Source organism: Pantherophis guttatus, chromosome 5 (genome assembly GCF_059756535.1).
Source record: "Pantherophis guttatus breed Tessera chromosome 5, ASM5975653v1, whole genome shotgun sequence".
NCBI lineage: Eukaryota > Metazoa > Chordata > Lepidosauria > Squamata > Colubridae > Pantherophis > Pantherophis guttatus.
The window spans coordinates 572020-641294 of record NC_142067.1 but is presented as its reverse complement, the minus strand read 5'-3'; the positions used below and the strand labels follow the sequence as shown (position 1 = coordinate 641294).

The 69275-nt window shown below is 45.4% G+C and overlaps 9 protein-coding genes and 1 pseudogene across 10 annotated transcripts; 6 read left to right on the top strand and 4 right to left on the bottom strand.

Moving 5' to 3' along the window:
* Positions 1-531: 531 nt before the first annotated feature.
* LOC117656762 (olfactory receptor 52Z1P-like) lies at positions 532-6986 on the top strand. Its single transcript, XM_034404931.3, has 2 exons — positions 532-1442; positions 6745-6986. Exons 1-2 carry the CDS (start codon positions 532-534, stop codon positions 6899-6901), a joined length of 1068 nt encoding a protein of 355 aa, XP_034260822.3. The 3' UTR covers positions 6902-6986.
* Positions 6987-7010: 24 nt separating this feature from the next.
* LOC148113267 (olfactory receptor 51G2-like) lies at positions 7011-7942 on the bottom strand. Its single transcript, XM_087895649.1, has 3 exons — positions 7925-7942; positions 7138-7683; positions 7011-7031 (listed from the first exon to the last, which is right to left on the bottom strand). Exons 1-3 carry the CDS (start codon positions 7940-7942, stop codon positions 7011-7013), a joined length of 585 nt encoding a protein of 194 aa, XP_087751775.1.
* A 5121-nt stretch (positions 7943-13063) lies between these two features.
* LOC148113266 (olfactory receptor 52P1-like) lies at positions 13064-14621 on the top strand. 2 transcript variants are annotated; one of them, XM_087871529.1, is made up of 2 exons: positions 13064-13087; positions 13698-14621. In XM_087871529.1, the coding sequence occupies exon 2, from the start codon at positions 13710-13712 to the stop codon at positions 14619-14621; it is 912 nt and encodes a 303-aa protein (XP_087727655.1). In that variant the 5' UTR covers positions 13064-13087; positions 13698-13709. The 2 variants fall into 2 exon arrangements, with proteins under 2 accessions (XP_087727655.1, XP_087727654.1); XM_087871528.1 differs by lacking the exon at positions 13064-13087 and having other exon boundaries at positions 13665-14621.
* A 12426-nt stretch (positions 14622-27047) lies between these two features.
* Positions 27048-28310, top strand: LOC148113265 (uncharacterized; annotated as a pseudogene).
* A 1569-nt stretch (positions 28311-29879) lies between these two features.
* LOC148113264 (olfactory receptor 51G2-like) lies at positions 29880-30824 on the bottom strand. Its single transcript, XM_087871527.1, has one exon. The coding sequence runs from the start codon at positions 30822-30824 to the stop codon at positions 29880-29882; it is 945 nt and encodes a 314-aa protein (XP_087727653.1).
* A 9459-nt stretch (positions 30825-40283) lies between these two features.
* Positions 40284-41240, top strand: LOC117657775 (olfactory receptor 52P1-like). Its single transcript, XM_034405893.3, has one exon. It carries the CDS (start codon positions 40284-40286, stop codon positions 41238-41240), a length of 957 nt encoding a protein of 318 aa, XP_034261784.3.
* Positions 41241-45863: 4623 nt separating this feature from the next.
* Positions 45864-56184, bottom strand: LOC117656768 (olfactory receptor 52R1-like). The gene is made up of 4 exons (XM_087895648.1): positions 55911-56184; positions 53428-53562; positions 51746-51773; positions 45864-46761 (listed from the first exon to the last, which is right to left on the bottom strand). Exons 1-4 carry the CDS (start codon positions 56182-56184, stop codon positions 45864-45866), a joined length of 1335 nt encoding a protein of 444 aa, XP_087751774.1.
* Positions 56185-57502: 1318 nt separating this feature from the next.
* Positions 57503-58607, top strand: LOC117659480 (olfactory receptor 52P1-like). The gene has a single exon (XM_034407517.3). It carries the CDS (start codon positions 57560-57562, stop codon positions 58523-58525), a length of 966 nt encoding a protein of 321 aa, XP_034263408.1. The 5' UTR covers positions 57503-57559; the 3' UTR covers positions 58526-58607.
* A 3699-nt stretch (positions 58608-62306) lies between these two features.
* Positions 62307-63282, bottom strand: LOC117657507 (olfactory receptor 52E4-like). Its single transcript, XM_034405640.2, has one exon. The coding sequence runs from the start codon at positions 63270-63272 to the stop codon at positions 62307-62309; it is 966 nt and encodes a 321-aa protein (XP_034261531.2). The 5' UTR covers positions 63273-63282.
* Positions 63283-67539: 4257 nt separating this feature from the next.
* On the top strand, positions 67540-68493 carry LOC132709346 (olfactory receptor 52E4-like). Its single transcript, XM_087871526.1, has one exon. The coding sequence runs from the start codon at positions 67546-67548 to the stop codon at positions 68491-68493; it is 948 nt and encodes a 315-aa protein (XP_087727652.1). The 5' UTR covers positions 67540-67545.
* The last annotated feature ends 782 nt before the right edge of the window (positions 68494-69275 follow it).

Sequence of the window (69275 nt, the reverse complement as noted above, 5' to 3'; positions counted from 1 at the left end):
CAAGAGTTTCCAGGGGGAAGAAAAGAATCCAATAAACTGTATTGGATTTCTTTCTGGTCGAAATTCTTAGAATAGAGTACAGCTGGAAAGGTCCTTGGAGGTCTTCTAGTCCAACCCCCTGCTCAGTCAGGAGACCCTACAATTTGAGGCAAGGGGCTGTTGTTCCACGGGTTAATGGAACACTCACGGTCAGGAAGTTTCTCCTTAATTCTAGTTGCTTCTCTCCTAGATTAGTTTCCATCCATTGTTTCTTGTCCTCTTTCCTCATTAAGAATGCTTCATTAATGTTTCTTCATTAGCTTCTTTGAAGTACTTCTCAAAATATTGCCTCGTCACTCATTACAGCATCATATCCTAGAAATTCTAGCAACGTAATTTTTACTAATGAAGTGGCTGGTTCCCTCTGAATGAAAGCTACGGCCCCTGCGGGTGTAACCACACCAATTGTAACCTCTCCACCTTCTTTCTCCCTCCTTCGGTAGAGTCCTCCACCAGAGGATTGGACCCTGGGCTTGGGTGCGATGAGTCAACATGCTTCAGGAACCCCAACAGCCCAGCAACCAGAGCAACCTCCCTCCGGCTTCCTTCATCCTGGTTGGCATCCCTGGCCTGGAGGAATACCACAGCTGGATGGCGGTGGCCTTCTGCCTGATGTACCTCTTTGCGCTTCTGGGAAACCTCTCCTTGCTCTTCCTTATCTGGATGGAGCACAGCCTCCACGAGCCCATGTACCTCTTCTTGGCCATGCTGGCAGTGGCCGACATGGCCTTGTCATCCTCCACTGTGCCCAAAACCTTGAGCGTCCTCTGGTCCTACTCCAAGGAAATCTCCTTTGACGGCTGCCTTGCCCAGATGTTCTTCACCCACATCAGCTTCATCGCAGAGTCAACCATCCTGCTGGCCATGGCTTTTGATCGCTATGTTGCCATCTGCTGGCCATTGCAATACACCTCCATCCTGTCTCCCTCCGTGGTGGCCAAGACCGGCTTAGTGGCTCTGGTCAGGAGTTTCTGCGTGATGTTCCCGACCATCTTCCTCCTCAAGAGGCTGCCTTATTGTGGGAAAAGGGTGATGCCCCACTCCTACTGCGAGCACATGGGCATTGCCCGCATGGCCTGTGCCAATATTGCTGTCAACATTTGGTATGGCTTTGTGACAACTCTTCTGTCTCCCGGATTAGACATTTTCCTCATTGCTGCTTCTTACCTCCTGATCCTCAGGGCCGTCTTCAGGTTTCCTTCCAAAGACACCCGCCTGAAGGCCCTGGGGACCTGCGGCTCTCACTTCTGCGTCATCCTGATGTTTTACACCCCAGCCTTCTTCTCCTTCTTTGCCCACCGGTTTGGCCATGGCATCCCCCAGTCGGTCCTCATCCTCCTGGCCAACCTCTACCAGCTGCTGCCACCAATGCTCAACCCCGTGGTCTATGCTGTAAAAACCCAGTTGATCTGGAAGAGGCTCAGGGGGGCCTTCGGCAAGTGAGGCAGGGGTCCCCACTGCACCCACAAATGAGGTGGGGGTGGAAGAGCCAACTCCACCGACCCTCATTTCTGTTGCTGGGATGGACTTTTGCACTGTGAGAAAACAGTTGGACTCCACTCAATCCTATCAAAAGCATTTTTATTGTCCTCCTCCTAAAGTTTGTTTTGCTCTGAGTTAAGGGTTGATAAACTGTGCTACTTTTCTGCCGAACAGGTGACATTTTTTGCTTCCTCTTAAAATGATGAGGTTTTTTTTCCTTTACTTTCTTTTCAATATTCAGAGTACCATATTCCAAAATGTTTTCAATTTTCACTTTGAAAATGAAGCTTTGGAGGTATCTATAAATGCTCTTTTGAGGACTGATGTAGGCTTTCAGAGATTAAACTGCTTTTGCAATCATTGCTCAGGTCAAAAAGAATTGGTCACAAATATGCCCCACTCACCTCCCGAAGCCCATGTTGGAGAAGACAGAAAGCCCAGAAGCCAAAGGATGTCTCTCTTTTGCCTCAGATTCAAGATTTGGTTCCCTCGTTCTAATCTACGTTATCAGCCAGTATCAGCCCTACCAGGTAAACCAGACAGGAGATGCAACTAGATGAGCTAATTCTATTTTATGGCATAATGACACTAACAGACTCTTGCAAAGTGTGTTGTACCTTCAGAAAGGTACAGATTTCCCATCTCCATTTAACCATTCGATCAATTAGGGAAGGTTCTTTCTCCAACTATTAAGCCCCAGGGGCTTCCTTCCTCTCTGGTTTGATTATATCCTAGGCAGCCTCTCTTCCCATCCCTCAAGGTCATCCCCTCCATTCCCATCCCTTCTCCCTCTCTCCCCCCCCCCACTTTCTATTTATTTATTTATTTATTTATTTACTTATTTATTTATTTATTCGGTTTATATATGCCGCCCTTCTCGGCTTACAATGCATTAAGCAATAGCCTTCATACTTTTGTATAGTACCTGCTTAGTAGGGCTTTTTGGCCCCCCCCTAAGTGGTGTTCTATTTTATATAAAGTCAGCTTATTGCCCCCATAAACCGGGTCCTCATTTTACCTACCTCGAAAGGATGGAAGACTGAGTCAACCTTGAGCCTGGTGAGAATTGAACTCGCAGTAATTGCAGGCAGCTGGCAGCTAAGTGCTACTTTAACAGCAGTAGTTTAGTCCACTGCGCCACCAAGGCTCTTTCTCTCTCTCTCTCCTGGTGGAGATGCTAAAAAAAGCTAAGGCTCAGAATGAAATAAGACTCGCAACAAACGTTTGTTTGTTCAACATGTAAAAAAGAAGAAAAAAGTGAAGGAAACAATTGGTCCACTAATGGGAGAAAATGGCAAGAAGGTGACAAGCAGCAGGGAGAAAGCAGAACTACTTAATTCATAATTTGCATTTGTCGTTACACAAAATGAAAAAAATAATTCAACTTATCAAAAGCAGTATCGTAAAAGATTAGGAATACAACTCAAACTAGGCAACAAATGGTAAGAGGACATTGTTCCACCCTAGATGAGTTCGAATCATCGGGACCTGACAGATGACATCCCAGAGTTCTGAAGGAGCTGGCAGAGGGGGTCTCAGACCCACTGACCCATATCTTTCAGAGATCCTGGAGACCTGGGGAACTATCTGAGGAGCGGAAAAGAGCTGATGTGGTTCCCATCTTCAAAAAAGGAGGGGAAAAAACAGATCTTGAAAACTACAGACCTATCAGCCTTACATCAATACTTGAGAAGATTCTGGAAAAGATAATCAAGCAACAGATCTGTGAAGCAAAGCTATTACTGGAAGCCAACATGGGTTTGTCAAAAATAAATCACGTCACACAAACATCATTGGATTCTTTGACAAAGTCACTAAATTAGTGGACTAGCTAAATGCAGTGGACATTGTATACTTGGATTTCAGTAAGCATTTGACAACAACCTACTTCTTGGTAGGTCAGAAAAATGTGGGTTAAACAGCATCACCCCCAAATGGATTCGTAGCTGGCTGACCAGCTGCCCCCAACCTATAGTCCTTAATGGAACTGCATCTACTTGGAAGGAAGCATGCAGTCAGTGGGGTAGCCTTGGGGTATCCCAAGGCTCTGTCTGAGGCCCAGGACTCTTTGATGTTTTCTTAAACTATTGAGATGAGGGGATAGAAGGGAAATTCATCACTTTTTCAGGTGACATTTACTGGGGGGAAGAGCCAACACCCCAGAAGATAGGCTCAAGATCCAGAAGGATCTGGACAGACTTGAACACTGACCCCTATTTAACAAAATACAATCCATTGGTGAGAAAAGGAAGGAATTACACATAGCAAGAAAAATCAAATGCACAGGTATAAAATAGGTGGTACTCAGCTCAGCAGCACTAACTGTGAAAGGGATCTAGGCAATCATTTATGGTTATGAGCCAGCCATGTGCAGCAGCTGCCAAAAAAGCCAATACTAGGCTTCATAACAGAGGGAAGGAATCAAGATGACGTGAAGGGTTTATACCACTTTATACAGTACTTCACTAGTAAGATCAACTCTTGGAATAGGGCATCCAGTTTTGATCACCACAATACAAAAAGAGGCTGAGATTCTGGAAAGAGTGCAGAGAAGAGCAACAAAGAGGATTAGGGGATTGGAGGTTAAAACATACAAAAAACGGTTGCTGGAATTGGGTATGGCTAGTTTAATGAAGAGAAAGAGTAGAGGTGACATGATATTTGAGGAGCCATCACAAATTGTGTTATTTTCCTTGGGTTCCTTTCTTTTTTCAATTTATATGCTAGCCATCTGCCTGGTTTATTAGCATCTTCAAAATATTTCTGTTTAGCATTCCTGATTTTTTGTGCTAGCTCTTCTTTCTCTAATAATCCCATTTTATGTTTAATCGTGTCCATTTTCATTTTAATGTCTTTTTTTTTTATTGCAAAAGTTTTACAATTACATTTTCACCCCTTTTTCCCCCCCCAACACCCACCCCAAACTTCCCAGCCTCCCTAACCCTCCCTAACCCTCCCCTCCCCCCGGACTTCCACACAATATAGTCATATCAAGTAAAGAAACCCCCCTTAATATAAAACTTGTATAAAACTTGAACCCCTCCCTCCCCCTTATATATTTTTTTTCTTTTTTTCCCCTTTTCATTACATTAAAATATCTCTAATACATTATTTTCAAATGAAGGCTATTTGGTACTTCCTAGTTTGATATTTATTCTGAATATATTCTATCCACTTTTTCCATTCCCATTCATAAGTCTCTTGTGAACAGTCTTTTAAGTATGCTGAAATCTTCGCCATCTCTGCAAAACTGGCCATCTTCAAAGTCCATTCCTCAATAGTGGGCAAGGCTTCATTTTTCCAGTATTTACCTATCAACAACCTTGCTGCTGTTATCATATACAATATCAATTTTGTTTCACCCAATGTAAAACCCTTAACTATACCCAATAAAAACAGTTGTGGAGAAAATTGAATTTTTTTCTTCAAAACATTCTGCATGACCCACCAAATTTTTATCCAAAAAGCCTTAACTTTCCTACAGGTCCACCAAACATGATAATATGTGGCATCTAAACAATCACATCTCCAACATTTTGGCTGAACATTAGGGTACATGCACGACAACTTTTTGGGATCTAAATGCCATCTATAAAACATTTTATAGAAATTTTCCCTCAAATTCTGAGACTGTGTAAATTTAACATTCTGAACCCAGATTTTTTCCCATGTTTCCAACATCACTGATTCTTCAAAATTTTGTGCCCATTTAATCATACAATCTTTAACTAATTCAGTTTCTGAGTCCCTTTCTAGCAAAACATTATAAAGCCTTTTGATATGCATTGGACCTTTCTCTTTTATATGTCTAACCAATTCTTCCTCATGCAACATAATACCAGTTTTTTGGTCCTCTTTCCATCTCGATTGTAATTGATTATATTGTAGCCAAGTTAAGTTAATCCCTTCAGCCAACAATGTCTGTAATGTCTTCAGCTGCCATCTGCCCGCATCTGTAAAAAGAACCTCTTTGTATAAACCCCCCCCGAGTGACATTATATTTGTATTCCACATAATATGACCAAGATCCAGCCATAGCGGTATTTTATAATCCCATTTGAATCGGTGCTTCTTCCAAACTCTCATCAAAGAATCTCTAAGTATATGGCTTTTAAATACTTTATCAACTTTGTCGTCATAAAATAAGTAAGCATGCCATCCAAATTCAAGATCAAAACTTTCTATATTCAATATTCCAGCCTTTAATGTCTTTTTTTTGTGGGAACTTGCGCAGAAGCATTTTGATGACCTCGGGGTCGGTGGGCAGAGCCTCCCGCTGGTTTTACTACCAGTTCTATTGAATTGGTGCGAACCGGGGGCAACCCACCACTGGGACCTACCCAAGTAAGAGACATGCAGGGCTCACTGGCAGACCAGAAGGCCCAAACAGGCAGAAGAGTGCATCTTTGTTTGTTTGTTATTCATTTATTTAATCAAATTTATTGGCTGCCCATCTTACCAAAGAGTAACTCTTATATCTCCTTGTATTTCATGCCTCATTTCCATCCAAAAAACAGCAGAGGACTTGGCCGGGCCTTCTGAACAATTCCGAGAATAAAGCTCTCTTTTATAAATAATAACAATGCCAAACACGTAAGCCATTTTTTTTATTTGAGGTTTAGAATCCTTCCTCAACACTGAAGGAGCTGGAAATCAGATTCATTTCTAGGGGGCTACTTGGAGGACCAGTACAGACCCTCTGAAAAGTATTCTTTTCTTAGGAGGAGGAACAGGGACCAACCTTTCTCTACTGTTCTGAAATGCCAGGCCAGGATTGCATAGACAAACCTATTTGGATTTCCAATGTTTGCTCTTTCTACTGCAGATCAGAGCCTTCGTTAAAAATAACAGCATTCTTTCTGACACAATAAAGGAGTTTCTGATACCCCTTAAACCTTAAAACAAACTGGCTGAGTCTGTTCTGGGAATTTTAAATTGGGGGTTTTAAACTGAGTTTTAATTGTTAATTTAAATCATATTTATTATTGTTGTTTTTATTGTGATTTTATTGCTGTGAGCCGCCCCGAGTCCCTCGGGAGAAGGGCAGCATATAAATTTTAATAAACTTAAACTTAAATGTGGAATTGCAATGTTGCTCTGAATCACAGCAATGCGTGAAGAAAGTCCATGGCGGATATAAGATCATAGATCACAACGTTTGCAGTCCAGACTCCCACCGAGGTCAGGCTCTCACTGTTCTCTCTCCCTCTGAAACTTCTTCAGGATCCGAAGGCGGATTTGTTTGGTCTTCACACTGTACACAACAGGGTTGGTCACGGGGGGCAATAACAGAAAAGCGTTGGCGATGAGGATGAAGGCGATGGGGTGCTCCTGCCTCCCAAACCGATGGATCATGCTGAGCCCAAGCATGGGGACATAGAAGCTGCAGACCGCACAGAGGTGGGAGACGCAGGTGCTGAGCGCCCGGAAGCCTTCCTCCTTGGAGGCAACTCCCAGGACGGTCTTGAGGATCAAGAAGTAGGAGAGGACTAGCAGGACTGAATCCACTCCTGTGGATGAGAGCATAACTATCAGGCCGTAGACGCTGCTGTTCCTCCTATCTGAATGAACTAACTTCAGGAGATCCGGGTGCAAACACATGGAGTAGGAAAGCACATTTATGCCTCCAAATTCCTGAAGACTCATAAGGATGGGGCCTGGCAGGACAAGGCAAACGGACCGGATGGCGCCAACCACCCCAATCTTAATCACCATCCCATTGGTCAAAACACTTGTGTATCTCAGAGGGTTCCGGATGGCCACCAAGCGATCGAAGGCCATGGCCAAGAGAATGCCAGATTCCATAATGGAGCAAGCATAGATGAAGGTCATCTGGACCAAGCAGGCCTCAAAGTGGATCTCACGGTGGTTGAACCACAGCACGCTCAGCGTGGTGGGTAAAGTGGCAAAGGATAAACCCAGGTCCGAGAGGGCCAGCATGGAAAGGAAATAGTACATGGGGGAGTGGAGAGTTTGGTCCGTCCTGATGACGAAGAGGATGACGCAGTTCCCCATGATGGCCACCAAGTACATGCAGCAGATGGGGAGGGAAATCCAGAAATGGAGTTTTTCTAGGCCAGGAAAGCCTGTCAGGAGGAAAATTGGGGGGCTGAAGTCTGAGTGGTTGATGAACATGGGGATATTTCTGGATTGTTTTCTTCCCTGGAAAGGAAGAGCACAAAAAGTCATTCAGAGAGCCTCAGCATATCTGAAACAGCACATCCAACCAGTTTTCATTTTCATAGCTGCTGGTCCTGTAAAAATTGGGCTCCTGCTTCCAGGTGTGCTGAATTTATCATAAATTGCACCCACTTGGGAGGGGGGGGAGTTCTGGGTACAGCTCCAATGTGCTTGCAGGTCATCAACATGTTGGAGAGGCTGACATATATTCTTCTCTACTGACCTCCTTGTCTACCCTCATTACGGCTTATACCACACACACACACACACACACACACACACAGAGTCTTTGCTGCTCTTTCTCTTACATCTAGTGGTGAAACCATTCCTAAACCGCCACCTTCTCACCTTCCTGGAGACCTTCAGCTCAAGCCCAGATACACCGGTTTAGCTCATATTCTTTAAATAAGAGCGATAGCAGCAGAAAACTCCTGTTGGCCCCTGGAAGAAACTGGGTCCTTCGTCTCTGTGGCTTCCCCAGTGGAGGGAGAGCTCTGGCTGTTGGCTTCCTCCTCAGGTTTATCCTAACTCTGCTGCTGCTCTATTTTTTTATGATTTCATGGGCGGGGATGATGAAAGTGGTGGCGGTGGCGGCTGCTAGTTCTCACAGTCCAGGAGAAGAAACAAATCTGATCCGCCATGCCGTGCCATGCCGTGCCATGCCAAGCCTTCCTGGTTGTCCACAATATTTATGGCTGACTCTTCCTTCTGTCCTTCCCCGGAGAAGGCTGGCTCAGCTGCTGCTCAGTGGGGCTCCGGGCTGCCCTTGGCTGCCCCAGAGGATTCTCCCAGGCTGGATTGCTTGCGCGGAAGAGCAGGGACCCAGCCGAGCAGCTCCTGCTGGAGAACCTTGAATGTTCCTGGCAAGGGGTTTCTTCCTGGCATCTGCTCCACTTGCGACCTTCCCCTGCAAAACCCACCCACTTCTCCATCCAGCCTCTGTGTAGCCACTCCAGTTGGCTGTGCTTCACCAACGCTTGGAATGGACCTTGAGTCAGGAAGGTGCCCTGGGGCTCCTTCGGTGGTCTCGGGAAGGGTGGCAAGTGGGCAGGGCCAAGGAAGGGGAGGGGCACTCTGAGACACCCAGTGCTGATGGGCCTCCTCCGCCTCCTCCTCTTTGTCCCGTGGGCACTTTTTCTCACCAGCTGGCCAGTGAACCCACACACACCTCTGACTAGCCAAGGGCTGCATGTGCAGTAGAGCCAGGGATCTTGCCCAGTGGTGAAATCTAAAATTTGTTACTACCGGTTCTGTGGGCGTGGCTTGGTGGGGGAGTGTTAATATGACTGGGTAGGCATGGCCAATTTTTCTTTTTTTACTTTTAAACCATTTTTTCTAACACCTCTTTGACGAAGAGGTTGTAAAAAATGCTTTCAAAAGGCTGTGACAATCCCAGCTGAGTTGCCTGATCGTCAGAGGGTTTTTTAAAAAGCCTCTGACGATCAGGCAACTCAGCTTGGACCGTCAGAGGCATTTAAAAGAAAAAAAAGCCTCTGATGATCAAGCGGCTCAGCTGGGCATGGGGGGGGGGTACCGGTTCTCCGAACCACCCGCCTCCATCGCTACTGGATCGGGTGATTCGGTCCGAACCGGGAGCATTTCACCCCTGATCTTGCCTTCTTGTCTTGATCCCTCACCCACAGATCCCTTTCAATGGATCTGTGCATCAGTAGGTTGCATCCACGGAGTTTGATAGTTTCAAGATCATGTGAAGTAGTAATACTGCTTTATGCTGCCTTTATGCCTGTATCCAATTCCGGTCACTGTGATACAAAAAGGAAGTTGAGACCCAAGAAAAAGAGAGCAGAAGAAGAGCCAGAAAGGGCATCACTCCATGCTCAGATTGGCAGAGTGCCAGCCAGAGGTGCTCCGTCCTCCCAGTTAATATGGCACCTCTTGAAGTATACATCATTGATTATTTAGGGAGCCTCTAGAATTCATAACTTAAATTACAGGTAGTCCTTGACTTATGACCAGATTTGAGCCCAAAATTTCTCTTGCCAAGCAAGACAGTTGTTAAGTGAGTTTTGCCCCATTTTATAACCTTTCTCGCCACATTTGTTAAATGAATCACTGCAGTTGTGAAGTTAGTAGTGCAGCTGTGAAGTCAATCTGGCTTCCTCATTGACTTTGCTTGTCCAACGGTCACAAAAAGTGATCACGTGATGCCGGGACACCGCAACCATCATAAATATGAATCAGCTGCCAAGTGTCTAAATGTCGATCATGTGATTGTGGGGATGCTGCAAAGTCGTAACTGTGAAAAATGGTCTTAAGTAACTTTGAACAGTCCGTGAATGAACTGTTGTAAGTCGAGGACTATGTATATGAGTCAATCTTGCCATTGCGGGAATGTTTTCTGAATCTCCTCACCTGACCTTGTCCAGAATAACAGAACAAGTTGGAAGGGAGCTTGGAGGCCTTCTAAGGCCTCCTGTCCCCCTCTGGAGGAAGGGCCCCTGGCTCTCTGCCAGGGCTCCCCCACCCCTTTCGATGAACCCTTCAGGCGCTTTTCTCTGGCTGCTTTCACAGGCATCTTATATTCTGTGAAGCAAGCTGCTTCAGGGGGCAGAAAGCCTGACAACCCCCGGGAGGAACTCTGGCTCTTCTGTGACGGGGAAGCAGCCAAGAAGGCGGTAGGCCAGAGAAGCCCACAGTGGGGCCAATGGGCCCACGTCAATTGAGACGCTGCCAGGGAGAGAGTGAGGGCCAAGCAGCTGCGTCCTCCCTTTGGTTTTGCCAGCCAAGCAGATGGAGAGGCTTCCTTGGGATGCTGGGACCGCCCCCGCCCCCGCCCCCACCCCGGCAGAACCCCCGGGACAGCTCTATGCCAGGAGGATCGTCCCCACCTGCCTCCTGGGCTCAGCACTGGGGAGATTGATCTTCTGCCTTTGGAAGCAACCTAGAGGGAGGAAGCAAAGGAGGGGCCATCAATCCTAGAAAGAAACTTTGGTGCCAGCAGGGAGTGCCAGCATTTCCCTGAAGATCGAGGCCTTTGGCCAAATTCTCCGGGTGATCCAAGCTGCAGGTTCCCCTGGTAAGGGCAGCACGATGGGCGGCTCAGTTGCCCTGAGAGATCTGTGAGCTGGACTGGGAGACTTGTGGCCAAGACTCCTCGGCAGAAAACAAGAGAAGTCTCTGAAGTTGGCCATCGAGCCATCTCCCTTGCTTGCCCAGAGGTCCTCCTTCTTTCCAAAGACATCCACACCAACTCCACAAATGGATGGGTGAAAGCATCACCACAAAAGACAAGGTCTCTTCCACGCCCTTCTGTGCAGAGCCCTGGGAGACGGGAAGCTGTGGCACGCAGAAGATCATACATTGCTAGAGAAACACAGATTAAACCAGGTAAGGAATGATCAAATGAATTCAGGGGTCCTGGGTCGGGGGGGGCTTCCCCCCACACACAAACTGTTTGAGAACTGGCAGGGCCATTGACTGAAATCTTTAAGAAATCCCCCAGTACTGGGCAAAGAAAATCAAAACAGTGCAATTAACAAAGCCAGCACGATTTGTTTTAAAAAGGTCATGCCAGACAATTTTCACTGCTTTTTTTGACAGTGTGATTAAATTAGTGGACCAAGGGACTGCTGTGGATGGGACTTCATAAGGCATGTGACCAAGTAGACCACGGCCTCCTTCTTGATGAACCAGAACATGGTGGGCACATGATCTCATTGGCAGATGGAATCGCAGTTGGCTGGACAACCCTATTCAGAATAACAAAACAATCTAATAACTTGAGTTGGAAGGGAGCTTGGAGGTCTTCTAGTCCAACCCCCTGCTCAAGCAGGAGGCCCAAGACCATTTCAGGCAAAATCTCTTCTGAAAAACCTCCAGTGATGAAGAACCTACAACTCCTGGAGGCCAGCTGTTTCCCTGGTTAATTGTTCTCACCATTAGGAAATTTCTCCTTAGTTCTTGGTTGCTTCTCTCCTCGATTAGTTTCCATCTGTTGCTTCTTTTCCTGCCTCCAGGAGCTCCTCTTCTTTTGGGCAGCCCCTCAAATACTGGAAGACATGTCCCCCCGGTCCTTCTTTTCTCTAGGCTAGACATACCCAATTCCTGCAACTGTTCTTTGTATGCTTTAGCCTCCAGTCCCCTAATCGTCTTTTTTGCTCTCCTCTGCACTCTTTTCTAGAGTCTCCACATCTTTTTTTACATTGTGGTCACCAGAACTGGATGCAATATTCCAAGTGTGGCCTTACTGACGTAGTATAAAGCAATAATAACACTTCACGTGTTCTTGATTCTATCCCTCTGTTAATGCTGTTAATGTTATTGCTGAGCACATTGTAAGCCGCCCTGAGTCTTCGGAGAAGGGCGGCATATAAATCAAATTTAAAAAAAAAAAAATGCAGCCTAGGATTGTGTTGGCTTTTTTGGCAGCTGCAGCACACGGCTGGCTCCTTAAGTGACGGCCCACCAGGACTCCAAGATCCCTCTCACAGTTACTACTGTTGAGCCAGGTACCCCCTCTTCTATACGGGTGCTTTTTTCCCCCTTCCTAAACATTCCGAAGGAAACTGGTGTTTTTCCTTTCACCTAATGCCGAACCATCTTTAACCTTCGGTCTACCAAGATCAGACCAATTCCCAAATCCTTCGCATAAGGACTACTGCTCAGTGTCAACCCTGAAGCTGACGCTAAGCCAGGCACCACCACCCATCCTGTAGCTCTGCTCCAGGTTTTTCCTGCTGAAGGGCAGCAAGTCACATTTCTGATCACTGAACAGCACTGAACAGTATGTTCAAGTCCATCAAAATCTTTGTGAACCTTGAGCCTGTATCTTGGGGTGGCAGCAATCTCCACAAAAAACTTTGTGTCATCCGCTAATTTTGTACACATCCCTTCCATTCCCTCATGTAAGAAAATGTTGAAGGTTAGGGGCTCGAAAACTCAGGAACCCACTGCAGAGCTCCCTCCTTGTGGACAGTAAGGACCTTCCATTGACTATGCGTGTCCAGCCTACTGGGATTCCGTCTTGTAGGGGAGAGCTGGTTCCTCATGCTGGAAAGCCTTGCTAAGAGGGAGGGAAGGAAGGGAGAGGTTAGAGCTTCACAAGCCAGGGGCAGCTTATCTGCCCACATTGGGAGTGGAAGGTTGTAGAACAAACCTCAGGCAGCTACTGCCAGACCTGTTTCCCTCCTGGGTGGGCATTTGACTTTGAGAGGTCCTTCGAGTTCTTCCTTTGGACCTACGAGGCTCCAAGGAGTCTGATCTCCAAGGGATCAGGGAAGATACACTTCTGTGTGTGCTCTGCATCTGTGGGTCTTCCTGTCAGGCTTGTCCCAACTTTGGCGCTTAGGAAAGAAAGACCCTCGACTCCATTGTTGAAGTGAAAGCTTCATTAGTACTCAGTTCAAGCAGTTACAGCATAAGCCAAGCTGGATATGAATATTCCCATGCAAAATCTGCATTTTCCCCACATCCCTGGGTTCCTCCCCCCCTTGACCAGTCCATCAGTGTCCAATAGTATTCATTTCAGATGGGAATGGCTTTGAGGTTTGGTGCCTCTTTGGTGGAGTTTCACATTCCGATCTCACGGTCCTTGATCAGCTGGTTCATTCCTGATTGACATCTCTGGTTCCTGTCACCCTGTCATTCCCTCCCTTCCTTCCCCTGCCAATTCCCTACTTTCCCATCCTCCTCCCTCCTCCCCTGCATTTTGTGGCAGGATGCTGAAGATGGCAGGCCTGGCACTTCCCTTGTTTCAGGAGCAGCAGGGAAGAATGGGAAGAGCATTTGAGAAAGCCATGCGTCCTTTGGTCCGGGCAAGGATTGTTAGGATACAAGAACTGACAGATGGGTGAGGGAGGCAGATGTCAGCCACAGGGGTAGGGTGGGTGGGTCCCAGGTGGTTCCTCAGGAAGCCCAGAACTTTGCAACCATCAGAGGTCTCTTGTCTTTTCCATGCCTTCAGCCCAGAGGCAGCTTGGAGCATGCAGGGTGGGACACCTGCCATGGTGGACAATGGAACAGAAGACCTGGGTCAGATCTCCTTCATAATGGTGGGCATTCCTGGCCTGGAAGCTTTTCACTTCTGGATCGGCATCCCACTCTGCCTCATCTACATGGTGACTTTGGTGGGGAACATCATTGTGGTCTTGGTCATCAAGATGGAGCCTGATCTCCACAAGCCCATGTTCTTCTTCCTCAGCATGCTGGCCATAAATGACCTGCTCCTCAGCACCACCATTCTGCCCAAGATGCTGGGCATCATGTGGATGGGCTCAAGGGAGATTGGCTTCAGCGCCTGCCTGCTTCAGATGTACTTGGTCCACACCCTCTCCATTGTGGACTCTGCCATCTTGTTGGCCATGGCCTTCGACCGCTATGTGGCCATCTGCCGCCCACTGCACTACGCAACCATCCTCAGCAACACGGCAGTTGCCAAGATGGGATTGGCAGCTGCTGCCCGAGGGGTGATATTGGTCATCCCCTGCCCTGTACTTCTCAAGAGGTTGCCCTATTGCTTCCACAAGGTCATCCCACATGCCTACTGTGAACACATGGCCGTGATCAAGCTGTTCACATGTGCCAATACATTTATCAACCGGACCTACGGCATTTCTGTGGCACTCTTGGTGGTGGGGATGGACCTGGGGCTCATTGCCACATCCTACGCTATGATCCTGCAGGCCGTCTTCCAGCTGTCATCACGAGAGGCCCGGGCCAAAGCCCTGGGCACCTGTGCTGCTCACACCTGCATCATCTTGGCATTTTATGTGCCTGGCCTCTTCACCTTCCTCACCCACCGGATTGGCAAACACATCCCTGCTTGCCTCCACATCATCCTGGCCATCCTGTACATCCTGCTGCCCCCCATGCTGAACCCGCTGGTGTACGGGATGAAGACTCAGCAGATCCGCCAGCGGGTATTCAGCCTTTTCCACCAGGGAAGAAAGGCAAATTTGTAGCCTGGGAAACGAGAAGGAGGACCTGGTGGGTCATCCCCAGAGCTGTAGGCCCCGTAGCAGCTCCTCATCAGATCCAGTGGGTTATCTTGACCGGTTTCAGTCTGGCTTTAGGCCAGGGGGCAGACAGCATTCACCACACTTGCTGATGACCTTTGGCAGAGCCAGGACTGGGCGATGCCCCATCCTTATGTTTATTTATTTATTTATTTATTTATTATTAAATTTATATCCCGCCCTTCTCCCCGAAGGGACTCAGGGCGGTGAACAGCCGAGAATTAAAATACCATACAATATAAAAGTTAAAATAATTAAAAATAAATTAAATTAAACGGCCGCCCCAATTTAAAACCCCTAGCAATACAATTAAAAACTAACCCATAAAACCTATTCAGGCCAGGCCAGCTTGCTGAAATAAAAACGTCTTCAGGGCCTTACAGGAAGTGCGGAGATCCGGAATCAGCCGTATTCCGGGAGGTAGCTCGTTCCAGAGGGCAGGTGCTCCCACAGAGAAGGCTCTCCCCCTGGGGGCCGCCAGCCGACATCGCTTGACCGACAGCACCCTGAGGAGTCCCTCTCTGTGAGGGCGTATTGGCCGGTGGGTGGTTATCGGTAGCAGAAGGCGGTCTCGTAAATACCCTGGCCCTAAGCCATGGAGCACTTTAAAGGTGAGAACCAACACCTTGAAGTGCACCCGGAAGACCACCGGGAGCCAGTGCAGCTCGCGCAGGAGAGGTGTTATATGGGAGTGCCATGTCGCTCCCGTAATCACCCGTGCGGCCGCATTCTGGACCAGTTGGAGCCTCCGGATGCTCCTCAAGGGGAGCCCCATGTGGAGAGCGTTAGCGTAGTCCAGGCGAGAAGTGACGAGAGTACTTCTCGCCTGGATCATGTTCCTTGATCTTTCAGCGGCTTTCAATACATCAGCCACAATGTCCTTCTGGACTGGCTGATGGTGTTTAGGACTGGGAGCCCCATTGGTTCACCTCCTTCCTCAGCAGTCAGCTCCAGTCAGTGTTGATGGGAAGGAGAGGCACTCTACACCCCCAGTCCCTCACGTGTAGGGTGCCTAAGGACTCTCTGCTTAGGTAAAGAACAGTGATCCAATGGGTCAATGGTTGTCCAGTTACCTTACGTAGCCCTTTGTGGCATAGTGGGGTTTGGAGGAGGAAGAGGAGGAGGGTGGGTGGAGGAGGAGGAAAAGGACTGTGGGTCCCTTAGTGCTCTCTGAGCTTGGTTGTTTTCTTGCAGATGTTTCATGACCCAACTTGGTAACATCATCAGTGCTAGAATGGAGTGGGCTTTGCACAATCCTCGCTCCCTTCTAGCACTGATGCTGTTCCCTCGTTGGGTCATGAAATGTCCACAAGGAAACCACCTAGCTCAGAGAGCACCAAGGACCGCCTATTTCAACCCTGAGTTACAGATATTCTCTCCTGCTGGCAGATGGAAGACACCTGTCATGCTGCTCGGGGGAAGACCACCTTAGGACCCTACCAGGGCAGCCTTCTGGTCAGCCACAGGAAGCAGAATTAGGGAAGTTTGTGTTTGCTTAGATAGGGTTGAGCAGCATCACAGGCACTGCAGAGCAACCTGGTAGGGCCTGCGCATAGCACAGTAGAGATAAGAAAGTGCTTGGTGCATGTTTATCTAAAATGGCATTTGCCTGCTTATCTTCATGCTTGACACCTGCCTTGTAAGCCGTGGCCTGCTGGTAATCTGCACCTCTCTTCCTGTGGAGTAGATAGAGCCTGTCTCTTGCAATGGGAGGGGTCTTTCATTGTGAACAGGTCCTCCAGGTTCCTCTGACCTCACTAGGAGACCAACTAGAGGCTGAATGTTGGGCTCCTGGCCATGACTGAGTCGATGAATGGACCATGATCAATTCCATTCCAAAGCCAGTTGAGAGGGGCTGGGGGTCTGTTATCTCCAGCTTTTCCTGCTTCTTCTCCCATAGAGAGCCTAAGCTGGGAGGGAGAGAAAGGCTCCCTCGAGCACAAACTCAGCATGCTGGCTGGGGAATTCTGGGAGTTGAAGTTCAGATGTCAGGCACAAGGAAGCAGGATAGAATTCAAAAGCACCACAAGTTTATTCCATGCAACCTATACACAAGAATCTGATCTACTAACAGTCAAGGTACCAGATAAGACTCAACAGACTTCAAGAGGGGCTGGACTTGGGTCTCTTTTGTGGGTGTTGGGACTCCAGGCTGATAATGCATTTGACCTCATCCTCAGCCTGGTCATCTCCTACATCAGCATCTTAAAGGTGCTGAGAATGAGAAATGTCTATGGAGATGCTCTATCATCCAGGTCGTGATTGTGCCAAAGAGGCTTTTCCAAAAGGCAACTGGTTTTTTTCTTTGAAAATGTTTTGCTCCTCACCCATGAAGCTTTTTCAGTTCTCAATTCGGTCCAGTTCTTCAGAACTGAAGAAGCTTCTTGGATGAGAAGTGAAATGTGGCTGTCTAGTCTCTTCTTAAAAGCCTCCAGTATTGGAGCATCCAGAACTTCTGAAGGCAACTTCTGTTCCACCAGTTACTTGTTCTCAGCATTAGGAAATTCCTCCTTAGTAACTTCTTATTTGAAGTGCCACCCATCATACAGCACCCATGGCAAGATTTTTGTCAGGAAGAGATGGGGGAACTCTACCTCTGTGCTGAATCAGAAAATCAAAAACTGGCTGACTTTGGTTCTGGGCAGAGGCCCAGTGGACGGCAGGGTCATGAGGAGGGTCTGTCCAGGTTGGTTAGCTAGGTATCCCGAGCCAAAAGTCAGGGGATGGGTAGATATGCCCATTTCTTCTGCTTCTAAGTGCAGGTCTACATCTTCCCTGGCTTTGGCTTTGAGATACCTATCCAACGATCCTTGAAGGACACCTCCTCACAACACAGCCTTCCACTGGACCTCAGTCCAGAACCAAGGTCAGCCACTTTGGGGGTTTTGATCCTTCTCTTTCTTCCATTTGCTGGACTTGGAGTGAGCTCGCACAATGGTTACCAGGATGGTGAAGGGTCTGGAAGATAAGTCCTATGAGGAACTCTTAAAGGATCTCTGGATGGTTTGTCTACAGGAGAAGACTTAGATAGAAACCTTGAAATTTGTGGAAGGTTCTGGACTTCTGGCGGTGACGTCAGCATGTTAGGGATGAAGGGAACGGCACTCCGCTCTCGAAGTCCCTAATATCCTTGATTTGGGAGCTGATTTAGGTGCTATCGACCTTGGAGAGATCAATAGAAGAAAGGGGAACTTCCGAGGACCTCAGGGAGCGCAGCAACCCCCCTGAAGGTTCAGGAAAACACCCTTAACTCGGATTGAGGAAGAACCAGCCATTCCGGTTGGCCTGAAACGGTGACAGCTGTTTAGAGGGAAGCGAAAATCATATAAAAGAAAGCATCGGTGGAGATCAAAAGAGAGAAGTAGAGTCTAAAAAGGTACATTCATATTTGCAAGCTGCGGGGAGAAAGCGGGCGGAAGGAATCTCCAAGCAAGTGAGAAAAGTGGCGAGTGAAAGTGAGTGGAGGGGGAATCCATCTTGAAAGTGACAGTACATAATTTGTCAGCAGGCAAAATCAGAAGAAATCCAGAGGATCGGATATTCAAAGAAGAAAAGACAGAGAAACCCCAGTTTATCTGGAACTGAGCAAACGTGGAGGGTATCGGATTTAAAACATTTTCGCTTCTCTGACAGCTCGGCTTTCAGATTGCAACAGTAGCGGATGTTTAACGTGTATTGGATGCATAAAGAAAGAACGATGGAGAAGCCTCGTTTGGTTGGAACTAAGTGAACGGGACGAGCACTGGATCTATAAAATCAACTTTTCTTTTGAAGATTTGGATTAAGAATTTTGGAACATTTGGATAATACTTGGAGACTTTGATACCTTGGGAGGAGACTGCTTTGGACATTTATTGGATACTTATTGGACTTTTACTGGATATTGGCTATTTAACGTAAGGAATTTTGGGATTCGGGACACTCTAAGAAGGAGCGACGGAGAAGATTTCTTTATTTGGAATTAGGAGAGTGGGACGAGTGTTAGACTTATAATATTTTGCTTCCTTGAATGATTGGACCTTGGAACACTTGAATAATATTTTTCAATATTGGTAATTTGGATATTTAGAGAATTGGACTGGACTGGAGGAAACTTAAACTAGAAGACACCGGGTGATTGGAAAATCAATAGTGTAAGAAATTAGTAATCAAGATCGTCTAACACCAGTGATCAGGAAGTAATATATATATTGTTCTGAATTTTTACTTAAAAGTGGATGGTCTAACTTAATATTTACCCTGTGAATTACCAGTTTATTATCTTGTCATCATATATCTAGAGTTAAGGATTTAAATTACATTACATTTATTATATATACTGTACCTATATATTTATACTAGAAGAATTAGAAATTAATTAATATTAACTGAGATTTATCTAATTGAATTACTAGTGTAGTACCTTGTCAACATATATCTAGAGTTAAGGATTTAAATTACACTACATTTATTATATATACTGTACTTATATATTTATACTAGAAGAATTAGAAATCAATAGTAACTGATATTTATCTAATTGATATTTATTTAATAACGCAAGAGATATATTAGGTAATTAAATACTTAATAGTAATGATAACTAACTGATGAATTGTTAGAATATTATACTTTTCCTTCACTCCCTCATTTTAATTTTCCTTATTGTTATTCTATATTGCTGAAGAATACTGACAGAATATTGAAAAGAGAAGGATAAAATTTGGGTGGAAACTTAATAAACAGATTTAGAAACAGTGATCAGTATATGAAATTTTGGGAAAGAATAAAACAAGGAATACTAATGGCAACCACAAGCTCAGTAACAACTACTAAAAGAAGCAAGAAAACACCCTCAAGCCAGACGATACTTATGGCTTCCCTGGCCCAACAAATGGTAGCTGAAACCACGGAAAAGGACAAGACAAGCCCCGCTCTTAGTATGCAAAATATCCATGCTGCACTAGCAATGATCCAGGAAGGAATGAACAGAATGCAAGAAACGATGGCCCACAATCATGAAGAGACAAGGAAAAATCATGAAGAATTGAGGTTGGATGTGGGTGAAATAAAAGACAATATTAAGAATATGGATGAGAAAATAGAAAAAATCCAACAGAATATAATGGAAAATGAGCAGAGGATCCATAAAGCGGAAGAAAGAATCGAGTACACGGCTAAGAGAATGGAGAGGATGGAACAAGATCAAGGGGCATTTAATAAAGAAATGGAGGATTCATTAACCTATCTTGAAATGGAGAAAGCATCCTTTTATTTAAGGTTTCAAAATGTGGAAGAACAAAAGGATGAGGATCTAGGGGATATAATGATTGAGATATTGACAAAGGTAACCCAAAGAGATAAGGAAGAGCTATGAAACGGAATAGACGAAATTTATAGAGTCCACATCAACTATGCAAGAAGGAATAAACTACCAAAGGAAATTGTCACGAGTGTTTTCAGGATTGCTGTGGCTACTTGATCAGTCACAAACAGTATGGTTTCCATTAAGCCATCTCCTGTTTGCAATTACCTGCAAGCATTCCCCGCCCTAGTTAATTGCAGGTTAACTCCCCATATAAGCAAGGACCTTTTCGCTTGCTACTTGGGCCTAAATGCTGTTTTAGGCCTAGATGCAAGAGCTCTTGCTGGAAGCTGCAAGCAGAGCTCAGTGCAATGTCGCAGATGGGAGGAGAAGCACAGATAAGGACTCTAGACGCTGTTGCAGAGAAACTCCTACGGATGCTTGCCTTTTGCTGTTTTGAAGCACGCAAGCTATCATCGGGACTGCTGTTGCTGGACATTCTTCCTCCCACCAACTTCAAGCTACGTTTGCTGTTTGAACTGTTTTTACTTCAGGTGACTTTTAGCTATGAAGTTTGTGCTGCCGCCCTTCTACTACCTCGATGATGTATCGATACCAAAGGTTCTTATCTTCATGTTAGCTTTATTCTCTTGTGAATTGTTTTGGTATTGTGGAGAGGAATCTAGGGAGATAGCCTTGCTTCACATAATCAAGATAAGACTTTGTTTTTAATGTGCTTTCTTAAAGACATAGTGCCTTTTAAACATTTTAAAGTAAATTATATTTTTACACAAGACTCCTCTGTCAGATTTATTTCAGTCCTAGTGCATTTGCTCATGAGCTGGTTCCAGGTCTGGGGGACCCCTCAACCCCATTCCCTAACAGAAATACATATTAGATTTACGAAGAAATCGATAAAAGAAGAGATTTACAGGAAAATGAGAGAAGGGACAACGATGTACAAAGGAAAAGAAATTTTAACCCTCAAACAAATACCGAGAAGAACAAGAGACCAAAGAAGGAATTATAATTTCTTAACTACGCAGCTGAAAAAATTCAAAATAAAATTCCGTTGACTACTACCGGAAGTATTACTTATCTCTGGGGAGGAAAGAAAGTATAGGATTGATAGTTTAGAAAAGGCTCAAGATTGTTTTGAACAACATTTCATCAGTGAAGAGGAGCAGGAAAGAGGAGAAAAAGCAGAATCCAGGAGACATGAGGCACAGCGGACAGAAAGAGAAGAAGAAGATCAAGAAGATAAAAGAAGAGCAGAGAGAGAAAAAATGGTGAGAGAGGGAGCGAGGGAAAAGACACAAAGAGTTACTAGAAACACAACAAAACTGAAAATAACAAACAAACCAATAGAGATGGAAGGAGAATTAAGAATCATTTCGATTAATATAAACGGACTCAATTCACCAATCAAAAGAAAATACATATTTACAAAACTGCAAAAACTTGATATTGACATTATAACACTACAAGAAGTTCATATTAAAAGACAACAACAAAAATTGTTGGCAAATCAAAGATTAGGAAGATTATACACGTCTCTAGGAGACCATAAAAAGAGAGGAGTCACAATATATGTTAAAAAACATCTAAAAACAAAACAAATATATACAGATATAGAAGGATGTATTTTAATAATAAAAATACAAACACAATTGAAAACAATCTTACTAGTATCCATATACGCACCCAATGGAAATCAAAGCGACTTTTTAAAGAAATTGCATGATACAATCAAAGATTTGGAGTATGAAAACATCTGCATTGTCGGGGATTTTAACGCAATCACAAACATACAAGACGACTATCGAAGTAACAAAAGAAGCAAAACCAGAAAGAAAACTTTACCAGATATATTCAAGGACATGGTCGAGGAGCTACACTTATACGACGTATGGAGGGAGGCAAACAAACAAATTAAACAATACACATACTACTCGAGCCCACATCAGTCATGGTCTAGGATCGACATGGCCTGGATGACGCCAGATCTTAGGAAGGAAATACAAGAGATTGAAATTACACCGAATACTTGGGCCGACCATAATCCCATAAAAATAACGTGGAAAGGGTATAGAAAACAAAAGAGATGGATGATGGACACAGGAATAATAAAGGACAAAGAATATATACAGATGATTGAGAAAGAAGTAAAAATATTCCTTCAAATAAATACAAAAGAACAGACATCGTTACAGAATCTGTGGGACACAACAAAAGCCTAAATAAGAGGACTTACCATAGCGTATGCAGCCCAAAAAAATAGAGATAAACAACAAATAAGGAACAACTTAGTGGAAGAACTCAAAACATACGAACTACAGTTGCAGAAACATCCCGATAATAAAGTAATAAAACAAAAATTAAATTTGGCTAAACACAAACTGAATTTAACTATGCAAGCAGAAATCGTACACAAAATCAAACTGGCAAAGCAGAAATATTTTGAACATGCAAACAAAACAGGACGCTGGTTAGCGTATAGATTAAAAAAAGAAAAAGAGAGGAGAATAATATACCAATTACAAGACGAAACAGGACAAACATACCATTTGAATTCAGATAAAAAATGCATAGTCAAGGATTTCTTTCAAAAGCTTTGCATCCAAGAGGAAATTCAGGACCAAGATATTAAGGAATATTTAAACAAAACAAATATCTCGAAATTAGAGAAAGCCCACAGAGAGACACTAAACAGATCAATTACAATGACCGAGTTGAGCATGGAAAAAGCAGAAGAACAACAAAGTGCCAGGCCCAGATGGAATCCCAGCGGAATTTTATAAAAATTGCCAGTGTCCGATAGACGAGCTATTACTCCAGGTCTTTAATGATGCATTGTTAGAAGCAGAAACCCCTAAATCGTGGACGGAAACTATCATCTCACTCATTCATAAGGAAGACACTGAGCCAACACTAGTTAAAAATTACAGGCCGATCTCATTGCTAAACGTGGACTATAAACTGTTCATGACAATCATAGCACAAAGATTGAAAGCAGTCATCCATAAGTACATACACTCCGATCAAAATGGCTTTGTCCCAAGGAGACAAATTAAAAATAACATGAGAACAATCATAAATGTCCTTGAATGCTATGAGCAAAGAATTGGTAAACAGGTAGCCTTGATTTTTTTAGACGCGCAGAAGGCCTTCGATAATTTGAATTGGAACTTTCTTGTATTGCAATTAGAGGCCATGGAATTCGGCGATAAATTTCTAAAAATGATTAGGAAAGTATACTCATCCCAAATAGCAAGAATTACAATTAATGGGGACATGACAGAAAAATTGGATATACAAAAAGGCATACGGCAAAGGTGCCCACTATCCCCTTTATTGTTTATAATATCATTGGAAGTTCTGTTGAATGAAATACGGAAAGAAGAAGAAATAAAGGGCTTGAGGATACGGAAAGAGGAATATAAATTGCAAGCCTTCGCTGATGACGTCGTGTTCATAGTGGAACAACCGGAAACAACAGGAACTAAGTTATTAGCGAAGATAGAAGAATATGGCAGAGTGGCGGGGCTTAAAATTAATAGGCAAAAAACTAAAGTCTTAACAAAAAACTTGACAAAGACACAGGAGGCACAATTAGAGGAAGAATTAGGAATACAAATTGTGAAAAAAGTAAAATACCTAGGAATCTGGCTTACCGCAAAAGCAACAACGATTAGAGAAGGTAATTATATTAAATTGATGAAACAAATTAAAAATGATTTGGAAACATGGAATAAATTGCAACTATCATTTTGAGGTAAAATAGCGTCAGCAAAAATGAATATACTACCTAGATTGCTCTACCTCTTTCAAGTGATACCAATTGGCCCAGGAAAGAACTTTTTTAAGGAGCTCAATAAAATAATAGCAAAATATATTTGGCAAGGAAGGAAGGCCAGAATAAAAATAAAATGCTTACAGGATAACTGCAAAAAGAGAGGCCTTGGTTTACCGGACTGGGAGCTATACTATAAGGCAGCATCACTTAATTGGATAAGAGAATGGATAGAATTAAAAAATAAGAGAATGCTATATCTGGAGGGATTTGACTTGAACCGAGGCTGGCACGCTTTTTTGTGGGAGGGCGCCAACAAGCAACAAAGATACTTCCAACAACATATTATTAGAGGCTCACTGTATAAAACCTGGCAAGAAATTAGAAAGGAACACTATATTAAAATCCCGAGATGGTTATCGACCATGGAAGCATCGATCTACCCAAATGTAATGGATATAGAAAAAACGAGGAGCTATCAAGAATTACTGAGCGAAGAAGGGAATTTATATACAAGGCAGGAACTCGAAAACCAGGGTATAGACATTGACTGGTGGCCGTATCTCCAAATAGAATCAAGATACAAAGCAGATCGGGCAAAATTCGGATTCCAAAATGAACCAAATGAATTAGATAAGATATTAAAAAGCACAGATGAGAAAATGATAACCAAAATTTACAATTACCTAATAAAATACAAACTAGAGGAGGAGACTGTGAAAGAAAATATGATAACTTGGGCAAGAAACATTGGATATACTATTGAATTGGATAAGTGGGATAAATTATGGAAAGAAAATTATAAGATGACAATGTCTACACCTTATAAGATGTATCTTTATAAGATGTTCTACAGAAGGCACCTTCTACCGGCACGTTTAGCTAAAATGTTCCCAAATGTGTCACCAATGTGTTGGAAATGCAAGTCACAAAAGGGGTCATACTACCATCTCTGGTGGTCATGGAGAAAGGCACAACACTACTGGCAAGAAATCAAGAAAACGATTGAAGAAATAACGAAACAGAAAGTCGAAATGAGACTGGAATTTTTTCTACTTGGAATAATTACCCCACAATTTACTAAGGAAATAAAATATCTCACTATACATATCGTAACAGCGGCACGCATACTGTATGCTGAAAATTGGAAATCTGAACAACTGCCAACAGAAGACAAACTAGTTGCCAAAATAACAGAATGTGCAGAAATGGACAAAGCATTTACAAAGCAATTACAAGAGAAAGATGATTCTGAATACTATTTAGTTTGGCAGAGATGGTATTCCTGATTAGAGGGAAAAATAAATATAGGAAAATAATGTAGCCTGAATGTCTAAACAGGAGCCACAGGTAGCTAAGCAAGAAGTAGATTACAATTGATTTGTGTATAACTATGTAAATAAATGAATACATAAAATAGATATGTATAGAGAAAAACAGGTGGAAAAGGAAAATAACCCACCGATGCAACAAATTTATTTTCTTTTTGATGTTGGTTTGTTTTTCGTATTGTTTTACTGTATTTATGTTTGTTTGTACTTTAATGATGTTTTTCTTTTTTAAACAATAAATTTTTTTTTTTTTAAAAAAAGAAATTTGTGAAAGGTTCTGATACAGAAGAAGTCTCTTTATTCTCTGTCACCCCAAAGGAAAATCCAGAACCAAAGAGCCCTTAGCCCTTCATTCCCTGGGAGAGGAGCAGGGTGGGGGGCTCAGGGTGGGTTCTACTTACCTGTACTACCAATTCGCAATGGGGCTGCTTGTTTGCTTCGCTTGCACTCGCGCACTTCTACACATGCGCAGAAACTCCCCAACCCCTTGAATTGGACCTGGAAGCAAACTGGCACCCAATTCGGCTGTGGAGCAGGGGTGTTCCATACGCCTTCCTTTGGACACCCCAAATTTTGCATCAGCTGAAGCTTCTGGATATTTCTCAAGGGTGACCCCATGTAGTTTGTGTTGGAGTAGTTCAAATGGAAGATGACCAGAGCATGAGTGACTGAGAGGACAGCCTTCCTGTCCAGGAAAGGGCATAATTGATTATGATACAAACATCAATTGTCCAGCTCTATTCTGATTGATTGATTGATCGATCGATCAATTGATTGACTGAAGTTGTTGAGTTGTGCACGTGGATTGGACATGTTGATGATGTAATGCCCCTCTTACCTGTATGGCTGTCATCTTAGCCTGAGGGTTTTTTGAGGCTCCACCCAGTTCCATCTTTGACCCCTGCATCTGACTATCCAAATTAACCACTAGTGGCACCAGCCACATGCGTGGGACACTGAACTTCCAGGACTGAATGTAGCCACCCCCACCTGCTTCCATGGCAACTGTTCATGGCAACTGTCTATCTGTAGATCAGCATTTTTCAGTCTTGGCAAGTTTAAGATGGGTGAACTTCATTCTGCCTTGGGAATTCTGGGAGTTGCACCTTAAAGTTGCCAAAGTTGAGACTAGAGCTTAGCATTTTCCATTCCTGTTTTATTTAGAGTTTGATTCAATTAAATAAATCAGTTGTGGTTTCCTTAACAAATAGTGATTTTTTTTTTTAATTTGATTTATCTGCCGCCCTTCTCCGGAGACTCAGGGCGGCTTACAATGCTTTTAAGCAATAGCCTTCATCCTTTTGTATATTTATACAAAGTCAGCTTATTGCCCCCACAAACTGGGTCCTCATTTCACCTACCTTAGAAAGGATGGAAGGCTGAGTCAACTATCAACTATCAACTATCGCTGATTAAAGCGATATGAACTATTACTGGACTTTTTGTGAGAAACTGAAATTAAAAGTTGATCTGGGCTTTGATGATTAGATATGGGATTATGGAAATAATGTAGACAAATGTTCATCTTAAGAGTTTGATATATATATTTACTTATATCTGTACCAGTGGTGGGATTCAGCCGGTTCTCTCCAGATTGCGAGAACCGGTAGCGGTGACTATGGGAGGCTCCACCCACCCCCTGGATGTAATGTGTGACTACTGTGCAGGTGCCCACGCTCTCACGTTTGCAAACCGGTAGGGAAGGTAAGTGAATCCCACCTCTGATCTATACCAAAGAAAATTGGAAGTCATTCTTTTTTGGTTTTCTTTCTTTTCCTCTTTGTTTCTTACACTTTCACTCTTTTTCTTTCCTGAGCCTTTTCTTTTTCAAATCTGTTTTTTATTTGTTTATCCCTTAGCTTTGTATTTTTTTGATGTATGAAGGATCAAATGCTCAGCCATTATAACTCTTCATTCCTTATTTACAATGCAAACTACTTAATTCACGAAGCCTTGTAAACAAAATGCCAGAATTCCTCCTTCTACTAAATACGACTATTTTTGACATTATATTTGTATGTGAGACGTGGCTGAATTCATCCCTCCAAGACTCCATTACCACAGTAAGAGACTATCACGTGTACAGGTCCGACCGTGAAATCCACAGAGGCGGTGGTGTTGCTATCTTCTATAAAAAATCCCTAAATTAAAAAATATTCAACTTACACAGGAGTGAGCTCTTCCTGAGACCATTGTATGCAACCTTTCCCTAAACACCACAATTCGCTTCATACTTTGTTACAGAGCCCCTGATTACAACCTTGTACAGGCGAACAAACTAACATCACTACTAATATGGGCAGCCTCCTGCCCACACCCTCTTATCTTTCTTAGTGACCTAAATCTACCTCTTATTAATTGGACCCTAAGTGAATGTACAACTGAGCCCATACATGCAACCCTGTACAATGCTGTAACTAATCTGGGACTAGATCAACTAGTAACTAATAACACTAGACTCAACAACTGTCTTGATCTCATCTTCTGCAACAGTTTAAATTCAATTTATGGACTACAAATAAAAGAACCCTTTTCCAACAGTGACCATAGCATGATAGACTTTTATCTCAACTTACGTCCTCACATAGACAATCATAGTGACAGAACCCCAAAGTATAACTTTAGAAAAGCCAACTATGATCTCATAACTGATGACCTTTCATCTCTTGATTGGCAAGCTCTATTCATTGGCTGCATCACTGCCGAAGACCATTATAACATTTTTTGCAAGAAGTCAAAAGAATCATCAAACTACACGTACCACTAATAACCCCCAAACCCAGGAAAAATAAATTACCCATAACAATAAGGAAGCTTCAGACCAAAAAATCCCTCTTTGGCGCAAAAACAAAACTGGCTACATAGCTAATTTCAAAAGTTGCTACAAAACCTTATGCCGACAGATAAAGGCAGAATGCATCAGTTATCACAGCAAACAAGAGGAAAACCTAATATGCACTAAATCCACCCGGGCCTCCTACAATTTCGTAAACAACAAACTTAAAGACTCAAGATCCATCCCACCACTAAAAGGACCAAACGGGAAAGACTGTAATGATGAAACCGTTAAGGCCAACCTCTTCAACACATTCTTCAGTTCAGTCCTTGTAAACAGCAATGGCTCATGCCCCTCATTTCCCAATTGTACCACAACTACTCACAACGATCTACTACATGTCGATTTCACAGAAGATGTAGACCTCACCCCATCCCTAAGAGGTCTGTAAGGGGCCTGCGTAAGCGTGCCAACCGTCCCTGTCCTAATGTTTTCTTTTATTCGTATCCTTTTCATGTATTTATAATTATGTTTACACTTGTATCTGGCATAAAATACATGCTTGACAAAATAAAATAAATAAATCATTTCAAAATTTAGAATGAAATCCACTGGGAGCCATCTCATATAAGGCAAGCTCTGAGTCCCTCTACCCAAAAAGGGTTTATCGATAGAAGAGAATATTTGTAGCTCAGGACTGAACTGTGGGGTCCTTGGTGCTCTCTGAGCTTGATGGTTTTCTTGCAGATGTTTCATTACAAACTAGGTACATCATCATGCTAGAAGGGAGTGGAGTTTGCTCTTATTTTCATATACTGTCAGTGTTTTGATTGGTGCCAGGTCTCTACAGCCTCAGGCAGAGAAGGGCTATTCTGCACCCTTCCCTCAAATGTTCTTTAAAATACAGAGTTTCCCAGCATTCCTTTAGGAACCTCCAACATGCAAACTGTGGTTACTCATCCTAAAATGAATCCTCTTTACCTGGAGCTTCAAACTTTGCTGTTTGCTGGGAAGATGGGTAGCTAAAAGTCAGTCTACATTTAGTCTACATCTGACTTTGGGGATATTTCTTCTTAACCAAACAAAAGTGTATTTTCTGTGCAGTTCACACCCCTTGTTTGCTGAATCTGGATGTCACAAAGCAAAGTCCACATTCTGTAATTAACCCCCATGCCCCGTTTTGACTGGCAGAGTGCTGCAGGAGGCTGAGTGCTTTCATGCCCCCTGGCCACGCCCACCCAGCCACACCCACCCAGCCGGTCATTAGGGCAGAGAACCGGTTGTTAAATTATTTGAATCCCACCACTGTCTATGTATATTTATAATTGCCAATATTTGGAGGTACCACATTGTGTTTGTGCCAATATATCTAATTAGCAAATCACTTCAGCTTAGGGAAAACAATTTCATAATAAAATAAGAAGAAAGGAAGACCTTTCAGGGCCATTCAGAGAATCTTAAACTCTCAACACACAGCCCAGCATCAAACAGAAAAACATACCAAGGTAGTCTCCATTATTAACACAACAAACAAAACTGAAGAAAATTCTTGCTGATTGAGATATTTTGCCAGATTCGGCTTCCTCTGGAGTCTCAGAGAAGCTCCATCCTCTCAACCACAGGAGAAGCTAAAAAGAGATTCAGCCCACTGGGTCTGCTCAGGAAAGTGAATTTCAAAGGGAACCTGCTGTAAAGTTGACTCCTCTTGGACTGGTTTGACCACCAAAGGGGAGCCTTCTTCCATAATTCTGGACTGACCGGTCATGATTGCTGTAAAAAGCCTTCTCTTACTTCCTAAATGTCTTCCTTGTACTACAAGTTGGAGTAGTTCCTGAAGCCATATATGCAACCTGCCCTCTCTTGATAGGACTTCTATTGTCATCGCAGCCCCATCCTTTACCTAACCTTTTCTGCCTTTTCTGACTAAGTTCATAGCACATCTGGAGAACATCTGGTGCAGCAGGAGGAAAAGGGAAACAGCCCCATCTCCCTTGTACTTGGGATGACCTCCATGAGGTTCTCACCATTTTCTCCCTTTCTGAAATTTACTGAGGATCCGAGTGCGGAGCTGTTTTGTTTGGATGCTGTACACAATGGGGTTCATTAGAGGAGGCAACAACAGGTAGACATTGGCCATGATGATGTAAACGATGGGGGAAGCATGCTTCCCATACCGGTGGATCATGGTGAGACCAAGCATGGGGATGTAGAAGCTCAGGACAGCACAGAAGTGGGAGGTGCAAGTGCTCAAGGTTTTGAGGCATTCCTCCTTGGAGAAAGCTCCCAGGACGGTCTTGAGGATCCAGAAGTAGGAGAAGACCAGCAGGAGGGAATCCATCCCTGTGGACGAGAGAATAACAGTCAAGCCGTAGATGCTGCTGATTCTCCTGTCCGAGAGCACCACCTTCAGAAGATCCTGGTGCAAACAGAAGGAATAGGAGAGGACATTTATCCTCCCATACTTCAGGCGCTTCAGGAGGAAGGAGGCTGGAAACACAAGGAAGGCAGCTCGAAGGGCTACTCCCACCCCGATCTTGATGACCGTCTCATAGGTCAAAACACTTGTGTATCTCAAAGGGTTCCAGATGGCCACCAAGCGATCGAAGGCCATAGAGAGGAGAACACCAGACTCGACAATGGAGAAAGTGTGGATGAAATACATCTGGACCAAGCAGGCCTCAAAGTGGATCTCATGGTGGTTGAACCACAGCACGCTCAGCGTGGTGGGTAAAGTGGCAAAGGATAAACCCAGGTCCGAGAGGGCCAGCATGGAAAGGAAATAGTACATGGGGGAGTGGAGAGTTTGGTCCGTCCTGATGACGAAGAGGATGACGCAGTTCCCCGTGATGGCCACCAAGTACATGCAGCAGATGGGGAGGGAAATCCAGAAATGGAGTTTTTCTAGGCCAGGAAAGCCTGTCAGGAGGAAAATTGGGGGGCTGAAGTCTGAGTGGTTGATGAACATGGGGATATTTCTGGATTGTTTTCTTCCCTGGAAAGGAAGAGCACAAAAAGTCATTCAGAGAGCCTCAGCATATCTGAAACAGCACATCCAACCAGTTTTCATTTTCATAGCTGCTGGTCCTGTAAAAATTGGGCTCCTGCTTCCAGGTGTGCTGAATTTATCATAAATTGCACCCACTTGGGGGGGGGGAGAGTTCTGGGTACAGCTCCAATGTGCTTGCAGGTCATCAACAGGTTGGAGAGGCTGACATATATTCTTCTCTACTGACCTCCTTGTCTACCCTCATTACGGCTTATACCACACACACACACACACACACACACACACACACACACAGAGAGAGAGAGAGAGAGAGAGAGAGAGAGAGAGAGAGAGAGAGAGAGAGAGAGAGAGAGAGAGAGAGAGAGTCTTTGCTGCTCTTTCTCTTACATCTAGTGGTGAAACCATTCCTAAACCGCCACCTTCTCACCTTCCTGGAGACCTTCAGCTCAAGCCCAGATACACCGGTTTAGCTCATATTCTTTAAATAAGAGCGATAGCAGCAGAAAACTCCTGTTGGCCCCTGGAAGAAACTGGGTCCTTCGTCTCTGTGGCTTCCCCAGTGGAGGGAGAGCTCTGGCTGTTGGCTTCCTCCTCAGGTTTATCCTAACTCTGCTGCTGCTCTATTTTTTTATGATTTCATGGGCGGGGATGATGAAAGTGGTGGCGGTGGCGGCTGCTAGTTCTCACAGTCCAGGAGAAGAAACAAATCTGATCCGCCATGCCGTGCCATGCCGTGCCATGCCAAGCCTTCCTGGTTGTCCACAATATTTATGGCTGACTCTTCCTTCTGTCCTTCCCCGGAGAAGGCTGGCTCAGCTGCTGCTCAGTGGGGCTCCGGGCTGCCCTTGGCTGCCCCAGAGGATTCTCCCAGGCTGGATTGCTTGCGCGGAAGAGCAGGGACCCAGCCGAGCAGCTCCTGCTGGAGAACCTTGAATGTTCCTGGCAAGGGGTTTCTTCCTGGCATCTGCTCCACTTGCGACCTTCCCCTGCAAAACCCACCCACTTCTCCATCCAGCCTCTGTGTAGCCACTCCAGTTGGCTGTGCTTCACCAACGCTTGGAATGGACCTTGAGTCAGGAAGGTGCCCTGGGGCTCCTTCGGTGGTCTCGGGAAGGGTGGCAAGTGGGCAGGGCCAAGGAAGGGGAGGGGCACTCTGAGACACCCAGTGCTGATGGGCCTCCTCCGCCTCCTCCTCTTTGTCCCGTGGGCACTTTTTCTCACCAGCTGGCCAGTGAACCCACACACACCTCTGACTAGCCAAGGGCTGCATGTGCAGTAGAGCCAGGGATCTTGCCCAGTGGTGAAATCTAAAATTTGTTACTACCGGTTCTGTGGGCGTGGCTTGGTGGGGGAGTGTTAATATGACTGGGTAGGCATGGCCAATTTTTCTTTTTTTACTTTTAAACCATTTTTTCTAACACCTCTTTGACGAAGAGGTTGTAAAAAATGCTTTCAAAAGGCTGTGACAATCCCAGCTGAGTTGCCTGATCGTCAGAGGGTTTTTTAAAAAGCCTCTGACGATCAGGCAACTCAGCTTGGACCGTCAGAGGCATTTAAAAGAAAAAAAAGCCTCTGATGATCAAGCGGCTCAGCTGGGCATGGGGGGGGGGTACCGGTTCTCCGAACCACCCGCCTCCATCGCTACTGGATCGGGTGATTCGGTCCGAACCGGGAGCATTTCACCCCTGATCTTGCCTTCTTGTCTTGATCCCTCACCCACAGATCCCTTTCAATGGATCTGTGCATCAGTAGGTTGCATCCACGGAGTTTGATAGTTTCAAGATCATGTGAAGTAGTAATACTGCTTTATGCTGCCTTTATGCCTGTATCCAATTCCGGTCACTGTGATACAAAAAGGAAGTTGAGACCCAAGAAAAAGAGAGCAGAAGAAGAGCCAGAAAGGGCATCACTCCATGCTCAGATTGGCAGAGTGCCAGCCAGAGGTGCTCCGTCCTCCCAGTTAATATGGCACCTCTTGAAGTATACATCATTGATTATTTAGGGAGCCTCTAGAATTCATAACTTAAATTACAGGTAGTCCTTGACTTATGACCAGATTTGAGCCCAAAATTTCTCTTGCCAAGCAAGACAGTTGTTAAGTGAGTTTTGCCCCATTTTATAACCTTTCTCGCCACATTTGTTAAATGAATCACTGCAGTTGTGAAGTTAGTAGTGCAGCTGTGAAGTCAATCTGGCTTCCTCATTGACTTTGCTTGTCCAACGGTCACAAAAAGTGATCACGTGATGCCGGGACACCGCAACCATCATAAATATGAATCAGCTGCCAAGTGTCTAAATGTCGATCATGTGATTGTGGGGATGCTGCAAAGTCGTAACTGTGAAAAATGGTCTTAAGTAACTTTGAACAGTCCGTGAATGAACTGTTGTAAGTCGAGGACTATGTATATGAGTCAATCTTGCCATTGCGGGAATGTTTTCTGAATCTCCTCACCTGACCTTGTCCAGAATAACAGAACAAGTTGGAAGGGAGCTTGGAGGCCTTCTAAGGCCTCCTGTCCCCCTCTGGAGGAAGGGCCCCTGGCTCTCTGCCAGGGCTCCCCCACCCCTTTCGATGAACCCTTCAGGCGCTTTTCTCTGGCTGCTTTCACAGGCATCTTATATTCTGTGAAGCAAGCTGCTTCAGGGGGCAGAAAGCCTGACAACCCCCGGGAGGAACTCTGGCTCTTCTGTGACGGGGAAGCAGCCAAGAAGGCGGTAGGCCAGAGAAGCCCACAGTGGGGCCAATGGGCCCACAGCAATTGAGACGCTGCCAGGGAGAGCGTGAGGGCCAAGCAGCTGCGTCCTCCCTTTGGTTTTGCCAGCCAAGCAGATGGAGAGGCTTCCTTGGGATGCTGGGACCGCCCCCGCCCCCACCCCGGCAGAACCCCCGGGACAGCTCTATGCCAGGAGGATCGTCCCCACCTGCCTCCTGGGCTCAGCACTGGGGAGATTGATCTTCTGCCTTTGGAAGCAACCTAGAGGGAGGAAGCAAAGGAGGGGCCATCAATCCTAGAAAGAAACTTTGGTGCCAGCAGGGAGTGCCAGCATTTCCCTGAAGATCGAGGCCTTTGGCCAAATTCTCCGGGTGATCCAAGCTGCAGGTTCCCCTGGTAAGGGCAGCACGATGGGCGGCTCAGTTGCCCTGAGAGATCTGTGAGCTGGACTGGGAGACTTGTGGCCAAGACTCCTCGGCAGAAAACAAGAGAAGTCTCTGAAGTTGGCCATCGAGCCATCTCCCTTGCTTGCCCAGAGGTCCTCCTTCTTTCCAAAGACATCCACACCAACTCCACAAATGGATGGGTGAAAGCATCACCACAAAAGACAAGGTCTCTTCCACGCCCTTCTGTGCAGAGCCCTGGGAGACGGGAAGCTGTGGCACGCAGAAGATCATACATTGCTAGAGAAACACAGATTAAACCAGGTAAGGAATGATCAAATGAATTCAGGGGTCCTGGGTCGGGGGGGGCTTCCCCCCACACACAAACTGTTTGAGAACTGGCAGGGCCATTGACTGAAATCTTTAAGAAATCCCCCAGTACTGGGCAAAGAAAATCAAAACAGTGCAATTAACAAAGCCAGCACGATTTGTTTTAAAAAGGTCATGCCAGACAATTTTCACTGCTTTTTTTGACAGTGTGATTAAATTAGTGGACCAAGGGACTGCTGTGGATGGGACTTCATAAGGCATGTGACCAAGTAGACCACGGCCTCCTTCTTGATGAACCAGAACATGGTGGGCACATGATCTCATTGGCAGATGGAATCGCAGTTGGCTGGACAACCCTATTCAGAATAACAAAACAATCTAATAACTTGAGTTGGAAGGGAGCTTGGAGGTCTTCTAGTCCAACCCCCTGCTCAAGCAGGAGGCCCAAGACCATTTCAGGCAAAATCTCTTCTGAAAAACCTCCAGTGATGAAGAACCTACAACTCCTGGAGGCCAGCTGTTTCCCTGGTTAATTGTTCTCACCATTAGGAAATTTCTCCTTAGTTCTTGGTTGCTTCTCTCCTCGATTAGTTTCCATCTGTTGCTTCTTTTCCTGCCTCCAGGAGCTTTGGAGAGCAGGTTGACCTCCTCTTCTTTCGGGCAGCCCCTCAAATACTGGAAGACATGTCCCCCCGGTCCTTCTTTTCTCTAGGCTAGACATACCCAATTCCTGCAACTGTTCTTTGTATGCTTTAGCCTCCAGTCCCCTAATCGTCTTTTTTGCTCTCCTCTGCACTCTTTTCTAGAGTCTCCACATCTTTTTTTACATTGTGGCCACCAGAACTGGATGCAATATTCCAAGTGTGGCCTTACTGATGTAGTATAAAGCAATAATAACACTTCACGTGTTCTTGATTCTATCCCTCTGTTAATGCTGTTAATGTTATTGCTGAGCACATTGTAAGCCGCCCTGAGTCTTCGGAGAAGGGTGGCATATAAATCAAATTTAAAAAAAAAAAAATGCAGCCTAGGATTGTGTTGGCTTTTTTGGCAGCTGCAGCACACGGCTGGCTCCTTAAGTGACGGCCCACCAGGACTCCAAGATCCCTCTCACAGTTACTACTGTTGAGCCAGGTACCCCCTCTTCTATACGGGTGCTTTTTTCCCCCTTCCTAAACATTCCGAAGGAAACTGGTGTTTTTCCTTTCACCTAATGCCGAACCATCTTTAACCTTCGGTCTACCAAGATCAGACCAATTCCCAAATCCTTCGCATAAGGACTACTGCTCAGTGTCAACCCTGAAGCTGACGCTAAGCCAGGCACCACCACCCATCCTGTAGCTCTGCTCCAGGTTTTTCCTGCTGAAGGGCAGCAAGTCACATTTCTGATCACTGAACAGCACTGAACAGTATGTTCAAGTCCATCAAAATCTTTGTGAACCTTGAGCCTGTATCTTGGGGTGGCAGCAATCTCCACAAAAAACTTTGTGTCATCGGCTAATTTTTTTTTATTGAAAAGTTTTAAAATATTTTTACAAACAAATTTTTCCCCCTTCCTCCCCCCACCCCTTCCCCTCTCCCTCCCCCCCCCGACTTCCCAGAGCAAAATACAGGGTATAGCATTTAACAAACATAATCAAACATAAACAAGCTAACTATAAGATCTTCACTCCCCCTTACACTTTAACTCCCCCATACATACCAAAATATAAGAATATAAGAATTCACCTAAATATTTCATTCATAAGCTATTTGCAACTTTTTAGTTCCATATTTGTTTTGAATATAATCAATCCATCTTCTCCATTCCAATATGTATCTTTCATTCGAACGATCCTTCAAATATGCAGAGATTTTAGCCATCTCCGCCAAATTAGCTACTTTTAATGTCCATTCTTCAATAGTAGGTATGTCTTCCTTCTTCCAATACTGCGCCACCAAAAGTCTGGCTGCAGTTATTAAGTTCAGAATCAAATTAGTCTCTATAACCGTACAGTCTGTAATTATACCCAATAAAAACAACTGTGGAGTAAATTTTATCTTCTTTTTAAGAATATTTTGTATAATCCACCATATCTTAATCCAAAATGCCTTAATTTTTTAACATGTCCACCATATATGATAATACATTGCATCATCACATTTACATCTCCAACACGTAGGTTGTAAGCTTGGATACATACAAGCTAACTTTTTGGGATCTAAATGCCATCTATAAAACATTTTGTAAAAATTTTCTCTCAAGTTTTGGGCTTGGGTAAATTTTACATTTCTGACCCATATTTTTCCCCATGTTTCCATCATTATTGGTTCCTCAATATTTTGTGCCCATTTTATCATACAGTCCTTCACTAACTCAGTTTCTGAATCTATTTCTATCAATGCATTATACAACCTTTTGATATGCATTGGACTTTGATCCCTAATTTGTTTTATCAAATTTTCCTCATTTTGCAGGATACCAATTTTCTGATCCTCTTTCCATCTAATGTACAACTGTCCATACTGAAACCAAGTTTGAAGTATCCTTTCTTCCCTTAATACCTCTAAAGACTTTAGCTGCAATGTACCTCTTTCCATAATAAGAAGCTCTTTGTAAGTAATCACATCTTGATTCTGTTCTACACTTATATTCTCTATCGTATGTCTAGGTATTGCCCATATAGGTATTGATACTTTTTCCATACACGTAGTAATGCATTCCTTAATATATGACTTTTATTTATTTATTTTTATTTATTTATTCAATTTATATACCGCCCTTCTCCTAGTGGACTCAGGGCGGTGCACAGCCAAAACTAAAATACATAACAATACAAAATTTAAAATTAATTAAAAGAATTATATACTTTGGCCCGAATTAAAACAGTGCGAATTAAAACCCATTAACAAATTAAAACTAAACAATTAATAACCATTAAAAACTAAAAAAGGGGGGCGGGGTTCACGCCAGCCCTGCTTTTAAAATTCTTGTCCACCTTTTTATCGTATAGTAAATATGCATGCCACCCATATAACAAATCCTATCCCTCAATATTCAATATTCTCTCTTCTGTTGAGTTAATCCAATCACTAATTGCTGAGAGGGTAGCTGCCTCATAATACAGTCTTAAATTAGGCATTTTGAGACCTCCTCTTTCACGTATATCTTGCATTATTTTTTCCTTTTTCTATGTTAAAAGTTTCCATTAAACTACCATTGATTATTACTTGTGCTGTTTGTTGCTGATATATTGCCTTAATAGATTGTATGAAGTACTCTCCAAACTGCATCTTTTCAATTATTTTCAGTAAAAATCTCTTGCCTTCCATACTGTATTAAGTCGATATCTCTGTCCTGAGTAATTAACCACCAATCCGGTTGGAACCTCCCATCTATACTGTATCTGGCGCTTTCTGAGTTCTTCCACCAAAAAGGCATAGTCCTTCCTTGTTCTCAACATTTGGGGGGGGGGATTTCTTTCAATGTTAAAACCTCCTGCCCTGCCACTTGGAGTTTGTTTTTATAAGAAGCCTGTAAAGTTTCATTTCTTATCCTCCTTGTTGTGAAGTAGATTACAATGTCTCTTGGTAAATTTCTCTTTCTGGCCACCCATGAATTTACACGATAAATTTTGTCAATTTGCCATTCCAGATCTTCCTTTCTTTCTCCAGTTATCTGTACAAAGGCTTCTGCAAAAATCTCTCTCAGATTCTCTTGGTTATTTTCTTTCAAACCTCTTACTCTTATGGCAAATTCCATCGACCTGTATTGTATCATCATCACCTCTAAGTCTGCCCTCTCCATCTGTGTCTGAACCTCCCCCATTTTATTCTCCAGGTTCACGTTGGATTGATTAATTTCCTCTAATCTTTCATCTAACCCTTCAGTATGGCTTGCCAAACCCTGAAATGCAAAGATAATGTCTTCTCTAATTTCCTTATTTCGAGCTTGGATTACATCTTTAATTTCTGCCATCTCTTCAGTCACCACGTTCATTTTTTCAGTCACCTCCTTCATTTTTTCCTCAAAGGCAGAAGTAATTTTCCCCTCTAAAGTAAAGGCTTGTAGCTTTAGAGCTTGCTGCAAGGCTTCCAGTGTTAAAACTTGTGGTTCTATTGGGGCTGACAAAGATTGTAGTTTAGATGGTGGGGCAGGAGAACTCCCGGTACTTTTGGGCACAGCAGTTTTTATTTGCCTTGAAGCCATTTTCCAATTTTCAGTTTCAATTTAAAACTTTTACAACAGCCAGCACAATAAGTCTAATAAATCGGCTTAATTTCCAATTAGTTTCCAGTCCTCAATAAGTTTTAAATTTATCTGCAGTCCAATTTAATTCTTCTTTCTTTTAAAACAAATTTCAGTTATTATCAGCGAGGGCTGTCAGTGCTGAGAAGTACTTTACAGTTAACTTTCATTACCACGCCCAATTAAGACTCGGCGCCATTTCCTTTCACTTTCTTCCCTTGGTAATCAAGAAGGAAGTATTCAATACACAGGAGTTAAAGTTTAATACTTGCAATTAGAGTCCCTCCTTACTTTGCTCTGCCTGCTTTTGTATCCAGTATGTTGTAAAATTGTTGCAGGAGTGGTCGCGGCGTCTTGTTCTGCTTAAAGCAGAAACGTCCCGGGTCCGGAGCTTATGTCAGGCTTCCAGGGAGCTCTCACCCTTCAAGCCCCCAGAATTCTTCCTGGGGCTCTTGGGGAACTCTACCCAAGCCTGGATGCTTTCTTTCCCCCCTTTTCCTGAGGGGAAAGTTTCCAAGCCGCTAGACAGCTGATTTTCACTGTTCTAGCGTCTTTAATGAGATTGCGGGTCTAGCACTCCGAAAGGAGCAGCCATCGACGCCTGCAGTGCCACCGGAAGTCCTGTCATCGGCTAATTTTGTACACATCCCTTCCATTCCCTCATGTAAGAAAATGTTGAAGGTTAGGGGCTCGAAAACTCAGGAACCCACTGCAGAGCTCCCTCCTTGTGGACAGTAAGGACCTTCCATTGACTATGCGTGTCCAGCCTACTGGGATTCCGTCTTGTAGGGGAGAGCTGGTTCCTCATGCTGGAAAGCCTTGCTAAGAGGGAGGGAAGGAAGGGAGAGGTTAGAGCTTCACAAGCCAGGGGCAGCTTATCTGCCCACATTGAGAGTGGAAGGTTGTAGAACAAACCTCAGGCAGCTACTGCCAGACCTGTTTCCCTCCTGGGTGGGCATTTGACTTTGAGAGGTCCTTCGAGTTCTTCCTTTGGACCTACGAGGCTCCAAGAAGTCTGATCTCCAAGGGATCAGGGAAGATACACTTCTGTGTGTGCTCTGCATCTGTGGGTCTTCCTGTCAGGCTTGTCCCAACTTTGGCGCTTAGGAAAGAAAGACCCTCGACTCCATTGTTGAAGTGAAAGGTTCATTTGTACTAAGTTCAAGCAGTTACAGCATAAGCCAAGCTGGATATGAATATTCCCATGCAAAATCTGCATTTTCCCCACATCCCTGGGTTCCTCCCCCCCTTGACCAGTCCATCAGTGTCCAATAGTATTCATTTCAGATGGGAATGGCTTTGAGGTTTGGTGCCTCTTTGGTGGAGTTTCACATTCCGATCTCACGGTCCTTGATCAGCTGGTTCATTCCTGATTGACATCTCTGGTTCCTGTCACCCTGTCATTCCCTCCCTTCCTTCCCCTGCCAATTCCCTACTTTCCCATCCTCCTCTCTCCTCCCCTGCATTTTGTGGCAGGATGCTGAAGATGGCAGGCCTGGCACTTCCCTTGTTTCAGGAGCAGCAGGGAAGAATGGGAAGAGCATTTGAGAAAGCCATGCGTCCTTTGGTCCGGGCAAGGATTGTTAGGATACAAGAACTGACAGAGGGGTGAGGGAGGCAGATTTCAGCCACAGGGGTAGGGTGGGTGGGTCCCAGGTGGTTCCTCAGGAAGCCCAGAACTTTGCAACCATCAGAGGTCTCTTGTCTTTTCCATGCCTTCAGCCCAGAGGCAGCTTGGAGCATGCAGGGTGGGACACCTGCCATGGTGGACAATGGAACAGAAGACCTGGGTCAGATCTCCTTCATAATGATGGGCATTCCTGGCCTGGAAGCTTTTCACTTCTGGATCGGCATCCCGCTCTGCCTCATCTACATGGTGACTTTGGTGGGGAACATCATTGTGGTCTTGGTCATCAAGATGGAGCCTGATCTCCACAAGCCCATGTTCTTCTTCCTCAGCATGCTGGCCATAAATGACCTGCTCCTCAGCACCACCATTCTGCCCAAGATGCTGGGCATCATGTGGATGGGCTCAAGGGAGATTGGCTTCAGCGCCTGCCTGCTTCAGATGTACTTGGTCCACACCCTCTCCATGGTGGACTCTGCCATCTTGTTGGCCATGGCCTTCGACCGCTATGTGGCCATCTGCCGCCCACTGCACTACGCAACCATCCTCAGCAACACGGCAGTTGCCAAGATGGGATTGGCAGCTGCTGCCCGAGGGGTGATATTGGTCATCCCCTGCCCTGTACTTCTCAAGAGGTTGCCCTATTGCTTCCACAAGATCATCCCACATGCCTACTGTGAACACATGGCCGTGATCAAGCTGTTCACATGTGCCAATACATTTATCAACCGGACCTACGGCATTTCTGGGGCACTCTTGGTGGTGGGGCTGGACCTGGGGCTCATTGCCACATCCTACGCTATGATCCTGCAGGCCGTCTTCCAGCTGTCATCACGAGAGGCCCGGGCCAAAGCCCTGGGCACCTGTGCTGCTCACACCTGCATCATCTTGGCATTTTATGTGCCTGGCCTCTTCACCTTCCTCACCCACCGGATTGGCAAACACATCCCTGCTTGCCTCCACATCATCCTGGCCATCCTGTACATCCTGCTGCCCCCCATGCTGAACCCGCTGGTGTACGGGATGAAGACTCAGCAGATCCGCCAGCGGGTATTCAGCCTTTTCCACCAGGGAAGAAAGGCAAATTTGTAGCCTGGGAAACGAGAAGGAGGACCTGGTGGGTCATCCCCAGAGCTGTAGGCCCCGTAGCAGCTCCTCATCAGATCCAGTGGGTTATCTTGACCGGTTTCAGTCTGGCTTTAGGCCAGGGGGCAGACAGCATTCACCACACTTGCTGATGACCTTTGGCAGAGCCAGGACTGGGCGATGCCCCATCCTTATGTTTATTTATTTATTTATTTATTTATTTATTATTAAATTTATATCCCGCCCTTCTCCCCGAAGGGACTCAGGGCGGTGAACAGCCGAGAATTAAAATACCATACAATATAAAAGTTAAAATAATTAAAAATAAATTAAATTAAACGGCCGCCCCAATTTAAAACCCCTAGCAATACAATTAAAAACTAACCCATAAAACCTATTCAGGCCAGGCCAGCTTGCTGAAATAAAAACGTCTTCAGGGCCTTACAGGAAGTGCGGAGATCCGGAATCAGCCGTATTCCGGGAGGTAGCTCGTTCCAGAGGGCGGGTGCTCCCACAGAGAAGGCTCTCCCCCTGGGGGCCACCAGCCGACATCGCTTGACCGACGGCACCCTGAGGAGTCCCTCTCTGTGAGAGCGTATTGGCCGGTGGGTGGTTATCGGTAGCAGAAGGCAGTCTCGTAAATACCCTGGCCCTAAGCCATGGAGCACTTTAAAGGTGAGAACCAACACCTTGAAGTGCACCCGGAAGACCACCGGGAGCCAGTGCAGCTCGCGCAGGAGAGGTGTTATATGGGAGTGCTATGTCGCTCCCGTAATCACCCGTGCGGCCGCATTCTGGACCAGTTGCAGCCTCCGGATGCTCCTCAAGGGGAGCCCCATGTGGAGAGCGTTAGCGTAGTCCAGGCGAGAAGTGACGAGAGTACTTCTCGCCTGGATCATGTTCCTTGATCTTTCAGCGGCTTTCAATACATCAGCCACAATGTCCTTCTGGACTGGCTGATGGTGTTTAGGACTGGGAGCCCCATTGGTTCACCTCCTTCCTCAGCAGTCAGCTCCAGTCAGTGTTGATGGGAAGGAGAGGCACTCTACACCCCCAGTCCCTCACGTGTAGGGTGCCTAAGGACTCTCTGCTTAGGTAAAGAACAGTGATCCAATGGGTCAATGGTTGTCCAGTTACCTTACGTAGCCCTTTGTGGCATAGTGGGGTTTGGAGGAGGAAGAGGAGGAGGGTGGGTGGAGGAGGAGGAAAAGGACTGTGGGTCCCTTAGTGCTCTCTGAGCTTGGTTGTTTTCTTGCAGATGTTTCATGACCCAACTTGGTAACATCATCAGTGCTAGAATGGAGTGGGCTTTGCACAATCCTCGCTCCCTTCTAGCACTGATGCTGTTCCCTCGTTGGGTCATGAAATGTCCACAAGGAAACCACCTAGCTCAGAGAGCACCAAGGACCGCCTATTTCAACCCTGAGTTACAGATATTCTCTCCTGCTGGCAGATGGAAGACACCTGTCATGCTGCTCGGGGGAAGACCACCTTAGGACCCTACCAGGGCAGCCTTCTGGTCAGCCACAGGAAGCAGAATTAGGGAAGTTTGTGTTTGCTTAGATAGGGTTGAGCAGCATCACAGGCACTGCAGAGCAACCTGGTAGGGCCTGCGCACAGCACAGTAGAGATAAGAAAGTGCTTGGTGCATGTTTATCTAAAATGGCATTTGCCTGCTTATCTTCATGCTTGACACCTGCCTTGTAAGCCGTGGCCTGCTGGTAATCTGCACCTCTCTTCCTGTGGAGTAGATAGAGCCTGTCTCTTGCAATGGGAGGTGTCTTTCATTGTGAACAGGTCCTCCAGGCTCCTCTGACCTCACTAGGAGACCAACTAGAGGCTGAATGTTGGGCTCCTGGCCATGACTGAGTCGATGAATGGACCGTGATCAATTCCATTCCAAAGCCAGTTGAGAGGGGCTGGGGGTCTGTTATCTCCAGCTTTTCCTGCTTCTTCTCCCATAGAGAGCCTAAGCTGGGAGGGAGAGAAAGGCTCCCTCGAGCACAAACTCAGCATGCTGGCTGGGGAATTCTGGGAGTTGAAGTTCAGATGTCAGGCACAAGGAAGCAGGATAGAATTCAAAAGCACCACAAGTTTATTCCATGCAACCTATACACAAGAATCTGATCTACTAACCGTCAAGGTACCAGATAAGACTCAACAGACTTCAAGAGGGGCTGGACTTGGGTCTCTTTTGTGGGTGTTGGGACTCCAGGCTGATAATGCATTTGACCTCATCCTCAGCCTGGTCATCTCCTACATCAGCATCTTAAAGGTGCTGAGAATGAGAAATGTCTATGGAGATGCTCTATCATCCAGGTCGTGATTGTGCCAAAGAGGCTTTTCCAAAAGGCAACTGGTTTTTTCTTTGAAAATGTTTTGCTCCTCACCCATGAAGCTTTTTCAGTTCTCAATTCGGTCCAGTTCTTCAGAACTGAAGAAGCTTCTTGGATGAGAAGTGAAATGTTTTCAAGGAAAAAAACCCCCAAGAAACTCCAGTTGCCTTTTGAAAAAGCCCCTTTGAGACAAAGATGAGAAAGAGGGCCCTGGAAGAAAGAGGGAGCTGGGACTGAGTGGCCGAGAGGAGAACGCCGGAGAAGAGCTATAAGGCAACAGGGGATCCCCACCCTGGCAGACACCGGGAGAACCTACCAGAAGCCAAGAAGAGATCTTTGAGGAAGAGAAGAGCCATCTTGAAGGAGATCAGGTGCATAAACTGATCTCCTGAGTCCTTTGGGAGAGCGGCGGCATATAAGTATAATAAAATAAATAAAAATAAATAAATAAGCAAGATCAGACCTGGAGGATCAGCCATTAGATGCCCCCGGCTGCTTCTCGTGATCCTCAGTGACTATGCCTGATTCAAAGGAGAAGCCGGTTGGATTTTATTTTGGCTTTTTTTTCTTTGCTTTTTTACTTTGCTTTTTGTCTTTCACTGTGAGTTGTATTGTGTTGGGGAGGGGGGGTTGCACGAAGGGAGGCTCAGCCAATCTCATCGTACACATGTTGTACTCTGACAATAAAGGTTTGAATTGAATTGAATTGAATTTTTGGCTACTCAGTCACTTACTGTTTTCCAACTAGAACTTCACTCCTCATTCCTGTCCTCTCTCTATGGCCAACCTCTTCAATGGACCCTTTAGCACTGATCAAACAAACCCCTTTGTCCTTCCCCACCCATCCATTCCCAATCTTCTCTCTTCTGGCTTTCTGGATCCGTCTTCAACCCTTGGGCAGTGCCAGCCCTCTCAGGAGACATCCCGGAAGTCCTCATCATTGAGAAAGGCTAAAATAACCAGACCTTAGAAAGCCTGGCCAGATTTCTCATCCGGTCCCTCATTTACTCGAAGCAGAGCATTCCTGGGCTTCTTCCTCAATCCCTCCGGTCATCTGAGCTCAGTGGATGGTTTTCTAATGGCTGCCACAAGTTTCCTTCCAGCTTCTCTCCATGTGTCTCCAGGGAACAGTGGTGGGAAGACTGAACCACAACATAGGGACTCTTCCTAGGATCCGGAGCCCAAAAGGCCTTCATAGGAGTGCAGCTCCCTTCACAAAGCCTTCATAAGGCCACACTTAGAATACTGCATGCCATATGATAAAAAAGATGTGGAGACTCTAGAAAGAGTGCAGAGAAGAGGCACAAAGATGATTAGGGGACTGGAGGATGAAACATACGATGAACAGTTGCAGGAATTGGGTTTACGCAGTTTAGTGAAAAGGACGACCAAGGGTGGCGTGATAGCTGTCTTCCAATATTTGAGGGGCTGCCACAAAGAAGAGGGAGTCAACCTATTCTCCCAAACTCTGTTATTCTATCATTCTGTTGAGCGATGGTCACAAAGGGGGCTGTGTAGGGGTATTTGAGCGGGGGTGTCTTCTTCAGCCTCATCGGCCTCATTGGGGGAGGGATTTCTAATGGGGTTCCTTCACACATTTACAACACAAGGGTTCAGGACCCCTATAGTAAGGACATTTTCAAGGAAATACACAGCACAAAGAGACTCTATGATCATCTAGAAAGCTTTATTAATTACAACAGTTGAAGCATTTCCCTCTCTCTTGTGCTCATACTCACTATAAGGATGGCCAGGTAGGTGCACAGGTTGTGGACAACACCACCCCTGGGCGTCAGTACTGATAGGTCTGGCTCACCCTGAGCGGCTGTCCCCAACTCATAGTCTGCCCGTGGAAGGGAGAGCTGCAGCCATTCTTCCCCTTGCATCGGTTTGTGCCTTTCTCCAGGGAGAAAGGGAGGGGAGGTGGGCTATGTATTACATGGACCCCTGGGCTTCAGGACCAACAGGCACCTTCATCTAGAGATGGGTTGCAAGGGAAGAGTTCTCTGTAAGAGATGTTGGCTTTGGATTCAATTCTGACTCAGGGAAGACCATCCAGAGGGGACATTTCTCCACCCAGGTCCTTGGTGTTGAAAAAAAGGAGAGGGCTTTTTATGGAAGCTACCTGATCTGTTACTGCTTAAAGTGCTTATTCATTGTGGCCTCACTGGTTAGTTAGGATCTTGGAGGACTTCAAGATGACAACCTTCAAAACTGCTGGGTCATAGATCTTCTCTGAGAAGTGATACCTTTAGCTCATCACTACAACAGTGCTTGGGAAAGTCATGAGACATCATGAAGAAAAGAGTCCCAACACCCTGTCCCGGATCTTCTTGGTCCGTAGGCCATAGATGATGGGGTTCAGCGCAGGTGGAACTACGAGGTAGACATTGGCAATGAGGATGTGGACAGAATGGGGGACGTTGTGGCCAAAGCGGAGGGTGAGGAAGGAGAAGACAGCTGTTGTGTAGAAGATGAGTATGACGCAGATGTGGGAGCTGCAGGTGCCCAGGGCCTTGAAACCGGCTTCTTTGGAGGGCAAGTGGCAGACTGTGTGCAGAATCAGACCATAGGAGAGGCTGATGAAGCAGACATCGAAGCCCCCGATCAGGAAAGCCAAGGTGAGGCTGTAGCCCCCACTGGCCGCTGTATCTGCACAAGCCAGCTTCAGCAGAGCCATGAACTCGCAGTAGCTGTGGACAATGACCCTGGACTTGCAGAAGGGCAGCCGCCCCACCAAGAATGGGTGTGGGAGGAACAGCACCAGCCCCCTAACCACCACGGCCAGCCCCACCTTGGCCAGGAGGGCGTTGGTGAGGACAGCCGTGTGGTGCAGGGGGTTACAAATGGCCATGTAGCGGTCATAGGCCATGGCTAGGAAGAAGCCAGACTCCATGGCAGTGAAGGAGTGGATGAAGAACATCTGGGCCAGACAGGCATGGAAGCTGATGTCCTTCTTGCCAAACCAGAGAATGGCGAGCAGCTTGGGCAGGGTGGAGGAGGAGAGCACCAGGTCAGTGAGGGAGAGCATGCCCAGGAAGAGGTACATGGGCTCGTGTAGGCTGGGCTCCATCTTGATCACCAGCAGGAGGCCAATGTTGCCCAGCAGAGCCACCAGGTACATGGAGCAGAAAGGGATGGAAAGCCAGCTGTGCAGGGACTCCAGCCCTGGGATGCCCAGGAGGGTGAAAACATCATGAAGTGTGATCGTGGCATTCACAGGGGCACCAGAAATGATGTGCTGCATGGTGCACCTTCATCTGCAGAGCCTCGTCAGTCAAAGTGACCCTTGGGCAGAAGGAAAGAAGATTACAATGGGGGAGGGGAACATAGGGGATAGCCATGACTGCAGACATAGCAACCTCTCTGTGACTTTGTAACCAATCTGTGGGATTAAAAATAGGTTAGAGATGGAGATGGAAATATGAAGATGGAGAGATGGAGACAGAGATGGACATGAAGATGAACATGAAGAGATGGAGATGGTGTTGGAGAGATGGAGATGGAGATGATGGAGAGACAGAGAAAAAGACAAACTATGATAGAAAGTGAGAGAGATAATTGAAAATAGAGTCATCCTATCTCCCAAGATCTGAGCCATTCAGCCCAGAGACTGACCTGGGTGTCCACCAGACACGCTGCTCGCTGGTGCTTTTCCTGCAAGGAGAGTGCAGGAGTCAACAGCCAGGCAGGTTATGGCCGGTCCTTCCCCACCACTTCAGTGGCCTTGGGGGAGTTTCTGTCCCTCCTGCAGATCCCCGGACCCTTTGCACAAGCAGCCCCAGAGAGCCAAAGGGATTGCCTTCCCCCTCCCCTGCCTCCCTCTGAACCCAGGTACCAAGCCAATTCAGGTGCTCTGGGTATTTCTGGCTGGTGGGACCTTTTGCTCTACCCCACAGGTGCCTGGGCTTTTATTCCCTGGTTTTCTCTTCTCATGAGTGCTCATTAAGAGAAAGACTACGGGATAATCCTTGATCATCTTGCTGAACATTGTCTTGATGCCCCTACATCATTCATCTGAGTCAGGGGTCTCCAAACATGGCAATTTTAAGACTTGTGGACTTCAACTTCCAGAAGCTGAGGAATTTTGGGAGTTGGTCCACAAGTCTTAAAGTTGCCAAGTTTGACACGCCTGATCCAGATGAATGTTCCCAGAAAGTCCGATGATTCCACTTCATAATTCTCTCTAGTATGATATGCCTAAGCAGAAGAGGAGCCTGCTTCATGGACAAATTCATGACAGATGCTTCCAAAACGAGGGGCAATACTTTCAGTTCCTGCAGGCACCAATGTAGTGATCACCAATGGTTGTCAGAACATCCTCAATGGTTGAACAGGGAAGCTAAAGAGGCCTACCTCTGGGGCCTCCTATACTGACATCATCGGGTTCATTGCCTGCATCTCACCAGGGTTAAAGGGATGGGGAAACACACCCAGGCCAAGCCCCCTTTGGGTCAGAAGCTAGAACAAGGTTCAAAGTGAGATCATCCGTGGTTTCGGGGTGGATTTCCATTAGTACGCTGATGATACTCAGCTGTATATTTCCACCCTGGGCCACCCCAATGATGCCCTTGATGTGATGACCCGGTGCCTGGAGGCCATACGGATCTGGATGGGGAGAAACAAGCTCAGACTCAACCCCTCCAAGACCGAGTGGCTGTGGTTTCTGGCGTCCCGTCATAGTCAGTTGGTTCCATCACTGACTTTAGGGGGTGAGATCTTGGCCCCCTCAGAGAGGGTTCGCAACTTGGGTGTCCTCCTGGACCCAGCTGTCTTTAGAAGACCATCTGACAGCTGTGGCCATGGGGGCTTTTTATCAGGTTCGCCTGATCCACCAGTTGCGTCCTTTTCTGGACCAGGACGCCTTGCGCACAGTCACTCACGCCCTCATCACTTCCCGTCTGGACTACTGTAATGCTCTCTACATGGGGCTCCCCTTGAAGAGCACCCGGAGGCTCCAGTTGGTCCAGAATGCGGCCGCACGGGTGATTATGGGGGTGACTCGATGCTCCCATGTAACACTGTTCCTGCGCGAGCTGCACTGGCTCCCGGTGATCTTCCGGGTGCGATTCAAGGTGTTGGTCGCCACCTTTAAAGCGCTCCATGGCATAGGACCTGGGTACTTACGAGACCACCTTCTGCCTCCAATAGCCTCCCATCGACCAGTACACTCCCACAGAGAGGGTCTCCTCAGGGTCCCGTCAGTTAGACAGTGTTGACTGGCGACCCCCAGGGGGAGAGCCTTCTCTGTGGGGGCACCTGCCCTTTGGAACGAGCTGCCCCCGGAGATTCGTCGGATTCCCGACCTTCGTACCTTTCGCTGTGCCCTTAAAACATTATTATTCCATCAAGCAGGGCTGGCCTAAAATATTATTTTAATGGGTTATTTTATTTTAGATTATTGGCCAAACTATTTAATAATTTTAAATTGTTTTTAACTTTTATATTGTTGGTTTTTTATCTTGGCTGTACACCGCCCTGAGTCCTTCAGGAGAAGGGCAGTATAAACATTCAATAATAAATAAATAAATGAATGAATGAATGAATGACCCCCGTACTTGGTCTGAGGGAAAAGCAGCTTCCTGAATTCCCCTCTTCAGGATGATGGGAGAGAGAAAATGTAAAGGTGTTTTTTTAATAATATAACCTGGACTGCTTTGCAGATTAGTTGATACTAGAGGAGAAGGCAGCCTCTCGAATGGATCTCGCTTTGTCTACAAAATTCAGATTTCTTCAAAGCAGTTGCCTTTCAAAAAATATCAGTTACCTGGTGAGTTTACCTCCATTCTTCAACAAAATAAAAATTAAACATAGGTTTAGGAATTTAAAGAATTAGAAGTAAATGGCAGATTTTGATCTAAGAAAATTATAAACAAATTAAGGATCCAGACAAATTTGAAATAACTGTAAAAATAAATAGCTTCTTGTGAGCTATCTTGGCTCGCAACAAAAATAAGTGATTTTATTATTTTAGAAACTGAACATCAGTGGGGACTAAATATTTTAAGGAGTGGTGGTGGGGAATACAATCCTGTATTGATGTCAGTTAATTAGACCTTACAAGTGACACAAAATATTGGAAATAATAAAGGAAATCTTTGAAGAATGGAGTCAGAAATTCAGAATAGAACAAAATAACAGAGTTGGAAGGGACCTTGGAGGTCTTCTAGTCCAACCCATACTTAATCAGGAGACTCTATTCCATTGCACAAATGACTGTCCAATCTTTTCTTCAAAGCCTCCAGCAATGGAGCATCCACACCTTCTAAATACAAGCCATTACATCAATTAATTGTTCTCGCTGTCAACAAATTTCTTCTTGGTTCTAGGTTGGTTCTCTCTTTGATTAGTTTCAATCTATTGTTTCTTGTCCTGCCTTCGGGTGTTTTGGAGAATAGATTGACACACACACACACATACTTCTTCGGGGCAGCCCCTCAAATATTGAAAGACTGCTATCATGTCTCCCCTGGTCCTTCTTTTCATTAAACTAGACATACCCAGTTCCTGCAACCGTTCTTTGTATGTTTCAGCCTTCAGCCCCCTAATCATCTTGCTTGCTCTTCTCTGCAATTTTTCCAAAGTCTCAACATGTTTTTTCTATTGTGGTGACCACAACTGGATGCAATATTCCAGATTAGTAGCTACAATATTAACAGTGTCATTAATAATGTCTAAGTCTTGGAGAGACTATGTCCAAAAGATGTTAATGAAGGAATGACAGATGTGGAGAAAATCTTGTCGGATAAGACAAAGTACAAATAACAGGCCAAGAGAATGATTTGGAAAAGGACACTTTATTGGATATACAAAAGAAACTGGCTGAAGTTTTAAAACTTAAAAGAGAAATACAAATGATAAACCAAGAGAACTACCCAGAGAAATGTTTTCTTATTAGATCTAAAAAGAATCTTGTAAGACCCTTGAAGAATTCTGTGCAATGGAATAATGGAAGAGGAATCAAATTCTACGATAATATTAAGTCTGTTAAAAATACAAAGAAGGAATATAAAGTTGGTGTATTTGATCAAGATTAAACCAAAGATATTTTGTTTGTAAAGTTCTGGCCACTTTGGTAGATTGGGCAGCAGGCTACTACAAAGGTATACAATATGCCCAGGTATACAAGTGGCACTTCACTTCTGTTCAGGCATAAGCTTCCAATATATATATATATAGGTTGCATTCATTCTGATGGCTTTGCCATGCCAGTTGGCATCCTTCATGGGCTGCCAGCGGAGGCCACTCACTGCCAGCACAGTTTTGGCCTTGCAACACTTACCAACCAGGATTTGGAGGGTCCTGGGAAATGTTTTCAGGAGTTGTTCCAGTTCCTCTTCCTACTCAAGTGACCACACCCAGGCAAAGCTGAGGGACAGGGGGCAGAATCAGCAAAGTGGGACCCACTGCTTCTCACAACCCTCTTACTTTGTCTATGAACTCCTGACCATAAAACCGTGTCCAAAGATAGCCTGGCTTCTTGGGGAGTGGGCCTAGAAGGAAGAGAGAGATCCTCTCCCCTGCTTCCCCCCCACAATCCAATCTATGCCCCCCAAGCTACCACAGAGCTGATTTGGGACATAGGTTCATTGGGAATTTCTTTTGCAGTAGATCCAGGTCCAGTAGTGGCCTGAGTAACAGGTCACCAGTGCAGGTCCAAAGGTGTTTTTTTCCAAAAGGCAACTGGACTTTCTTGGTTTTAGTTCCCTAGAACCGAAGAAGCTTTTGGGATGAGAAGCGAAACGTTTTCAAAGGAAAAAGGAAGAAAGTCCAGCAAAAAAGCACCTTTGCGATAACTGTGATCAGAATGATTGGAAAGCTCCATAGACACTTCATATATTTATACATTTATGTATTTTATGTTTTATTGGGTTTGTTTTTATTTGTTGTGAGCTGCCCTGAGTCCTACGGAGATAGGACGGCATGCAAATTATATTAAATAAATAAATATCAGTGACTGTCATTGATGCCCCTGGAAAGGTGGTTAAAGCCCACAACTCAGGCACCTTCCTCGCCCAGGTCTGCCTCTCCTCCCTTGAAGAAGAGAAGTGGGAGAGGACAGAGAACTATGGGAATAAATTCATCAATCAGGGTCTAAAACGCTGTGCGGGCCGGACCACCCAAGCCGCATAACTGAGTTGGGCTGGAATTTGTGCATTGAGCAGCAGAAATGTTGCTGGCTGGCTCAGCTGCCAACTTGAGGCTTGGAGGAAAGCAACTCAAGTGGTCAAGGAACACCCTGGGTCTTGCCCTTGCTCACGGGAAGAGCGGTGCCCTGTTCCCCTCATTAGCTTGGCTGCCCATTCTGGCACCTTTTTTGCCTCCACTGTGTTCTTCTGAAGTGTGATGCCATCTCAGGTATGTATTCCAGGGGCCACCACAGCATGGCAGCCCCACCTGCAGTCCCTTTTCTTGATTATTCCTTCCAGGGGATTAACTGCCCCTTTTAGGCATTTTTCCATCCTTCCTAGTTTGGTTGTACCAGCAGGAATGAAGGGGCATTTGGGAGGGAGCGCTAATGAAGTAGGGAATAGCCCACTTCCTCCCTGTGTTCACTTTGCTCCCTCCCTCCCTCCGTCTACATCCTGGTCAATTTTATTTTAACTGAATTTTATATTTCCCTATTTGTTGTTTTCATATTTTATTAAGCATTTTAATTTAATGTTTGCAAGCTGCCTAAAGCTGCTTCAGCTAGATGGGCAGCATATAAATTTGGGAAAGAGAGAGGAGGAAGGGAGGGAGAGAGACACAGAGAGAGACAGAGGGAGGGAGGGAGATACAGGGAGGGAGGGAGAGAGGGAGGGAGAAGACAGACAGACAGGGAGGGAGGGAGAGACAGAGACAGAGAGAGAGACAGGGAGGGAGGGAGAGACAGAGACAGAGAGAGAGACAGGGAGAGAGGGAGAGACAGAGACAGGGAGGGAGGGGGAGAGAGACAGAGAGGGAGGGAGGGAGGGAGGGGGAGAGAGAAGGAGGGAGAGGGAGGGAGAGGCAGAGATAGGGAGGGAGGGAGGGAGGGAGAGGGAGAGAGACAAAGAGGGAGGAGGGAGAGAGACAGAGAGGGAGGGAGGGAAAGAGAGAGGGAGGGAAGGGGAGAGAGACAGAGAGGGAGGGAGGGAGGGAGGGGGAGAGAGAGGGAGGGAGAGGCAGAGATAGGGAGGGAGGGAGGGAGAGGGAGACAGAGAGGGAGGGAGGGGGAGGCAGAGATAGAGAGGGAGGGAGGGAGAGAGAGAGAGACAAAGAGGGAGGAGGGAGAGAGACAGAGAGGGAGGGAGGGAAAGAGAGAGGGAGGGAAGGGGAGAGAGACAGAGAGGGAGGGAGGGAGGGAGGGGGAGAGAGAGGGAGGGAGAGGCAGAGATAGGGAGGGAGGGAGGGAGAGGGAGACAGAGAGGGAGGCAGAGAGGGAGGGAGGGGGAGGCAGAGATAGAGAGGGAGGGAGGGAGAGAGAGAGAGACAAAGAGGGAGGAGGGAGAGAGACAGAGAGGGAGGGAGGGAAAGAGAGAGGGAGGGAAGGAGAGAGAGACAGGGAGGGAGGAAGAGACAGAGAGGGGGAGGGGGAGGGAGAGCGAGACAGGGAGGGAGAGAAGGAGATAGAGACAGAGACAGAAAGACAGGGAGGGGGAGGTGGGAGGGAGAAGGAGACAGGGAGGGAGAGACAGAGACACAGAGGGAGGGAGGGAGGGGGGAGAGAGAAATAACTTTGCACTGGTTTAAAGTCAACGTCATTCTATTCATTTCAGCTCCTTTCTTCAGCCCATCAAGTGCATTTCAAGAATTCGTTCTGTCTTCTAGGTGATTTGCTGTTGCCTAAAACTTGATGTTCTGTGCAAGAGTGATGGGCACCTTTCCCTGGCTACCTGTTGAAAGCGCCCTTCTTGGGACTTCCAGTTGACGTCGCAGCAAGACAGTCGGGGAAATAGCAGGCTCTGATGAGTCCCACGAAAACCCTGGCTGCCGAACCGCCGCCGATGGGTCTGCGGACCAAACCTGTCCTGTAGGGATGGGGGGGAAGAAGAGGGGCACCTCGGAAGACCGAGAGGAACAGGCAAGGTCCTCGGAGGTCAGAGGGAACCCTCTGTGAGTTGACGGCAGAGGGCGGCAGCCATGGCGGCTGCCATGAAGCTGTGACAACTGGGCAAGAAAAGTGCTGGAGGAAAGCGAAGTAAAACGGAGTCTTTTGAAGCCGGGTGAGTGACAACAGCCCAGGCTTGCAACAATGTTAGTAGCTAGAAGACCCCTAGCCTAAAACAGCGGCTAAGTAACAAAGGGGCTTTGGAATTTTTTTAAAAACTGTAACTTTAAAGAACAGAAACCCGAGAAACAACTAATTTTGGAACAAGAACTAAGAGACTTAATTTAGAGCTATGGTAAAAGGACTAAACGCTTTAAAAATCTGAATTGGACTAAGGAAAAAAAAAAGATTTGATACTTTTTTAACTAAAAGAAGAAATGGATGGTTATATAATAAGAAATAAAATGGAGTCTTGCATGACTAATGGGAAATGTGGATTATAGAGAGACACCATCTGGTGTAAAGAGGAACTTTGTAACCTCCCTTTGTTATGAGAACTTTACAAAAAAAAAAAATTGCTGAACTGTGGAGGAGGATTTTTCTTTCCTGACTGCAAACAGCTGGACTTTGATGAAGAAAAGGAATTTACAATGGAACTCCTACAGTTGAACAAATAATAATTTGAATGTTGCCCACAGGAATAGAGGAAGGATTAAGCACAGCCTTAAAAGAAAGAGATTTGATACACTATATCCGGAATAAAATATGAAAAGAGATTTAATTGGACTTATGGAGAATAAAATTAAAAACTTGGAAAATGGAAGAAAATTTATGTTTGTAGACGAGGAAATGAAGATAATGTGATTAAAAATAAAATAAAGTAAAGATCATTGTAATAAATTAAAGGGAGGCTTCTATAGAAATTAAAAATGTTAAATGAAACTAATTAATACATGTAAAGATATGTTTAATGCAAGGACTATGTTTTAATGGTAACATGTTAAGGTAAAGAATAAGGGTGAATATGATTAATTGAAAATGTTAAGAGGAATTTAAAAATATACTTTAAAATATGTTTTAAGCAAGAACCATGTCTCAAGGTTAAAATGTTATGAATGCTATGAAAAAGGATAAAGAAAAATATGATTAAATGAAAAGCAATGCATAGATGGAGGGAAACAACAAAGAAAGGTTTAAATAGAGACTATGAACATGCTGTATTTCACAGCCAAAAAGCTATAATATGCTATATTGAACAGCCAAACAAATGGTCATGCTGGGTATCAGCCAAAACGAAACTTAATATGCCGTGTAACGGCCAAAAAACAAAAATAGAGATGCTGTGTTTAACAGCCAAACAAAGGGCATGCTGGGCAATGGCCAAAAAATAAAAATATGCTATATTCAACAGCCAAAACAAAGGGTTACGCTGTGATTAACAGTCAAGAAATAGAAATGAGTGGTTTAACATCAAAGATAATAAAAAGAGGTGGGATAACTAAAATGAGGAGGTGTATGTTGAGAGTGATAGTTAAGATAAAATGCATAAGTTAGGTTTAATAATAATTAAATAGTTAATGAATGTTTAATTTGTCTAATATAATTGTAAGACTTATGTTGTTAAAATATCCATCTAAGCAAATGAAAGAGAAAAATGAATTGATAACTGGTTAGGATTTAAGATTTAAGTAACGGGTTTTTGGGGATAATGGCATAGTTATATAAATAGATATGAGGGAAATATTTGTTTAAAATATTGAATTGTGTTAATTGAAAATAAGATTTGTTAATGATTTGTTTTAATTTGTGACCGGAGCAAAAGCTTCGTTTTGAAAAGATGTGGGTTTTTTTTTTTGTTTTTGTTTTAAATTATCCAAAAAAAGAAAAAAAAAGAAAGCGCCCTTCTTTCCTTTCCTTGCCTTTCCTTTCCTTGCCTTTCCTTTCCTTGCCTTGCCTTGCCTTGCCCTGTCTTTGCCCTGCCCTGCCCTGCCTTTGCCTTTGCCCAAGCCCCTGCTCCTTTGCCTCCTCTTTGCCCCACACACACACACACACACACACACTGTGGCTTTTGTGTCCAGGAGGGCAACTTCTGAAGCTGTCAGAGGACCAGAGCTACGGAGGCAGGAAATGAATTGTGGAGTTTATTGTCCTTCAGTTAAATTCTGGCCGGCAGCATCACCACCGCTGGTCTGGAGAAACCCTTGGGGGAAGCAGTGGTCCCATCGGACCAGTCTGGGCCATTTCAGGCTCTGTCTTTGAATCCGACCACGGGTGTCCTCTCTGCCAGGAGCGCCTCCAAGTGCCCGTCGCCTGCTCTCCCTCAGGGACCCAACTGGCCCAGCTGGGCTGCTCGGCTGCCAGGGCTGCATCCAAAGCCCCCGCTGATAAAAGGCTCCTTGGCAGCAGAGGAGCTACACAGCGGCTCCTCAGCCAACGCAGGGATGGCCATATGTGCTCTGCGGACTGCCCTGCACTGCTGGATCCACGACGTCTCAGCACCCGTGCGATCGGGAGGGCTGCCTAGGAGAGACCATCGTTGGGGCCGGCCATAGCTGTGTGGTTGTCTTTGGCCACGGCTGCACCACCAGGTGAGCAGGGGCATCCTGTGGAATTAGGACGCAAGGCAGGCTGAGAGAAGGATCTGGGTCGTTCAGCTCCACTGCCACCCTCGGGAAGACTGGCAGAGGACTTGGGCTGGGAGAAATAAAAGAGCCCATTTCTGTTCCTGGGTGGCATCTGTCCTGGGACGTGTCTTCCCATGACTGAACATCATGGAATCCTGGAGACAGAAGGGGCCTCAGGTCCCCCTCCCCACCCAGGGCGGGGATCCAAAATGCTGAGGGTGGGATGGCTTCCATCTGTGGGGGGGGAGCTCAGGGAGGAGGGGCTGGTCCACTCTTGAATTGAACAGAAAGCTTATAACAGAAGAACAGAGTTGGAAGGGACCTTGGAGGTCTTCTAGTCCAGCCCCCTGCTCAGGCAGGAGACCCTAGACCATTTCAGACCAATGGTTGTCCAGTCTCTTCTTAAAAACCTCCAGTGTTGGAGCACTCACAACTTTCTTGTAGCAAGCCCTTCCACTGGTTAATTGTTCTTGCAGTCAAGAAATCCCTCTGTAGTTCCAGCTTGCTTCTCTCCTTGGTTAGTTTCCATCCGTTGCTTCTTGTCCTGCCTTCAGGGGCTTTGGAGAACAGGTGGACCCCCCCCTTCTTTGGGGCAGCCCCTCAAATATTGAAACACTGCTATCATGTCACCCCTGGTCCTTCTTTTCCTTAAACTAGACATCCCCAATTCCTACAATTATTCTTCATAAATTTTAGCCTCCATCCCCCCTAATCCTCTTTGTTGCTCTTCTCTGCCCTCTTTCCAGAGTCTCAACGTCTTGCAGTGTTTTGGGTTGATAAAGACCCGCAAGATCCCTTTCAGACACACACTGGAGAAGCCAGCCCCCCTCACAGGAGCTTTTCCCCCTTCATTTTGCCCCCTGGATGCAAGATTGGACACTGTCCCCAAGTGTTGGGTTCCTCTGTTTTGGCCTGAGTTCCAGGCTGGAACTGGGGAGCTGCCGGTGGGCAGATGGTGGGCCAGCCTGACCTTCCTGAAAGAGTTGTGAGGATATTGAAGGAAAGGGGGGGGGAGGTTTCCTGAAGGAAAGTCAGAATTAACCAATTTGTTGGATGTTGGATCCTGACAATACAGCTGTATCTCATGTCTTCCTTCACCCAACAATTAACCAGGGGAACAGCTTCTCTCCAGAAGTTGTGGGGGCTCCACCACTGGAAGCTTTTAAGAAGAGAATGGACAGCCAAATTTGTCCAAAATGGTCTGAGGTTTCCTGCCTGAGCAGGGGGTTGGGCTAGAAGACCTCCAAGGTTCCTTCCAATTCTGTTATTCTGTCATTCTTGTTTGCAGCTCCTCGTAATCCTGACCACCAGCCCATTGGTTCCTCCAAGGAAGGCCAAACTGCTAGGCTGGGCATGGAGTCCCCTCCCGCTAACCGTTCCACCTTCAGTCCCACTGCTTCCTCCTCCTTCGTCCTCCTGGGCATCCCTGGGCTGGAAACCCTGCATGCCTGGCTGGCACTGCCCTTCGGCTCCTTGTACTTGGTGGCCCTGCTGGGCAACTGCACCATTCTTCTGCTCATCAAGACAGACCCGAGGCTCCACCACCCCATGTACCTCTTTCTCTGCATGCTGTCCCTCACTGACCTGGTGCTGTCCACCTCAGCACTGCCCAAGATGCTGGCCATCTTCTGGCTTGATGCCAGAAGCATTGACTTTAGCAGCTGCCTGGTCCAGATGTTTGTCATTCATTCCTTCACGGCCATGGAATCTGGCTTCTTCCTGGCTATGGCCTACGACCGCTACGTGGCCATTTGCAAACCCCTGAGGCACTCCACCATCCTCTCAGGCCCCCGCATTGCCTCCATCGGCAGTGCAGTCCTGGCCAGGGGGCTGGTGCTCTTCTCTCCACACCCCTTCCTGGTGGGGAAGCTGCCCTTCTGCGGGTCCAGGGTCATCGCCCACAGCTACTGCGAGTTCATGGCAGTGGTCAAGCTGGCTTGTGCAGACCCTGCAGTCACAAAGGCCTACAGCCTGACGGTGGCATCTCTGATTGGAGCCGTTGATGTCCTCTTCATTGGGCTGTCCTATGGCCTGATCCTGCGCACAGTCTGCCAGCTGCCCTCCAAAGAGGCTGGCCTCAAGGCCTTGGGCACCTGTGGGTCCCACGTCTGCGTCATCCTGGTTTTCTACAGCACGGCCGTTTTCACCTTCCTCACCCATCGCTTCAGCCACGGGAGCATCCCACCTCAGGTGCACATCCTTGTGGCCAACGTTTACCTGCTGATACCACCAACCCTGAACCCCATTATCTATGGGGTGAGAACGAAGCAGATCCGTGAGCGAGTGCTGAGGAGGCTCCGTGGGAAGAGGGACTCATAAGGCCTCTGTGGGCTCTCCTTGTCACCCTCCAGGTGACCCACCTTGTGTTATACTAAGGGAATATTTTATCTATTGCAGTTCTAGGGAGGGTTTACAAAAAGGACTCAGAAGCTTTGAGACATGCTTGGAACAAAGTCCAGTGGCAATGCGGAAGACCATTGTTTTTTCGAGGAGTTTAGGGACAAGTTTTGATTTCTCCTTCATATTGAGAAAAGTCTAGAAGTTTAGAGCTCTCCTGAGCTAGCTTGCTTGAGTTGTTTGGCTCTTGTTTACTGAAGAAAGGAGAAAAGGGAAGGAAATCTTCACGTAGCTTCCAAGACTTTAGATTCCCATCCTGGAATCATGGGCTAAGCAGCCAAGGTCAGGTCTTGTAGTCTCCTGACCATTGCAGGACCATGAAGTCCTGGTGCCAGGTTTTGATAACAGCCATGGTTGGCATTGTTGGGAGCTCCTGCATGGAGCCCAGTGCTAAGTACTATGGGACCTGCCCCCTCACCGAGGTATCTCTGCTATCGTTGTGAGGGAGCTCCTGGCAGCTCGGTTTGGGTGTCAACTCGCTTGATTTGCATACTTTTTATGTTATGCTTGCCTGAGCTAATAATAAAGCTTAAAATCCCTTTATTTACTGGTGTACTTATTGTCTCTGGATCCAAAGGAACCAATTGCCTGGGCACCTGATCACTGCACTGACACTTGACAAACACACAACTGTATATGCGAATGTCTCATGGAGCCATCCTAAGTCTCGACTACCCAAACATCCATGGTTGCCCCAAAGGTGCTTTTTCAAAAGGCAACTGGTCTTCCTTTGTTTTTCCTTGAAGACGTTTCACTTCTCATTCAAGAAGCTTCTTCCAAACTAAAGAAGCTTCTTGGATGAGAAACAAAACGTTTTCAAGGGAAAAAACCCAGGAAAGTCCAGCCACCTTTTAAAAAAGCACTTTTGGGACAACCATGACCCGGATGACTGAGAATCCCCATAGACATAAAGGAGAAGAGCACTTAAATTTGCCTTGGTATTACAGAATGAATCAAAATACTTCTGAAGGACGATGCCCACAGAGGGAAGATGGTATGATGGGCTACAGTGAAAGTCCTAAAGAATTAGTCCAATGGTGAAATCCAATTTTTTTTACTACCGGTTCTGTGGGCGTGGCTTGGTGGGCATGGCAGGGGAAGGATACTGCAAAATCCCCACTCCCTCTGCACTTCTGGGGGAAGGATATTGCAAAATCCCCATTCCCACCCCACTCTGGGGCCAGCCAGAGGTGGTATTTGCCGGTTTTCCAAACTGCTCAAAATTTCCACTACCGGTTCTCCAGAACCTGTCAGAACCTGCTGGATTTCACCCCTGGTTTAGTCTGTCTATTGTGTGTAAAGAAATAAAGAGCTAAATTTTCACTGGATTGTTTCATTGTTCCTGGGCTGGCCCTGACAATACTGCAACACTGGATGTATTGAAGGATATTTGGGAACAAGGGACCCAGAAGTTAGTTTTAAGAGTATCTGCCATTATATAGATACATGGTGCTTGGAAAAAATTATGGGAGAGGAGCACGTTTCATTGGATAGGATTTGAAAATGGAAATTAGAATAGAATAGAATAGAATAGAATAGAATAGAATAGAATAGAATAGAATAGAATAATAGAATAGAATAGAATAGAATAGAATAGAATAGAATAGAATAGAATAGAATAGAATAGAATTTTTTATTGGCCAAGTGTGATTGGACACACAAGGAATTTGTCTTGGTGCATATGCTCTCGGTGTACATAAAAGAAAAGACTCATCAAGAATCATAAGGTACAACACTTAATGATAGTCATAGGGTACAAATAAACAATCAAATCATACTAGGAAACAGTCAATATAAATCTTAAGGATACCAGTAACAAAGTTACAGTCATACAGTCATAAGTGGGAGGAGATGGATGATGGGAACGATGAGTGATTAATAGTAATAGTAATGCAGACTTAGTGAATAGCTTGACAGTGTTGAGGGAATTATTTGTTTAGCAGAGCGATGGCATTCGGGAAAAAACTGTCCTTGTGTCTAGTTGTTCTGGTGTGCAGTGGTCCATAGTGTCATTTTCAGGGTAGGAGTTGAAATAGTTTATCTCCAGGATGTGAGGGGTCTGTAAATATTTTCGCAGCCCTCGTTTTTGACTCGTGTAGTATACAGGTCCTCAATGGAAGGCAGGTTGGTAGCAATTGTTATTATTATTATTATTATTATTATTATTATTATTATTATTATTATTTCTACTACTAGTAGTAGTACTACTACTACTACTACTATAAATTATTGGAAGGAGAGGCTGTACTGGATGCACAAACAATGTCTCAACAAAATAAAAGAATGACCTGGATAAATTTCTCATCTTGGATTTACAAAAGACATTTGTTGAAGGTTTGAAGAATTTCTGAGTCCGGGCAAAGAAAAAATGAAAATAAACGAAAATCTAGGACATTATTTGAGGGAATTAAAAATCAAGATTATTAAATGTAAAGTGAAGGAATATAAAGTTGGTTTATTTATGTTGTTATTATGTTGTTATCACTTGTAATCTTTAATGGACTTCTGCAGATCAGGACTGAATGATCAGATTTTAAGGATTTGTTTATAGATAAGAGATGTGATATAGAAAGAAGAAATCATTTGTTGGATTTTAAGGGAAGGTGATAACTTCTCTTAAAGTTACTAAAATTGAATTCAGAAAAATGACATCTTCAGCCTCAGAGATGATAAAATAATTAGAAGTTACCATTACATGAAAAAAAAACCAGAAAACATATTAATTAATTTAATAATTAATAAGTATTTACTATCAATTAATCAATTTGACACGCAAAGTTTAGAAACTGAAGGGAATCAGCTATTGGAGGTCCCAATTTTGCCCCTTTGGACCCTAGGAAACTTTCTCTTAACATCTTCATCCTTCTCACTCTGCTCCCACTCAGAGTAAGGAGGGCTGTGAAAGAAAGCGAGGCACGAGGAAAGAAAACCAGTGTGTGGGGGTGGGGTGGGGGGGAGCCAAAGCTTGTTCACTAAGCCCCTCCCTCCCTCCCTCCCTTCTCCTCCTGGCACACCGGCCTCCCTGCTTCAGGTTTTGCCTTCGGCCCTTCGTGATAACAGGAACAACCTCAGCAGGGACAGCAACAGCAACACTTTCCTCCCAGCATTCACACAGGTTGTGAGTATCAGCTGGAAACCCTCCTTGCTCCGCGATTGAAGGCAGATCGGTACTGTGGGAGATTGGATGCTGCGGCTGGGAGGGGGACCCTCCAAAGACACACACATCCCCGAGTTCACTCAGAGAACAAAACCTGAATTGGGGGTCTTGCGTAGCCCAGCAGCTTAGCTCCAGCTCAGTAGATGTGTGTTAGAAAGGAAAAAAGCCCAGAACCGAGTAGATGTGATTCTACTGAGCTGGAGCTACAAAAAAACCTTGGCTACGTAGGGAAAACCTGGCTAGAAGAAAAACACATATGTATGTATATATACACATACATATGTATCTATAGGTACTATATAAATAAATACACACACACACACACTATGTAAGTACGTTCATATTACATTATATACATAATTTATAAAATGTATTGGCTGCCCATCTTACCATAGGTAACTCTGGGCAGCTTATGGTTTTATATATACAGTTAAAAACATAAAGAGATATTAAAGCCATATATATATTATATATATATGTGTGTGTGTGGTTTTGCCCTCTCTTTATATTTTTATATATCTGTGTTTTTCATGTGCACCCCAACCATCAGGAAGTGTGAGTCCAGAGCCCCCTTCCGGAGCTGAACAAGCGCAGGATTCTTTTCCGGATCTCCCTGGTCCTCACGCCGTAGATGACCGGGTTGAGCATCGGGGGCAGAATGACGTAGAGGTTGGCGATGAGGATGTGGCTGAAGAGGGGGATGTTGTGTCCAAAGCGGTGGGTGAGGAAGGAGAAGAAGGCTGGTGTGTAGAAGACAAAAATCACGGCGACATGGGAGCTGCAGGTGCCCAAGGATTTGAGCCGGGCCTCCCTGGAAGGCAGGTGGAAAACGGCCCTCAGGATCAGCACGTAGGACCCAAAGATCAGGACTAAGTCCAGCATAAGGAAGGCGATGGTGAACAAGCCGTAGATGCTGTTCACCCGGATGTCTGTGCAGGCCAGCTTGGCGATGCCCATGTGCTCGCAGTACGTGTGGGCGATGGTGAGGTGGGGCTTGCAGAAGGGCAGGCGCAGAGTCATCAGCGTGATGGGAATCACAAGAAGGGTTGGTCGCAACACCACCCCGGCACACATCCAGGCCACCCGCTCCTTGGTCAGGATGATGGTGTACCTCAGAGGGTCACAGATGGCCACAAATCGGTCGAAGGCCATGGCCAGGAGCACCACGGATTCCATCCCCGTGAAGGTGTGGATGAAGAACATCTGGGCCAGGCAGGCGTCAAACGTGATCTCCCCCAGGCCAAACCAGAAGATGGCCAGCATCTTGGGCAGGGTGGAGGTGGAGAGGCCCAGGTCGACGAAGGAGAGCAGGCAGAGGAAGTAGAACATGGGCTGGTGGAGGATGGCCTCGGTCTTCACAACAGAGAGGATGGTGAAGTTCCCCAGAAGAGCGATTGCATACCCAACACACAGAGGGATGGAGAGCCAGGGGTGCAGAGCTTCCAGTCCTGGCACGCCAAGCAAGGTGCAGGAGGGAGAATAGAAGTGGGAGGCATTAGAGGCGGGCATCATCCCAGGGAAAAGCACCTTGTGTTTGCCGATAAGGAAGAGAGGCCAGCATGTTCCAGCCCTGGACTTTAGGCCCCGATGGGGACGAGCGGCAGCTGTGGAAAGCAGCAGCTACCAGCCCGGTGTGAAAAGGGCCCTGGAAGCCACAGGAAATAACAATTAGGGAAAGGCAGAAGACAGAGAATGTGCACCTCAGGAGGCCCAGGAGGGAAGCTCGTGCCTCTCCTCAAAAAGTGGAGACCCACATTTTGGGAGGGTGGTTAATTGTCCTGACTGTTAGAAAAGTTCTCCTTAGTTCTAAGCTGCTTCTCTCCTTGATTGGTTTCCATCCATTGTTTCTTGTCCTGCCTTCAGGTGCTTTGGAGAATAGGTTGACCCCCTCTTCTTTGTGGCTGCCCCTTAGATATTGGAAGACAAGAGCCTTGATAGTACAGTGGTTTAGTGCAACCTGTTATTAACACATGAAATGGTGGGACAACTTAGAGATTTATTTTGCAATATTCAACAAGGGGGTAAAATACCCCCATCCTGGACAACTGCTTATATATCTTTGATACCAAAAGAACAAGTTGGTCCTAAAAAACCAGAGAACTACAGACCAATATCTCTTTTGAATACAGACTATAAAATTTACGCGAAGGTATTAGCCAACAGGTTGATGCCAGTAATCCAAAAGGTGATTCATGAGGACCAAGCGGGATTTATTGAGGGTAGATACATGAAGGACAATGTAAGGCAAGTAATAGACTTATTGGAATATCTTGATAAGAATAAACAGATTTCTGCAGTGCTGGTCTTTTTGGATGCGGAGAAGGCCTTTGATAGAGTGGATTGGAATTTTCTACTAAAGACTTTAAAAAAGATGGGCTTTGGGGACCAGTTTACACAGGCAATTTCAGCAATTTATCAAGAGCAAAAAGCACAGATTATTATTAATGGAAGTTTGACGACAGAGTTTAAAATTGAAAAAGGAACAAGACAGGGATGTCCGTTGTCCCCACTTTTATTTATTTTAACATTGGAAGTCTTGCTAAATACAATACGGGACTCAAAAATTTTGAAAGGCATAATGATAAGGCAAGAGGATTATAGAGTAAAGGCATTTGCAGATGATCTGGTGGTTACCCTATCACAACCAATGGAATCAATAATCTTGATGAACGACATTATACAAGACTATGGTAGAGTCTCAGGTTTCAGAGTGAACTCAAAAAAGACTAAAATGATAGTCAAAAATATGACACAAGATCGTAAATATGAGTTTGAAAGGAGGGCAGGTTTTGAAATTGTACCTAAGGTAAAATATCTTGGAGTTCAGGTTGCAGAATCAAACATGAAATTGTTTCAAAATAACTATGAGGTGTTGTGGCGAGAGGTTCAGAAAGACATGGAGACTTGGAAAAAGCTGCAACTGTCTTTACTTGGAAGAATAGCAGCAGTTAAGATGAACATTTTGCCAAGATTTCTGTTTTTGTTTCAAATGATTCCGGTGCTTAAAAGTGATAAACAACTGAAAGTTTGGCAAACTGGACTTAATAAGTTTGTCTGGAACGAGAAAAAGCCGAGAGTGAAATTGAAAATTATGCAAGATGTTCCAGAAAGAGGAGGCCTTAAACTTCCAAACCTACAGTTATATTATGATGCAGCAGCTTTAACTTTAACAAGTGATTGGTTTGGAAGTAAAAAGGCTGGAATATTGAATGCAGAAAGTTTTGATCTTGAATTTGGATGGCATGCTTACCTATTTTATGATGACAAAGTTGATAAAGTATTTAAAAGTCATATACTTAGAGACTCTTTGATGAGAGTTTGGAAGAAGCACCGACTCAAATGGGATTATAAAATACCGCTATGGCTGGATCTTGGTCATACTTTGTGGAATACAAATATAATGTCACTCGGGGGGTTTTTATACAAAGAGGTTCTTTTTACAGATGCGGGCAGATGGCAGTTGAAGACATTGCAGACACTGTTGGACGAAGGGATTAATTTAACCTGGTTACAATATAATCAATTACAATTGAGATGGAAAGAGGACCAAAAAACTGGTATTATGTTGCATGAGGAAGAATTGGTTAGACATATAAGAGAGAAAGGTCCAATGCATATTAAAAGGCTTTACAATGTTTTGCTAGAAAGGGATTCAGAAACGGAATTAGTTAAAGATTGTATGATTAAGTGGGCACAAAATTTTGAAGAACCAGTGATGTTGGAAACATGGGAAAAAATTTGGGTTCAGAATGTTAAATTTACACAGTCGCAGAATTTGAGGGAAAATTTCTATAAAATGTTTTATAGATGGCATCTAGATCCTAAAAAGTTGTCATGTATGTACCCTAATGTTCAGCCAAAATGTTGGAGATGTGAATGTTTGGATGCTACGTATTATCATGTTTGGTGGACCTGTAGGAAAGTTAAGGCTTTTTGGATAAAAATATGGTGGGTCATGCAGAATGTTTTGAAGAAAAAAATTCAATTTTCTCCACAATTGTTTTTATTGGGCATAGTTAAGGGTTTTACACGGGATGAAACAAAATTAATATTGTATATGATAACAGCAGCAAGATTGTTGATAGGTAAATATTGGAAGAATGAAGCTTTGCCTACTATCGAGGAATGGATTTCGAAGATGGCCAGTTTTGCAGAGATGGCGAAGATTTCAGCATATTTAAAAGATTGTTCACAAGAGACTTATGAATGGGAATGGAAAAGGTGGATAGAATATGTTCAGAACAAATACCAAATTAGAAAGTATCAAATAGCTTTTATTTGAAAACAATGTATTAGAAATATTTTAATATAAAGAGACAAAGAGGGAAAATTATGTAGGGGGAGGGATGGGTTCAGGTATATATATCAGTGTTATTAGTTATGAGTACATAATAGGGAAGTCTGGGGGGGGGAGGGTTAGGGAGGGTTAGGGAGGACGGGAAGTTTGGGGAGGGAGGTGGGGGGGTGAAAAAAAGGGGTGAAAATGTAATTGTAAAACTTTTGCAATAAAAAAAAAAAAAAAAAAAAGAGATGTGATATAGAAAGAAGAAATCATTTGTTGGATTTTAAGGGAAGGTGATAACTTCTCATAAAGATACTAAAATTGAATTCAGAAAAATGACATCTTCAGCCTCAGAGATGATAAAATAATTAGAAGTTACCATTACATTAAAAAAACCAGAAAGCATATAAATTAATTTAATAATTAATAAGTATTTACTATGAATTAATCAATTTGCCCCTTTGGACCCTAGGAAACTTTCTCTTAACATCTTCATCCTTCTCACTCTGCTCCCACTCAGAGTAAGGAGGGCTGTGAAAGAAAGCGAGGCACGAGGAAAGAAAACCAGTGTGTGGGGGTGGGGTGGGGGGGAGCCAAAGCTTGTTCACTAAGCCCCTCCCTCCCTCCCTCCCTTCTCCTCCTGGCACACCGGCCTCCCTGCTTCAGGTTTTGCCTTCGGCCCTTCGTGATAACAGGAACAACCTCAGCAGGGACAGCAACAGCAACACTTTCCTCCCAGCATTCACACAGGTTGTGAGTATCAGCTGGAAACCCTCCTTGCTCCGCGATTGAAGGCAGATCGGTACTGTGGGAGATTGGATGCTGCAGCTGGGAGGGGGACTCTCCAAAGACACACACATCCCCGAGTTCACTCAGAGAACAAAACCTGAATTGGGGGTCTTGCGTAGCCCAGCAGCTTATTCCTGAGGGTGAGGGGGTCAGGATTTGCGGCAGAGCTTTGGCCCTAGAGGCTAAAGCCCCTTCCCCTCCTTAATTCTGCAAGCGCCTGGAGTGCCTGCTGGGTATGAAGTGTCCAGGGAGCCCGGCTGCCTCCTTCTGGCTCTCGAGGGACAGAAGAGTCTGGGCTGCTACTGCAGGAAACCTGCAGGGAGCTCCTGGCTCTCCTTAAAGGAGCAACGTGGCTCTGGGAGCCTGCAGAGAATGGACCTTGCAGGCGGAGGCAGATGAGAGCTGCTGGCCAGGTGAGGAAAGGGAGGACCTGAAGGCAGGAATGGGCAGTTCTTCCGCATGGTTAGGATAGGCGGTCACTAGGTCTCCAAGCAGATGGGGAGACCGGCAGGTGGGCTCCCATGACTGCCTGTTTTGTGGGGTATGGGTGCTCTTTGGCCTGGGAAGCCCTCTGGCTTTCTCTCCCGGCTGTTCTATGTGCAGAGGTGGAGCTGCACCTGGGCTCTCCTGCTGGGACTGAAGGCAGGCTGGCCCCCTCACATTGACTGACCACTTTCTATTGTCATTTCAGCCCAAGGGAACCTTCTGTCCATCATGACCCGGCCCAACCACACAGACATGGACAACCCTCCCTCCTTCTTCTTGGTGGGGATCCCAGGACTAGAGACTGCTTACTTCTTGCTGGCCTTTCCCTTTTGCCTGACCTATCTGCTGGCTCTCGCAGGGAATGGAACCATATTCCTTATCATCCAAATGGAGAACAGTCTCCATCAGCCCATGTATATGCTCCTAGCCATGCTGTCCATAGTGGACATGGGACTGTCCAGCTCCACCATCCCCAAGATGCTCACTATCTTCTGGCTAGGTGCCCATGACATTGCCTTCAATGCTTGCTTGACCCAGATGTTCTTCATCCATGCCTTCACCGCCCTGGAGTCTGGTCTTCTAGTGGCCATGGCCTTGGATCGCTACGTGGCTGTGTGTTGCCCCCTGCGATACACGGCTATCCTCACTGGCTTCACCATTGCTAAACTGGGCTTGGCCATCGCTGCTCGGGCAGTGGTGCTCCTTGTCCCCTTAGTTCTAATGGTGATGCGTCTGCACTTTTGCCAAACACGGGTCATTGTCCACTCATATTGTGAGCATATGGCCGTGGTCAAGTTGGCCTGTGGGGACACCAAAATCAACAGTGCCTATGGCTTGGTGGTGGTTGCCATAGTCATTGGGTTTGACATAATGTTTGTTTCTTTCTCCTATTTCCTTATTCTTGGGACAGTCTTCCGGCTCCCATCAAAGGATGCCCGTTGGAAGACCCTCGGGACCTGCAGTTCCCACGTTTGTGTGATCCTGTTGTTCTATACCCCAGCTATCTTCTCCTTCCTCACCCACCGCTTTGGCCACGGAGTGGCTCCTTATATCCGTGTCCTGGTAGCCAGCCTCTACCTCTTAATCCCTCCAGCGCTGAATCCCATTGTGTATGCCTGGAGGACAAAGCCCATCAGAGAAAAAATCCTCAGGATCCTTCAGCTTTGCAAGACATGAGGGAAGAGTAGCAGAAGCCACTGATTATGGAATGTGACCACTGGAAGGGCCCACAGTTCTCATAACCCCCGTGAAAAGAGTGAGTTCTTTCCCTGCCTTTTCTTTTCTTCAGAGTGAGTGTCCCTCATCTCTGGGTAGCACAATTTGTCAGAAAGCAACTTGGATTGTAGGCAAGCCAAGGCTGTAAGTGGATTAGGGTTTAGCTGTCCAGCAAGAGAAGGTCTCTTTAGCTCCTGATGTCCATCACATCTCAGACGGCTTGAAGCTGGTAACACTTTTTTTTTTTTAATTTGATTTATATGCCGCCCTTCTCCGGAGACTCAGGGCGGCTTACAGTGCGTTAAGCAATAGCCTTCATATTTTTGTATTTTTTTATACAAAGTCAGCTTATTGCCCCCACAAACTGGGTCCTCAATTTACCTACCTTAGAAAGGATGGAAGGCTGAGTCTTGAGCCTGGCGAGATTCGATCTTACTTTAATTGCAGACAGCTGGTGTTAAATTACAGTGCTTAGTCTGTTGAGCTATCCAGGCTCCCTGACAGTTTACACTGACACTGGCGGTCAGTGTAAGCTCCTGGACTACGCAAGACCCCCAATTCAGGTTTTGTTCTCTAAGTGAACGCGGGGATGTGTGTGTCTTTGGAGGGTCCCCCTCCCAGCTGCAGCATCCAATCTCCCACAGTACCGATCTGCCTTCAATCGCGGAGCAAGGAGGGTTTCCAGCTGATACTCACAACCTGTGTGAATGCTGGGAGGAAAGTGTTGCTGTTGCTGTCCCTGC

Coding starts and splice junctions, on each gene's coding strand:
- LOC117656762 (XM_034404931.3), top strand. CDS start 532: ATGCTTCAGGAACCCCAACAGCCCAGCAACCAGAGCAACCTCCCTCCG. Junction 1,443..6,744: donor GTCTATGCTGTAAAAACCCA/GTTGATCTGGAA, acceptor AAACTTCTTCAG/GATCCGAAGGCGGATTTGTT.
- LOC148113267 (XM_087895649.1), bottom strand. Junction 7,032..7,137: donor AGGAATTTGGAGGCATAAAT/GTGCTTTCCTAC, acceptor TCTCATCCACAG/GAGTGGATTCAGTCCTGCTA.
- LOC148113266 (XM_087871528.1), top strand. CDS start 13,665: ATGGTGGACAATGGAACAGAAGACCTGGGTCAGATCTCCTTCATAATG.
- LOC148113264 (XM_087871527.1), bottom strand. CDS start 30,824: ATGTTCATCAACCACTCAGACTTCAGCCCCCCAATTTTCCTCCTGACA.
- LOC117657775 (XM_034405893.3), top strand. CDS start 40,284: ATGGTGGACAATGGAACAGAAGACCTGGGTCAGATCTCCTTCATAATG.
- LOC117656768 (XM_087895648.1), bottom strand. CDS start 56,184: ATGCCCCTGCTCACCTGGTGGTGCAGCCGTGGCCAAAGACAACCACAC. Junction 53,563..55,910: donor AGCCCAGCTGGGCCAGTTGG/GTCCCTGAGGGA, acceptor CCATCCCTACAG/GACAGGTTTGGTCCGCAGAC. Junction 51,774..53,427: donor AAGAAGGGCGCTTTCAACAG/GTAGCCAGGGAA, acceptor CTTTCCTCCAAG/CCTCAAGTTGGCAGCTGAGC.
- LOC117659480 (XM_034407517.3), top strand. CDS start 57,560: ATGGAGTCCCCTCCCGCTAACCGTTCCACCTTCAGTCCCACTGCTTCC.
- LOC117657507 (XM_034405640.2), bottom strand. CDS start 63,272: ATGATGCCCGCCTCTAATGCCTCCCACTTCTATTCTCCCTCCTGCACC.
- LOC132709346 (XM_087871526.1), top strand. CDS start 67,546: ATGACCCGGCCCAACCACACAGACATGGACAACCCTCCCTCCTTCTTC.